This window comes from Papaver somniferum, chromosome 8, assembly GCF_003573695.1.
Source record: "Papaver somniferum cultivar HN1 chromosome 8, ASM357369v1, whole genome shotgun sequence".
NCBI lineage: Eukaryota > Viridiplantae > Streptophyta > Magnoliopsida > Ranunculales > Papaveraceae > Papaver > Papaver somniferum.
In genome coordinates, this window is record NC_039365.1 from 150,906,842 (window position 1) to 150,978,930 (window position 72,089).

The following is a 72,089-nucleotide window of genomic DNA, read 5'->3' on the forward strand; positions in this document are numbered from 1 at the left end:
CTAATAACACTGCAACAACTTAGTTTCCCTCCAACGGTACTCGTAAAGATTCTTGATCCCACAGAAGTCTTTAAACGAGCGATCGTAAGAGATTTCACCAAATTAGGATACTTTCCTCTCCGAATAGACGGCTCCACCAGAAACAACAAGAAATGAAGTTTGCCTGACTCTTAACATAGTTTGCAAGAAATGCAAATTCAAGTATTTGGAAAACAAGGTTGTTTAAACTCAAGTGTATCTATGAGACAATATCGCACGACTAAATTAGACAGTTTATGCATAACAGAAATTTTGAGTCAAGTTTATCTTGATTACGTTCTCGAAATATGCTAAGCTTAAGAACATTTATTGATACTTGATGAATTTGGTTTAAAATAATTTATTATTTATAACCTAAATTATGATTCAAGATTTAATCATTTGAAAATAGCTTGGAACAATGATATGTGTCGTTGATGTTATTCGGGAATGTTTCGAATTGATTATTAGAGAGATATGTATATAGGAAAATATGCATACCAGTTCACATACTGGGAGAAATGTTATAAGTCTAGAGCCGTTGTACATGTACCCAGTACACGTACCGACATAGCTACAGTTCGGCAGCGACTTTTTGGTACGCATACTCGGTATCCATACCATTAAAAGTCTGTTGACTCGTGAACCAGAAAAGGTACGCATACCCAGTATGCAAACCCAAAAAGATCTGTTGGTTTCAAAACCGAATTAAGTTATGCATACCCAGTATGCAAACTGTTAAGATCTGTGGAATCCTGAACCCATTTTTTCTTAAGGGTATTCAAACTCGGTACACGTACCATGACAAAAATAGTCACGAACAAGTATACAATACATGTACTTACCCTGTCGAATATTTTCAGATGTATCGGAATTATTTATGTGAGATAATCGACATTTGAACAACTCTCCAAAAACACTATCTAGACATGATTAATCGCATGTCTGACTCAAGATTAAAGTCTTAAAGTGTTATATGAAAATAGTTAAGCTTATCATTCAACTGGCTAGTCTCAGCTAACCTTTAATGAACAAGTCATTGTACACGGTTCGGTTACGATTCATCCTAACCAGAGTGTATCTGTGATATTAATCTCAAGTCAAGTTTCATCTAATAATGATTATTGATTGCTTGATTCCAAAGCTACTTTAGCTTAAATCTAAAGTAACCTGGATCTTTAAAGTCTATATAAGGAGAATCTCAAACAAATGTGATCTTTGAATCCCTGACACTATTCTTGTATGTCCTAGTTGTAAACTAGAGTCGTCCTCTCCTTTAAACCTTTTTAGATTTAGCGACTAAAAAGACTTCACCTAGGTATTCGTGAAGCCAATTACAACTAACTTTATCTTTATAGTTCATGTATCCTGATCTTCCTTTGAGCCTTGCTCCAATAAACAAGATTGATATAAATCACAAAGTTTCTTTGTCTCAGGATTTGTGATTCCACAAGTTTCTACTTGTGAGGTGAATAATAATCTAGGCTGATCTTCGGAGTCATAAAACCGGATTTTGAGGTTTTCTAGACTTTTTCTATTGCAATTGACTTCCTACCTCACCTTGGTCTTTGATCAGAATGAAAATCACAAATAGGCTTATCTGTGGAAGGCAGATTGGTTTAAAGTCTTCAATTAAGTTGAAGCAACTCTTAGGCTGTAAAGGACGTCAACTAAGGTAATCAATTGCACGGAGTGCTGCTGGGATTTAAGAGGCATAAGGAGCGGGACTGTAACTGAATCGCTGTGATGGTAGATTCGGTCTCAACTACATTCCAGTCTGAACTTTTGATAGTATGATAGTGTATGTAGTAGCTTAATACAATTTGGTGTTCAAATCTGAACGAGGTCCCGGGGCTTTTCTACATTTGTCGTTTCCTCGTTAACAAAATTTATGTTGTCTTTGTTATTTCTTTTTCCGCATTATATTCTTTATCTTTATAATTGAAATATCACAGATTGTACGTAAATCAATCATAGTATATATATACATCCTTTTTTTGTTGGATACGACTTGATTGTTCTTGTATATTGATCTTTGGAATCTTCCAAGTACTCTCACGAAATAATCAGTTTCACGGACTTGTCTCTTTTCACGTTCTGATTTTGAAAGAGATATAAGCTCTTCATATATTTCCTGATTGAGATTCATTAACTTGAACTCTTGGAATTGTATTTGAGTTTAGTTAATACTGGTTTCCTAAGAAAAAATTGGTGGTGTATTTAGGTACCCCCACATTTTCATAACTAATATTGTTAAGGACCTTTGAACATATATGCTTGAATAATATTTCAAGATACTTAACAAGACAAGCTTGACCCAAAAATTCCTCTTTGTAAATCTAATAAAAGTCATACGACATAGTCTCAAATAATAGAATGGTAAGATAGTGAGTAAAATAGAATGGTTCAGCCTTCACATACCTAATGCAAAGAAGTTCTCCAAATGTCTTCGTTGATCTCTAGTCTTCGAGGGTGATGTCTGATACTCAACTACCAAATTCTAGCATAGTTCGAGACTTAACTTAGTAGACTAGAAATCAAGAGAACAAGCTTGAGATAGAAAATTTTGTGGTTTCAACGAGCATTTCTGTAACAATCTCCCCCTTTGTCAATTTTAGTGACAAAATTATTCAATACATTTGGAGTCAAAGTAATAAACTTTTCAGCTCAAAATCCATTATGCTTGATTTCCTTGGTTCTTCAACAAACATCTTAAATTTTCCGTACTTCAAGTTCATTTATGGTTCTGCATGTGTTTGTTCAACACCTCTGTTGTTGAAGATCCGTAGCGATAACAACTTATGAAATATTCAAAAGAGCTTTGTTAGAATGAAAAACCACTGTACTTATTGATACCTTCCGCAAATTTCAATTGTACTACAACTTTGAACCAATACTATGGTGATATGTTCTTCCCTTTGTCAATACATACATCTTTTGAAAAATAGGTAAAACCTATAGATAATAATTCATTCCCCTTGCATAATTATCCGAAAAGCAATATGTTGTAGTAAGATACTACTTAATCATTCTTCTCTTTTTTTGTCAACAAAATTGGTAAAGGCGAAAAATATGGATCACAATGAATTAAACAAAAGAGTTCCAAGACTAGAGAACACATACCAGCTTTTTTTTTGGACGATTTCACCAAGAAAAAACGGTTTTTGAGTCAAGAATAAGTATAGGTACAAGTATCTCCTAATTCCACATCCGCTTTCCCCACAAAGATATTACGTTTAAGCACAAGTTCAAAAGAACTCTTCCGCATTTGATGTCATTCCCGAAAGAACAACGTGAACGACATTTACTTAAAACATAAGAAAAGGATTTTCTTGGGAATTAGAAAACTTGCTCGCTAGTTACCAACAAAATATATTTGTGTCCTAATATTTTATCTCTTCTCGCAAGTTACGAATAAATAATTTAACAGTAGCGATCTTAATGTTAGAGGCCTTAAGATACAAGATTTATGTGGGAAAAATAATCATCGACAATAACTATATTCTATACCAGTTACAAACAAGAAAATAACTAGAGCCATATGACTCAACATAATAATTATATCGTCTCTATCCATGTACGAACGTAGAGATGAAAGTTCACTACTTATCCCCTAAGGTTAAGAAATTTCCTAGAGAACATCTTATAGAATCCAGTAGCAGTATCTTCACAAAAGTGTAATCACGGAGAGACTAATACTGCAATTCTCAAAATAGTTTACTCTTATTTTGCAAGAGTTAAGAGTTTAACCTATGAAAAAAATGAGATATATGTTCTAAACACCAGAATAAGATAGAAAAAAACAAATCTCACTAAATAAGCAATCAATACTTCTTAATATAAAAGAGAATTTTGAGGCTGACAACATATGGATTCTCATATTTTCAGCAAAACTAGAGAGCCATGTGGCATCCAAAATTTCAAGAAAAGACCTCAAGAGAGGCATGTTTCTGTTTTCTAATGGATGTGTATTTTGGTCATGAGTTACGATGTGCCTTTTTCGGCATGAGTTTCAACTTATTATTTGATCAATGTTCCCGACGATTCAGAAGCATTTCAACATTAAGTTTTGGGGGCAGATGTTCTTTGGCCAAAAGATGTTACCTAAACAACTTTTTTTTTTTTAGAATTTTCCAAAAGTTGTTCTTCTCTAAAGGCCTTTAGGCTTTACAGACATGATTCCTCTTTAGTTCTATAAATAATATAAGCCGAATACCGATCCATGCAACAAACCCTCTTCATAGCGCCCAATAAAAATTTTGGGTTTTGAAAAGCAAAGATATTTCGTAAAAGAAAATTGTTTCTACCTATTGAGAAAGTCTTGAATGGAAATCATAAAAAGATTGTTTTGCCAAACTATGGAAGTTGAAGAATTAGGTGGTAGAAGAGAAAGATGGCACTTCGATTATCCTTACAGCACAATCAATCATGGTATTATTTGAATGTATGATATCTTTGTATGTGGCTAGTAACTGGATTATTTAGGTTTTGAGGTAGATAATTCTTGAATAGTGAGTTATCTTCGATTTTTCCACACTTTCTATTTGTGAATGATATATATAAACGACCAGAAACACGTTCAAGAGCTTTGGATGCAACTACAAAATGAAGGAAACTACGAGAATATAATAAGATATAGTTTTGACAACTAAATTTGACAACAAGATTGAGATAGCAACACTTGTGAGTTCGACTGAGCAATGCTCTAACAGAGATAATCAAGATGATTATCCTTAGGTAGAAATGGGATTTAGTTGGAAAGATACTAACATAGCCAATATGACTAAGTACAAGTTGTTTAGAACTTACAACCTTAAGTGAGAAGGTTTCAAATCAAGAACTTAATGAGCACAATTTCTAGCATGAGAGGTTCCGAAAGTGCTTCCTTTATAAATTTGGAAGTTATGTTAAAGTAATCAACTTCTGAAAGTTAGGTAATGCAATTTCTGGAACCTTGATAGCGAGCAAACATAGTTATTAGATAACTTCTGATAGCTAATGAGATTAGTTTTTAAGAGTATGACAACCAAAACACGCCCAGCGTCCAGTTTTCAGAAGCTAATAAAAATTATTTTTCGAAAGTATGACAATGAGTTATGTCTTTAATTTGTTTATCTTCTTTCGAAAGTTAAGAGTATCATATTTTGGAGGTTATGCAATTTTCAGAAGTTACATCTCTTAATTTTTGAAAGCTCGATAATAAGGAGTAAACATCCTATATTGTTCATCCACGGGTAATTTGAAAGTAGAACACTAATCTTGTATTTCATTCTTTCAAAACTTTGAATAAGTTCAATGATCAAGTCTCTCATATCAAATTCACAATTCTACTTTGATACTTTAGAGATGATGATAATCATATGAAGGAAATCAAATCTTCAAATACTTACCTTTACGACTGATGATGTCTTCGTGTAATCTTCAATACTCATCTTCAATTCTTCATGGATAACTTGAAGTATTCATCCCACACCTCTACAACTTAAGGATAATATATTTCGAAGCATGACTTTAGAAAATAGTTCAAGCGTAAGTTTTGGAACCTAAACTTGAGAACATACTTAAAATATCAACGCCCGAGGGTTCAACCAATTCAATGCTCTAACATATAGTATACAGTAACGAAGTACGGATGTAGAAAATAGATAGCCGATCGAAGCTATTGACTACTCATTTCTGTTCATGGTCACCACATCATCACTAGTTTTAAAGATTAGCCTTTTTGATTCACAACCATGTGCATACACACTATAAGGTTCTGCTCTAGTCATCCGTTGTTGCAGGAATTCTCATTCGAGCAATAATTAGAAACTAGCAAAACCGAGTCGAGCATTCGGGTATTTGGATTCGTATCGAGCTTTTTTTTCCTATAAAAGTTAATCATTACAATTATCCATACGTTTCTTGCGTCCATCGACTTGTTTAATACCTTCAACTGAATTATGACAATTGGAATCCAGTGTCGGCATTAACCCATGCACAACCAAGAGCCTTTTTAACACCGAAAATGTCCATGAATATTCTTATGAACATAGTATATAATATTCATATTTACAAATCCATTAAACACCGGGATAATACAAATTTCCTTTTAATAACAAAATATCTATTACTCTGACTTACCATTTTATCCTAATCATATTTACAAATCCATTAAACACCAGAATAAAACAAATTTCATCTTGAAAACAAAATATTTATTACTCGACTTGCTCTTTTTGTCCTAATCTATTTTATTGAATTTGTACTTAAGTTGTGTATATATGTAACTTATTTTGCAACTCTCTCCGTCCAAATTATATAGCGGAGAATAGATTTTCGCTTGTTTAACGAGATAGGTGAGACTCCAATTTCTTGATGGTTTTATAACAAGAAAAGAGATGAATTCTTATAAAACTAAGAATTTTTAAGATATCTGGATTTGAGGGAGGATCCCTGGACACTCTTAGATGCACATTATCATACATGATTTGTGTTATTTTCTCCCTAAAACTTAAAAGACAATGGATTTTTAAAATCTAATATTTTGATGATATGTTCTTTTTATAATTCTCTATATTCCTATCAAAAATGAGCACAATTCGTGATGTATAACACCACCATCTGCCCCTTTACATATCAGCGGTTAAAAGTTAACAGTTGAAGTTAGCATCATCTAGATGGTGAGGTTTGGTATTTTGGATCGTACTCATATTTAGTAATTTTGTCATTTTGAATGCAAGAGTGCGCCGAGATGCTATTGAACTTCCTCAATCATCGATTTTCCGCCTAAATAATGGAGAGAGTAATAAATGTTAGACAAAAGAATATCAAGGAAATACCAATTGGTTCTACAAATAATATATTAGAGAGAGTCTAGTCCAATTGACTTAGTCAATTGTCTGTTTGGTCCTATTTGGTAATATAAATTATAGTTTGGTCCTAAAAATTATGGTTTGGTCCTAGGGTGATGTAATGGATGATGTAAATGTCATCTTGTAGTGGCAGAAATACCCTTTTGGATAAGGACCATATATATAGTCAAAAAGTAAGAGAGAAGAAATCATTCTCAGATTTACTTTCTCTCTCCTATATTTTAAGATCTAGAATTTCTCTCTTTTTTTATATTTCTTCCTGCTAGTGATGAAGAAGATGAAGATGATGATGAACGATTCTCTATTCTCTCTATTTTTTCTCTGTTAGTGATGAAGATGATGATGATGATGATGAATACGATGAAGGTTTTGCGTTTTTTTCTTTTTTCTTTTTGTTGTTTTGCTCTGTTTTGATGATGAAGACGGTGAGGTTGAAGATTCTGCTGCTATTTATGATGATGATGAACCTTTATCATCTTCACATGCTTGGGTAAGTTTCAGATCTATAAAAGAAGATGAATATGACGGAGTTCATTTCTGGAATGAACTCTGGTTTGTGATGAAGATTTTGATGTTTTTTCGTCTGTTGTTGCTGCTGATGATGGAGAGGATGAAGATGATGAAGATGAGTTGCTGTTGCTGATGGAGAAGAAGAAGATGACGGAGTTCATTTTCAGGAATGAACTCTGGTTTGTGATGCTGCTACTGTTGAAGTTCATCTTCGTCGCTGCTGCTGCTGAAGATGTAAACTAGTTTTTTCTTGAGTTTAATCTGCTGCTGCATCCGTTTTGATAAAGACGACGATGAAACAGATCTGTTTGATAAAGAAACAACACGAGTTGATGAAGACGACGATGAAACAAATCTGTTTGACAAAGAAACAACACGAGTTGATGAAGAAGACGATGATGAAAACGAGTTTTTTTCTTGATTTTAATCTGCTGTTGCATCTGTTTGATAAAGACGACAATGAAAACGAGTTTTTTTTCTTGATTTTCTTGCTACTAGTGTTGTTGAAGATGGTGGAGACGATGAAGACGACGAAGATTTGTGATGAAGATGTTGTTGGTGAAGATGAACTCGTGCTTTGTTGTTGAAGACGACGAAGATGATGATCCTGCAGTTCATTCCATAAATGAACTCTGTTTTTTTAGATTTTTATATGGAGTTCATTTCTAGGAATGAACTCTGTTTTTTTAGGTTTTTATATGGAGTTCATTTCTGGAATGATCTCTGTTTTTTTAGGTTTTTATATGGAGTTCATTTCTGGAATGAACTCTGTTCTTTTTTAGGTTTTTATATGGAGTTCATTTCTGGAATGAACTCTGTTTTTTTAGGTTTTTATATGGAGTTCATTTCTAGAATGAACTCTGTTTTTTTTAGATTTTATATGGAGTTCATTTTCTGGAATGAACTCTGTTTTTTTAGGTGATTTCTGAAAAAATAAGTAGAAATTAACAGAAGTTCATTTTGAAGAATGAAGTGCTACAAAAAAAAAATTAACACGGAAGGGTATTTTGTCCATTTAAATATTTTTAAATAATTATGGTCCAAACAGTAAAGGTGTTTGACCAAAGGACTAAACAGACATGGGCCCACCTAAAAAAGAACCAAAGGATTTTCCCCAAAAGAATATTAGATACAAAATGACAAAATTACCCCTGGGCTATCTGTGCCTGATATACCGTATAAAACTGGGCACTCGGAGAAAAAGAGTAGAAATTTTTTACAAAGACGACTCACAGTCACAGGCGCATTCTCAAGTCTCTCTTCTTTGTTTCGCAACAATATTTTTCCTGCTTCCATTTACTGAAGAGAAAAAAACATGTCAACTAAAAAAAAGGTAGTGGAAATCAAAGAAGATTCGAACTTGTTTGAACTTGTCGGAAGCATAGTAGAGAAGGGGTTTTCTTCAGAATCATCATCACAATCCAACAGCAAGAGGAATCCTATTTCTTTCCCTCAACCCACTGTTCTTCCTTTCCCCGTTGCCCGTCATCGCTCCCATGGACCTGTAAGTTACACTATACTCATCTTAATCTTTCAGAATTACGGCATAAATTAAACATCATATAATCCTTACTAAAACCCTTGTTAAACCCTTGTTTGCCCTAATTTTGAAAGTTCTAATTCGGATATTATTTATCGATTGTATTGTGTATTTGACAGCATTGGGCACCTTTGGGAAGTGAAATGGATGTTGATGATGTCAATGAGGATGAGGATGATAAGGATTTTAACACTATACCATCTACCTTTGCTGTTCCTATACAAAAGAAAGAAAAAAAGGGGTTGAGCTTTAATAATTGGAAGGAAGTTCTTCAACGGGATTCTTTAAGCAAAGGAACTGAAATTGCCAAGTCTACATTACGGCATTCTGTGAAAGGAAAGCGAGAAAGAGAAGAATCTGGTAACATTGCCAAGAACAGTACTTGTGAGCTATTTTTGTCCAGGTCTATGGAATTTGGGAGAGTACCAACTACAAGTTCAGAGACAGTAATGAGTTCAGAAATTCGTGTTAGGAATGTGGACCAAGCAATGGTGGATTCTTTTTCTAAAAATGTGGAGAGGGAGCAAATGTCTACGCCTCTTGAGGTGCAAATTGACGAGGAAAATCGTTCCCGCTTACAGCAAATGTCACATGATGAGATTGCAGAAGCTAGAGCTGAGATACTGGAGAAAATGAATCCGGGGTTATTAGAGAAACTGAAGAAACGAGGAGAAAACAAAGTTGGAAAGCCTAAAAATTTGCAATCAAATAGAGATAATGGATGCGAGACAGGTAGTCGTCTGGATGCGATACCGATTATTGAGGATTTAAAGAGCAAAGAGGGTTCACCCTCCGCAGAGGCTAAATGTTCTCCAGCAGTGACTCCCAAGGATGTTCAAATTGGTGGTGTGAAAATATCAAACAAACCGAGTAGTGAGATTTGGAATGCTTGGAGTGAGAGGGTCGAGGCAGCAAGGATGTTAAGGTTTTCTTTGGATGGTCATGTTTCTGGTACTCATTTCTGTCCACACCTGTCGTTTTATTTGAATAGTCTTTTTGTTATTTTGTTTCTTAAGTTTATTCGTGCACCAAATGTTCACATGCTCAACAAAGGTTGCAGGCACAAAACAAAAAAGAAACAAAAAGAAAAAAAAGAAAAAAAGGAAAGAAAAATATGATGCAGAGAATTCCAAAAAAAAATTATGCCGACTAGTGGGGTATTACTATTTAGAGCTGATTGTAACTTGTGAAGGGTTCTGCTGTAGTTTCTGCTGTTTAATATTGTTTTATTTACATCTGAAATACTGTTACGGCCCTTGATAATGTATTTATTATCTTCAGATTATATTTCGTATGGCGTGGAAGAAATACATTGTCTACATTAAAACCGGATTAATATGCGTATAAATCCAAATCCAAATTGTAACCACTAGAAAATCCAAATTGTAATGCAGAATCTTGGAGTTGGAGCTTTGTTAGTCCGATGGTTAAGTTTGCACTTAAATGGATATCCTTTGAGAGTGACCCTTGTCTCAGTGAAATTTTTGATTGCAACAAAATAACTAGTAATAACTCCCAAGATCCTTCTTTGAGTAGCTGTTTGTGGGTTATTTCATCTGTTATGTACCTGCTTAGAGGTATACTTGTAAAAGTGGCACCAGAAGGTTCTAATAGTTTGCATGAAAGTGGAGGTCGTGTACCATGGTTGCCAGAATTCGTCCCTGAAATTGGACTTGCAATCTTGAAAAACAGATATCTGAATATTGGTGATACGGTACTTTCAGAAGGAGACTCGTTAATTAAGGACCTATGTGATTTGAGACTTCACAGTATTGAATTATCGTTATCGTCTGTTTGTTGCCTTCATAGGCTAGTCCAGCTTATAGTTTCTCTGGACAATTTGATACAGCTAGCTAAGAGAGAAATTCCAAATCTCTCCTTCTCAGAAAATAACTTTTCAGGTGAGGGAGATATACTAGAGAGTGGAATAGTAATTTGGACCCAAGATCAATTGCGGAGTGTACTAGAAACCATCATGGCATTGGTTTCCTCTGGGTGGGAGAAGGTGCATGCCATTGAGACATTTGGCCGTGGAGGTCCTGCTCCGGGTGTTGGACTAGGGTGGGGTGCTTCCGGTGGAGGATTTTGGTCAGGGTTGGTTTTACTTGAACAAACAGATGCACGGTTGCTTATGAACTTGCTTGATATATTTCAGATAGACTACGGAAGACATATTTCTACAGTTGACGATGTGAACTTCACATTTGTTGCTCAAAGGATTATTTCAGTGCTTGAAACAAGCTTAACTCTAGGACCAAGGGATACCTATATCATGGAGAATGTGTTGGATTTCTTACTCCAACCTTCAGTTCTGAAGTACCTTAATCTCTTTGTTCGCCAATTTCTACACCTTAAGAGGTCTGTTAATCCATGTATATGTGCACATAACGAGGAGGACTACCTGCGCTTCAGTAAGATATTAAATTCCCACTTCAGAAATAGATGGCTATGTGAAAAGAAGAAAACTAAAGTTGTAGAAGGTGGTGTTGATCTCAGCCAGGATACATCTGAGAAAGGCGGCAATGCTCTGGACACAATTTACGAGGATTCTGAGGAGAAATCAGATAGTGTTGCTGGTAACCCTCGTTGCACTTCTTTGGTGGTAGAGTGGGCTCACCAGAGACTGCCCCTCCCTTTGCATTGGTTTCTCAGTCCAATCTCAACTGTTGCTGGCATTGGAGGTGCTGTTGAGCTTCCAAATGGCTCTGATGTGCCAAATAGCATGTGTCCACCTAGCCCCGGAGAGGCTTTTGATCTAGCCCAAAGTGGACTTTTCCTTCTTTTAGGTCTCGAATCTCTATCCACTCTCCTGTGCTCTGGCCTGCAAGCATCTCCGGTTAGTCGCGTGCCGTTAGTGTGGAAAATACATTCTTTATCTGTGGTTTTACTGGTTGGAATGAGTCTGCTGTATGATGAGAATAGCAGGAACACATATGAAACTTTGCAAGATCTGTATGGACTACTTCTTGATGAATCAAGATGCCAAAGAAGCATCAAACCTTTGGTGGGAAATTCATTGCTAGAAATCAGAATTAAAGATGCAGTTCTTAAGTTTCAGACAGATGTCCATGAGAGTTATTCCACATTTATTGAGACTCTTGTCGAGCAATTCGGTGCTATATCTTATGGGGATTTGGTCTATGCTCGGCAAGTTGCAGTATATCTACATCACTCTGTTGAGGCCCCTGTCCGGGTTGCTGCATGGAATGCACTATCTGGTGCCCATCTTCTTGAACTGTTGCCACCGCTAGAAAAATGCATTGCTAAGTCTGAAGGATATTTGGAATCTGAGGTAATATTAAACTTGCTACTTTGTCTTTTGATATGAAATTTGTAAAATTTAGTTATGTGGTACCAATTGCCATCATAGATAGTTAAGCCTCTCCCCCCTAGAAAAATGAGAGGAATCCTAATAAGATATCACTCTGCAAGAGTGGACAAGTTCTATGTGAATTTTGTTATTTACATCTTATTGTGCAACTTCTGACATGACTATTTCTTACTAATGCTTGGGACCAACATGAAAATCAAAATAAATGTCTGTGAACATCCAAAAAGGGAATACCTGAAATGCTGGTCCATATATATAGGTGAAATAAATTAAAGATGGTACTTTGTTTCCCAATTGGGAGCCAAGTTTGCCGTATGTTTGAGCTGAAATTGAATTTCCGTGGAATCAAAATAGAATAAAATTGAGAGTGCGAAGTCTAGGAATGTCATCCTCAGTTAAAAATCAATTCTGTTACTGATTTTAGACCAATTTAACGAGCTGGTTTTATTTTTTTGTAGTGAGAATTTTCACAATAGTTCATCAGAATTATCCCTTGGATTATCCTCCACGTAAAGAAGGGTAGATGATTAAATTATGTGATTATGTGATGTTAGTTCTTAAATGATGATTAACATTACTATTTGAATCTATTGTACAGGATAATGAAGGGATTCTAGAGGCGTACTTGAAATCGTGGGTGTCTGGGACTCTTGATAAAGCTTCAGTTAGAGGATCCATGGCATTTACTATCGCACTGCACCATCTCTCATCTTTCGTTTTTCAATATACTGCGGATGACAAGTTAACTCTAAGGAATAAAATTGCAAGGTCTCTTTTGCGTGACTCCTCGCGCAAAAAGCAACATGAGGTATACTTTTTTTACCGATAATTAATGACAATGTAGATAGATTTGGTCAAATAGTGAATATAGAGGTGAACCCAGTTTATGCGTAGTGATGCTAGATTAAAAGATTACCATGGATGTTTGCTCGTAAGTCATTCCTGCATATTATATGGATGCTTGCAAACGAGTTTGCAGAGAATAATAATAATGTTAACCTAACAACCACAAGATATAGGAGCATGATGTTTGAAATAAGAAATTTTCATGTAAGTGTCAACTAAACATGATTAATGTGGACAGAATAAGTAGAAAGTTAAGCATCTAAGGCGCATCAAACCAAATTGACATCTTCGATCGGACCTAGCTTTAGTTACAGAGGTCCGAGGATCAACATAACTCACTGTTTTTGTCTTTTAATTCTGTACACTGGACCTGCAGGGAGGTTACAAATCATTTTCGGTTTTGCTCACTGCTTTCCTCATCGTTTTAGGTAAAAGATTATGTCACAGTTTATATAACTAACTTTATGCTAAAACGAATATACAGGCCATGATGTTGGACTTGATACGCTATGCCAAGACTGGAACATCTCAAGAGCATAAATTGGAGCTGGAAACAAGTGAAATTGAGAAAAGATTCAAGATTTTAACAGGAGCCTGTGAAGGAAATTCTGCTCTTCTTTCTCAAGTTGAGAAGCTCAAGTCTTTCTTTCTCCACTGAACAGATTAGATCGTGCTATATTGTTGTGCTGCTGTCTTGGTTTCCCACCATGTTACTCCGTGTCCCACTCTTTTTGTCTCTCTGTGTTTCAAAGGAGCATGCTGTTGCGCTGGGGGATTTTGTATATGATCGTATCATGTGAAGAAATCAAGATTTTGATACAAGCTTTGTAAAAAAATGTGTTGTTTTCTAAGTTGTGAACTCATTGTTCGCAATTCGACAAGACGCTACTACTAACAAGAACATCCTCAACTTAAACAACAAGAAATGATTAGAGACGAGGCATAGCATGAACTTGCTCAAGCTTAAGATGTTGATGATCATTAGGTACATAACTGCACCGAGCTGTTGTTTGCTGATGAATACTCTTAATCTGTGGTGTTGATGAGGATCTAGGTGGGTTGTATGTTTTCGTCAGAGCCCTCAATCCAAATTTCTGAATTTTTCCTGTGGCAGTCTTCGGAAGTTCCTGCAGGAACACAACCTTTTTAGGAGCCATAAAATGAGGAAGAGATTTTCTACAGAATTCAATCATCCCTCTTTCTTTCTTAGTTTCTTCATTCTTGTTAACATATTTCGATCTCGCTGTAATAAAAGCACAAGGAGTTTCGATGAAGAATGGATGAGGCATTGCAACAACAGCAGCTTCTAAAACATCAGGGTGTCGATACAATACAGCCTCAACTTCGACACTGCGTATATTTTCTCCCCCTGAAATTATCACATCTTTTGATCTATCTTTAATTTCGAAATACCCATCTGTATGTATAACACCAACATCACCGGTGAGAAACCAACCATTTTTGAAAGCCTTCCGTGTTGCTTCTTCATCTTTGAAATAACCCTTCATAACACTACTTCCCCGTAAAACGATCTCCCCTACCGATTTTCCGTCTCTTGGCACACTCGCCATTGTTCCTAAATCTTTCACATCGATCTCTGCAAGAGAAAGAACACTAATACCCTGTCTTGCTTTCAGTTTTGACTGCTCATGAGCTGGTAATACATTCCATTTTCTTTGCCATTCACAAACTAATGCTGGTCCTGTTGCTTCGGTTAAACCATAAGCATGCGTTACATGAAAGCCCAGTTTTTCAATCTTCTCTAATAAAGCTGCTGGTGGTGCTGCACCCCCTGTGAGAACTTCAACAGGATGGCTTAGGAGTGATTGCTGATTATGTTTCCCCTCCAAGAGAATATTGAATACAACTGGAGCACAACACAAATGTGTAACTTTATGTTTGCGATGGCGCGGTACACGTCTTCAGCGCAAGTGGTACGAATGCAAACATTGGTTCCTCCTCGTGCTGCAACTCCCCAAGTGAATGTCCACCCGTTGCAATGAAACATAGGAAGCGACCAAAGATAAACTGGCTCACTTTTCATCTCCCATTGTAAATGGAAATGGAAATACTGGAATACTGCTGCAAAACTTGAAGAAGCAAATGGAAATACTGGAATGGTTGGGAAGGTCGTGGAGAGGGGCATTCGTTCTTTACAAAAAGAGGGATTGGATATTGATAGAGATGTTTGGATGAAGGAAGCTGAGGCAGCAGAAAGAGCAGGGTCTGTTCTTACTTGCCAGGCTATTATTCGGAACACTATCGGGGTTGGGGTTGAAGAAGATAGGAAAAGGACTTGGGTGGCTGATGCAGAGGAATGCAAAAAGAGGGGTTCAATTGAAACTGCTAGAGCTATATATGCTCACGCGCTTACAGTGTTTCTAACTAAGAAGAGTATTTGGCTTAAGGCAGCTCAACTAGAGAAGAGCCATGGAACTAGGGAATCACTAGATTCTATACTACGTAAAGCTGTAACCTACAGACCTCAAGTTGAGGTTTTATGGCTGATGGGTGCCAAAGAAAAGTGGCTTGCTGGAGAGGTTCCTGCTGCTAGAGCAATCCTTCAAGAGGCTTATGCTGCCATACCCAACTCTGAGGATATTTGGCTTGCTGCGGTCAAGTTAGAATTTGAGAATCAAGAACCAGAAAGAGCAAGACTGCTTCTTGCTAAAGCAAGAGAAAGAGGGGGTACAGAGAGAGAGTGGATGAAATCAGCCATTGTTGAGAGAGAATTGGGGAACTCTTCCGAGGAGAGAAAATTACTCGAGGAAGGCCTAAAATTGTTCCCTTCATTTTTCAAACTGTGGTTGATGCTGGGACAGTTCAACGACAGGGTTGGTCACTTGGAACAAGCTAAAGAGGCTTACGAAACTGGAGTTAAACATTGCCCAAGCTGCATTCCTCTTTGGCTTTCACTTGCTAGTTTGGAGGAGAAGATGAACGGACTGAGCAAAGCTCGAGCTGTTCTCACATGGGCAGGAAGAGAAATCCAAGAAACCCTGAACTTTGGCTTGCTGCTGTTAGAGCTGAATCACGAAATGGCAACAAGAAGGAATCTGAGATTCTAATAGCCAAGGCATTGCAGGAGTGCCCAGAAAGTGGGATACTGTGGGCAACATCAATTGAGATGGTCCCGCGTCCCCAACGAAAAACTAAAAGTGCAGATACTCTCAAACGATGCAATAATGATCCCCATGTCATTGCAGTGGTGGCGAAAATGTTTTGGCATGACAGGAAGTTGGATAAAGCTAGAAGCTGGATGAACAGAGCGGTGAATCTTGCCCCAGGTACTGGTGACTTCTGGGCTATGTATTACAGGTTTGAACTCCAGCACGGAACTGACGAGACCCAGAGGGATGTCTTGAAAAGATGCGTAGCTGCAGAGCCGAAGCATGGTGAGAGATGGCAGGAAATATCTAAAGCTGTAGAAAATTCCCACCTGCCTGTAGAAGCCATTTTAAAGAAAGCAGTCACTGTTCTGGGAAAAGATGAGAATGCTGCACACAGTTGCAAAAAATAGAGTTCCTTGTAAGTTCGTATACTTTTAAAGCTTACTATATATGCTTCATTAAAATTCTGCTTGTTTGTCAGAAAAAAGATATTCTATACTTCTGCTACTATTTCGCTTCTCACAAATTTTGTTGATTGTCGAACTGGTCTGCTTGCAAATCAGTTCTTAGTTACCAGGCCGTAATATTCCGCAATATCTTTTATCCTGTAATGTTCTGAAATATATGACCTAGTTGAAATTATAAAGAAAAAAGTGTCAATCTGTATTCTGTAGGTTTTCATATTTGAAATTTGAATTCGTATTTTGTTGTTGTCTCACAACTCATGGAAATAAGTTCTCTCCACCACTTCAAAACTTACTACTCCATTTCGGTTTATGTTGGGTCCTTGCCGGTGGGTGTCGCATTGTTTGGATTTATTTTTACTTATTTTTTAGGGCGTAACTAACACTGATTTAACTGTTCTAATTTATACATGAATCATTTGGATCCTGAGATGGCGGAAGATATAGTCCAGGAGAAGTCTCTGTGTTAGGAAAATTTTCTAGATAACGGGAATTCAAAAACCCCCGGAGATAGAAAATGGACACTGGAGACACTGGAGGCGATGAATGTAAGGCATCTTGGTAAGTTCTGTTTCTTGTTGTCTTAAGTAGTCTTTTTGCATCTGTTTGCCATATTCTTGCTTCTTCTGCGTGTTTTATATTGAAGCTATGTACAAGCTTGAACATATAAACGAGGGAAAGGGCCTACCCACCCCAATGGACCTGGTTTCAAACAGTACTTGTTTCCTGCTTGGAAATTGAAGTGGTTCAGCTCAAGGGTTACTAGCTCACGTTGCTCCTAATTGCACTCACAATGTGTTGGGATTTGGCAGCAACCATCACTGCATATTGCAAGGCTGATCAGTTTTGCACTCAGGTCCGAAGCATTCAGCAACCAATGGTTGGATATCACTACTAGAGACTAGAGACGGTTACAATTTTATCTTTATTTTATAATTGATTTCAAATCTCAGAGGATGTCTGATTCCTCATCTGAAGTCATTATTGTTGAAATTCAAATAACTTAATGTTCAGAGTTTGGTTCCGCTAGTTTCTAGCTATTGGTCGAAAAAAAAATCCCTACAAGGGATGGCAGAAAAATTACCATATAACATGTGGATATGGCTGTAATAGCCTTCTATAAATTTCAACTCCGTTTTCTGACTAAAAATTTTATACTCGATAATCATCTTTTGTAGGCCATGGAATTTTTTTTATATATTCAAGGATAAAATGTGTACCTCAAGGGTTCAAATATATTCCCCAGTTTAATAATATTAATAATGCTCTACCTACTAGGTTACAGAACCAAGAACAGTTTACCTTCTCTCTTTGTGGATACAATCAATCATCAGGCAGAATACAGGCTGAAGGAGTCCATTAAGGCTGATTCTTTAGTCGAATATCCTTTCCCCAGTTGAGAAAATTAGAAACACAACTGAACTGAATATGCAAAGGTATCCAGGAATGAAAAATACCGATATCCAGCTTTCAGGACTTGAAAGATCTGAATTAGTAGACTTAGCAGCTTCTAAAAGTTTCCCTGTCAGACCAACTCCGACAACGCCCGCCAAAGTACCAGCAGTATTAGAAATTCCCATCACGATTCCTGCATATCGGGGTGCCACATCCATGTGGTTCACTGCAAAGCCCGCTCTGCCTAGAGCCAAGAAACCAAGTGCTACCGAAGAACAAAATACTGCTCCATCAGATGTTCTAAACCTAGGGAGAGCCATTAATGCAAGGGAGGCAACTACAAACCCTACAGTATTCAAGAATTTCCGGGTCTTAGTCACTGACATGATCTTTGACGTGATTAGGTGGTCTGCAACAACCCCACCTATATTTGAAAATATGAACATGTTGAGGTACGGCAACATCTTAGAAGAGCCCATGTCCTGTAGGCTAAGCTTGAGGCCAAGTTCAAAATATGTCGGCAGCCAGTTCATTAAAACGTACAAGGCGTAGTGGAAAGTGAAGTTGTTTACCACTATCGCCCAAACTGGCAGAGACAACATAATTTTCTTCCATGGGATTTTGGTAACATGAGTTGAACTTCCTCCATTCTCCACTTTCATCTTCTGGGCTGACCTAAGAGGCAACAGTGTTTCTCCAAAACCAGAAGCTGTGGCCTTTGGATGTTCCGATCGAGGTGGATCACTAGAATACTTAAGCCAGAGGATTGACCAGAAACCTCCCAACGCAGCCTCAGCAAAAAACACAGCCTGTGGTCCCTGAAACTTTACCAAGCTAGGAAGTACAAGCATGCCAGCTGCTGCGCCTAGATACATACCAGAAGTAGTGAGAGAAACAGATCGAGATCTTTCATGAGGTGGAACCCACTGAGCTAGCACGGTGTGAATGGAGGGAAAGATGAAACCTTGTGCAACCCCAACAAGCAAGCGGGCTAACACTAAAATGGTAACCCGGTTTGGATCCAGTGAAACTAAAGCGCAAGTTAAAGACCATAATATGAATGAAAAGAGGAGAACACGCCTGCCTCCTATCCTTTGGGCTGCCCATCCTCCAGGCACCTGTGAACAGGCGTATCCATAATAAAAGGTAGAGAGAATGATACCCTTAGTTGATTGATCCACCCCAGCAGCATCAGCAGCTACAGTGTAAGCAATTGAGAATCCCACGCGTTCTATATAGCAAACACACGTACAAAAGAATGTTAAAAGGACAATCAGATACCGCGTTGGAAAACTTGTTCTCTTCTTCATTTTCTAGTACTAGTAAATGTCACAAATAGCTTCAACAAAACCCTTCTTTCTTCACATTCTTCATCCCATCTTTAAGGAGCTACTTTCCTAAACCAGCCTAATAAAAAGTGATTTCTGGTCTAATTGTGAAAACGCCAGCCTTTTCGAATTTCCAGATATTTAAGAAACCTGCTTGAAAAAACAAAACATAATATAAAGAGATAAACACATTAAGGCAAGAAAAGAGCTAATTGTTTCACTTTAGAAGAACAAGCATAGACCCATCAGAGCTTCACGAAGAGATTAAGAAATTCCGTTAGTCCCAGGTACATGCATAACCAACACAAAGAGCACTCTACTGAAGATACAATTTGGAGACCCAGTACCCTGCACCCAGCTGAAATTTATAATACAGATACATTTTCATAGAGTGGGGGCTTGTCTGAAATACCAATTCACGTATACTCATATCCGTTTAACACTAGAACACCCTAGCATATTGACAAAACTAAAAACATTAGAACACCCTAGCATATTGAGTCATTGACAAAACTAAAAAAGAAGGTCAGCCATGTAGCATAAAAATAATTGTGCTCAGGTGTACCAACAAGAATAAATGAGAATATCTTACTTCTATAAGCAACAAAACTATCCCCAACTCAGGACTCACCCATCAATTTCTTCATCTAGTTATAGACAACATAATTTATTTATTTTACTTAACTGAGACAACTTCACCTACTCAGACTGTAATGTGGGTAGGTATCGTAGATGAGTAATTATACTTAAAGAGATGCAATTTTGTTTCGGGAGACTGAAATTATGTTGTCTTTACATTTGTGTCTTGATCAAGCAGGTTCTAATCACCAAACCTAACCACATAAAAATCTATTCAAAACTGTAAGTTAAAGCATTTGATTTCTTGTTTGGACTGTTTGGTGCTGTTTTTGGCCCCTTATATAATATAACACAAAGAAATGATGAAAGAATAATAAGAATTGACACTTTAATCAAACACCCTATAGTATCTAAATCGTTCTCCCTTATGGTTACTTAAACCTAACCCATAGTAATAATAATTTGCTCAATAAAGTGCAGACCAATTTTATATTCAACTGAATAAAGTTAGTGTACCTCTCAATTATACAATTGAAGACAAAAATCTCTGAAATTACCTTCCCATATGCAGAGATTATTGAGTATATGAAGACTCGAAAATCCCCTATCTTCAAAAACCCTGAACTACAACATCAAAAAAAAAATCAGATTACATCAATTCAACAATGTTGAAACGACCCAGAATGCCAACTCTAATGGATTTTCAATTGGTCACATTGTAATTGAAATATGAAGAGAATGAAGATTTTGAAAGAGAAAAACAAAAGGGTTAAACCTAACCTTGAGTAAGTTCTTTATTGCTGGACAATTTAGGTCAGATAAGAAGAAGAAGTGAAGGTTGAGTTGAATTCAGTGTTAGAGAGAGATAATAACAGAGACGGATCTGCTGAGAGACTTACGGCGGTGCAGATCAACTCTTCTCTCCCTCTCTCTCTCTTTAATGGCTGCTACTTGGATTGAGATAGATAGAGAGAGAGCAAAATTCAGAAAAATGGCGTTGAAGTTGAATTTTAAGTTGGGGTGACCACATTTTTGGTCAAATTTACAACAATCTCTTTATACCCCTAGGCCCGTGCGTTCCCTCTGGTTAGTAGTAACCCTTCAGGGGCTGGGGCTCAGGCCCTCACAATAAATCTGGCGTACCACCCTACTTACCCTCCGGTTAGTAGTTACCTTTTAGGGACTGGGGCTCAGGCTCTCACTTGCTCAACAATGAAAGGCACATTGATGGCTTATCTTGCTCAATCCGATATTCCACGTTAGGGGTCTGGCTGCATATCGGTAAGTCAGTGACGGTTTTTGCAATCATCGCCAACCAGACCGGAAAAAGTGGCATATATATTACCAGAGAAGTCGGTTAGACTTATAATCATGAGAACAATAATTAATTTGTATTTGCGGTTGTTTTAGTGTTAAAGGTTCTCACCCTCCCTAGAGATCTTTTCGGATGATCTGTTCGTTCATTTTTCCCTTTTCTAGATGCACCTAGAAGTCTAGAATATTGCAATTAAGTTGCTGTCAATACCATTTCCGTTCACCATATAGACCAAGCCAACACTGCCTATTAATGGATTGTTGTCCCTTGGGGACATCTGATGTAAACAATACCTGAAGACGTGAATGACACTCGGTGGTATAAACAATATATAAACACAATACTGTTTGAGACGAATTTTCATAAATCTCTTTTCTTTCAATACCTTGGCAAATCTCTCCCTCTCTATCTCTCTCAGACAATAACTATGTCATGGTGTAGAGATCCTGAGTTGTTTTTATTCTGTAATAGGTCATTCCTTTTCTTAATGAGGATTAAGACGAAATTGGGTTGCATTATGGAGGAAGGAGAACACGAGCTTGTTGGACGACAACAACTACAAAGAGAGCGATTACGACGCTTTCCTTTCTTACATGGAAAGTTTTGACATTGGACAGTAAAGGTATTTGGTCAGTGGAGGAACCAAATTCACCCTTCTTCAGTATACCTCGTCCACCTGAAAAAGAAATTGCTACCCGACTGCTGCATGAGATACAAGCTCAGGAGAAACGGGTTTCTGAGTTACAAACTGCGAATTCCACTCTTAAAGAGGATAAGGAGGCGTTAGAGAAAAGATTCTCCTACTTGGAAGCCGGAAACAGCCTTCTACAAGAGCAACTCAACGTGGAGAAAAACGTTAGGCTTACACTCGACAAACAAGTACTTGATTTTCAAACTTATTTGAGGAATGTTCCATTGACGATCACTAAAACCTCAGACCTGCCCGTAGCTGATGTAGACAAACAACTAACGTTCGAGCAAATCGGTTCTGTCGGGGATTAAATATGCACGATTCGACCCGGATATTTGGGGTTCCTATACCACCGCTGGAGTTTGTTATGCAGCCCGTAAAACTTGAATCGGAAACGTGAGGCGTTCACGCACTAGCCATGATAATATCTCTTCAGATCAAACGGTCTAAGCCACCATTAGAGGCTCTATATGTTTAATTTGTTTTGTTTTTGTTGTTTTCATTTGGCCTTTGGTCAGATCCTTGATGTCTATTTGGATTTGTATCTTTTCTCAGTGCATTTGAATTTATGCTTGCTTTTTCGACTTAATTCTATGTTATTTTTAAAAAAGATAAATTTAATAATGGTAAATTTACTAGTGATCCGAGTTCGAAACTCGTAGCATCGACCGATAATTCCTTGGTAAAGTCAGTTGAATAAGCATAATCTAGTAGGGTCGTAGGATGTTGCATCGGCAATCTTGAGTCCAAAAATTGACGTTTTACTTAAGAATTTTAAAAAAAACTAAGAACCATTGTTTCACTTGCCAATTGCATCGGCAGTTTTTCTGAACTTGTAATGTTTTTCCCATTCTACAATAAAGTTGATTTTGTCATACAACTATACAAGGGAAGGGCTGTACAAAATATTCAGTGGTCCGTGATCTTTTATGTTCTTTCTGGGTATACGAGAGCCCACGGACGACTACAACTAGCATGTCATGGGCTAGCCAGCGTTACTCGATAAATATTATTGGGCGGACCCAGGTTTTTAATCAAACTTGGCAAGTACGAGTGTGCTCTGGATTGAACCGATTTTACCCTCGTTCACTTCTAATCCAATATATGTCAGATTTTAACTTTGGCGTGTACATCAAATCCAACAGCCAATGGTGTTACGGATGATCTAATAGATTTCTTTTATAATTACATATTTTCTCGTTAGCAAACAATTACTAGCCCTAAAAATTCTAAGGGGGTAAAGCTGGAAAAATAAGTGAACAGATAACGGATTAGGAATATCTTCTGCTGCGAACGAAATTTGTTGTTTCTGCCATGTTTCTAATAGTAGGTTCTTCGTCACCATATGCACTTCCTTTCCTTCGCAATCTCTTTTATGTATCCGGCTCAGAACATTGTCATGAAAATCGGCTATATTCTTGGCAGAATGAACAATTGAGTTTATTCGCCTTGCCTCTGGCTCTATTTCGATGGGATATATTCTTGCTGGGTTTTGATGAGCTGGTTGGAGGGGTGGTGGTTGCGGTAAATCGTTTTTCACTAGAAATTGGTTTAGTTTTCCTCTTTCAATCAACTGTAAGAAGTATCTTCGTACATTCCGGAAATGTGTAGTGATGTGGCCATGGAACCTATGGCACATGTAGTATTCAACATGTCCTCCTGAAGATTCTCGCCCCGCATTCCATGGTATCGGTATATCTTCCGCCTGCAGATCTGTTTCCCAGATCTTTTCTATTGATGTGTTTAGCCCGGGAAGTTTTATATCTTCGAAAGCTGAACTGTATGGCTTTCTTTCGAACTTTGATTGTTGTTTATCCGGATATCCTGTCATTGTTAAATCTTCCTTCTTGATTATTGTATCCCTTTGCTAGGTAGTTGTATGAATGAATTCAATCTCCATACTCTTTCCTGAACCATTCCTCATCATGGCCTGGCAAAGCTACTTCTTTCTTGATCTCTTTTGTGAGTTTTACCTGTTCTGTTGACTGTATGTTTCATGTTATTCGTGGTAACAATCTTGCGTTTCCTTCTTTCGTGGATTTGATGGCGGTTATATTAATTTCCATTTCCTTCTGCTTTTCTTCTAATGCAATATATTCTTCTTGATATTCCCTTAATTCTGACATTGTGAGTTTATCTATGATGAAAAATATTTATATGTACAACAGGTCTGTCGCATGCAGAATATTGATGAATGAAAGGGTTAGGTGTTGTTCTGACACTCTCACTGCTAATCCGCTATATTTGGTTTTCCAGGGAGTAGTTAAACTTCACAAACGTTATCCATGTGCTTTCCTTAAATAGAATTCAGTTTCTATTCCCTTTTGCGACTGATGGTTGCTGATGTAAGTTTCCAAGAATAGTCTTTGTAATTGTGCAAACGAGGTTATGGATCCTTCGTGCGGGTTACCAAACCACGATAGAGATTCTCATGTTAAACTCGCATGGAAGTATTTTCACAACACTGCTTTATGATGAGCCCACTGCATTAAGGTGAGGTTATAAGACTTCATGTGCTTTACTGCATCTCCCGTCTCATCAAAGATACTAGAGAATGCGGGTAATGTACACTTAGTAGGGATAGGTGCTCGCAATATTTCTTGCGAAAATGGTGATCACTCAGCCTCTTCTATTGCTTTTGCCAGCTCCATTCTTCTTCCTCCTCTTTTGGGATGATGTTCATTGCTTCCTTGAGTTCTTCCAACTATCTTAATATAGATTGGGTTGCATTATCTTGTCCTGTCTCCCTTCTCCATGGTCCCGCATCTTCTCCCAATTCTTCATGCTCTACCCTGTTTTTCTCTCTCCTGTTGTGCCTTTGGTCTTCGCGTTCTGAGCCACTTTCTCTTCCTCCATCATATCTTTGATACTCTCGTTCCAGGTTTTCTCTCCTTTCGTGATTCCTTATCCTTTCTCTTTTTTCGTGATGCCTCCTTTCTCTGTCGTGTGCGTCTTCTCTTTCTCGCTTTGTTTCGCACACTCCTAATTCATATTCTTCTTTTCTACGCCTTTCTAGGATCCTGCTTGTTTGGGTTTCTGCTTCTTCAGTATGTCCTTCCTCATTTAATATGTTATTTTCTTCCAATAATAATGCGTTCTGTCGCGCCAAGTTTTCTCGTTCCATTTCCATCTCTGCATCTCTCGTCCTAATTTTTTGAAGTCCTTTTCTCAGTTATCTCGCAATTCGTATATCTTGTGCGAGACTTTCTCTTAATTGTTGTATGATCAGGTTGTCTTCATTATTTTTGGTTTTCGTTTTCATCTTGCATCAACTGATTTTCCTCTTCCATTGTTTCTGTATCAGTTGTGTGAACGATACCTTCTTCATAAATGACTCTTTCCTCATTGTTCTGCTGCAATGGGACTTGTGTAGTAATTATGGGGCTATGTTGGTTGTATTGTATGATGGAAAGCAGAATGCGGTTGCGATTTGGTCGTTCAGGGGCTCATGCTTGTCCTGCAGCTGAAGTCTCTCCTGCATCTTTAACTCCTCTTCTTCCTGTAATTCTGTTTCTTCTTCGCGTAGCTATGATATGCCCTGCTCTTGATGTTCATCGTATCATCTTGCTTGTGGTGAATATATAAATGAGATCTTGATGATTTGTAAAAGGGTGTCTTAAGAGGGTGCTTTTTCGGCGTGTACCTTATAAATTTTGAGATGTATGGAGTCTTTTAGAGGGACTTTCCGAATAGGGATAGTGATGTTTTTATTGAGATTTCATGAGGGATAGAAATTGATGTAGTGGGTATAACAAAAGAATCCTTAGGAATGATGATTTTGAACTTATCGATTAACAGGCGAGGATAAATCCTTTACTCCCCTTTTTCTAGCGCCAAAACGTAGTTGTAGAAAATCCCACAACTACATCCAAATAATGATAATAACACAGAGCTTAAGTCATCTTGACAAACTCAAATATTAATGATATTATGCACCACTTTGACACTTATATGATCTTCAAAACTCTTTTATTATAAACTTATATTGTTCTTACAATAAATTCACATTAGGGTTCATATATAACAAGGAAGAAATATGAACTTGTGACGTAAGTTCTAAGATGTATTAATTTTTCTCCCTTTCTCTACTCAATAATTCCTTAGACTATTTTCTGATCAATCTCCTCCCCTTCTCAATTATTTCTGAGCCCTTATATGGGAAAACTTATCAAATAAAGACAATTTTTAGTTCATGTGCAAGATCTCAGTTGACGGATTCTGTTTCAGTCTGTCTTATGTCCTGGCTTTTGAGAACTGTCCCAATCTGTCGCACTGATGTTTGGTTCTTCGTGCTCCTTCTGATAGTGTTAGTTCTGCTATTTCGCATGTATATTTTCCTCTGTTCGTGTTCCATTATCATTCTCGTATGACCACTCTTCATCCTGTTTTCTGGTAATTGTCTTGTCTTTGTGATTAAGGTTGTTCTGCATAGGACGAAGTATATTTATTTATCTTGTGTGATATTTCTCCCCCACATGAGTTATAAAACTTCTATCTAGTAGATGTGATTCTAGTTGCACTAACTAGTAGATGTGATTCTAACTTTACATTTCACAACTAATTTTGTATCATTTCTCATTTAACACACTTTTTTTATATCATGAATTTGCGTAATTTTGGTTTAACTAATGTTGGACCATTTTGAACTTTTGGAATCAATATCATATAGTTATCAATGAAATTAGCCAAATAAATTTTCAACTATTGTAGAAAAAGCGTGATTCTTGATTAATGCCATCTTTTTTCTTTAGGAAAAGGTTTTAGTGCATGGATCAACAGAGACTACTGAGCATTAGTGGGTGCTACTGACGGTACGTTACTTGATGGTGTCTCCCTCGATAATTACACAGTTGTAGTAGGTTGTGATAGCAGGTGATCATACTGGACGGCCATTAATGATGAGATAGAAGTATACATTGAGATGAAAGGTGGTGGTGAGTAAGTAGAAATATAAGTACATTATTTTGTCGTTATTTTTATCAGATATCGACTTATTTATCTTACCATGTACCCTCATTAAGGTAATCTTCATATCTTAGGTTGTAAACTCAATCAAGATGTACAATCATAATAAATACAACTATTTAGTATTTATATAAATTAGTAACTATTGTTTACATTCGAAATTATTTCAAATATGTCTTTACCGCAGTTTTAGGTATTATTGTAGTTATCATTGCGTGTAAGTTTATATTTGATATTTGCAACCAAATAACATTGTCCTTTTTCCTCCTTCAAATATTTATCAATATCTAAAAAAACAACATCCAAGAAACATTGTATTTTTAACACATGAATACACTTAATTATATAATTAATTTAGTATCAAAGCATGAAGTAAAAAATATAAAAATAAACTAAATATTTATATGCAAGTTACTAGGTTCAGAATCAAAAAACATCGTACATGGTAGGGAACATTGGAAAGAATAGGTTTACTAAACCTAAAGAAATAGGTATAGAAACACTCAATGCAAATAAAGAGTGGATAAGGAATAGTAGAGAACTAAATTCACATCATAAATGTTTGAAATGATTGGTAAAGTTGTTTTGTTGGTTATTTTTATTTTTTGCGTAAATTCATGATTGAAAAGCTCTTTTGTTGTTCTCTCTAGTCTATGCCATTGGTGACACTGGAAATCAAAAGTAAACAAATGCAATTTTTGCGGGAAGAGGAGAAATGACGAGTGCATGTATTAAGCAACAATGTTTCTGTTATGATTCTTATAATGAGAGTTTTATATGTGTGTTTTTCCATTTTCATCTTTGAAGATTCCAGATCTCATGGATCCGACAGGTATCCATAATATATGTTACATGAAGTTGACTATAAGGACTTCATGAAAGGTGCTCAGGTACCTGACCAATGATTAATAACTTATTAATGTGAAGAGGTTCTCAAATTTTGCATGCATTCAGCAAAAGTTCGTTGGTTAATTATTAGATTAATTCTTTGGGTAAAATTATATTATCATGCCACATACTAGCTTCCAATACAGGAATCATGTTGGACATGAAATAAAAGAAGAAGTTTTATCCCAAAATCAAAGAAACAAAAATTCGGTTTTGAACCAAAACAATGGTAATTTCTAGTAATTCAAACCTATACATACAACAACCGTCAATACCACTTTTTCATGGTGAAAACTATGATTTCTGGTCTATTAAAAGGAAGACTTTGTTAATGTCTCAAGAAGTATGGTAAATTTTTCAAAACGGGTATGATGAAGTTGAAGATATAACTAACTTAGATCAAACCCAAAAAGATTTACTTAAGGAGAGTAGAAAGAAGAATTCTAAAGCATCCATGTACATTCAATAAAGAGTTGGAGACATTATTCTACCAAGAGTAATTCATTTTCCTAATGCTAAAGAAGCTTGAGATATTTTTCAACAAGAGTATGGAGGAAACAAGAAGGTAAGAGAGGTGAAACTTCAATCATACATAACAGATTTTGAAAATCTTAAAATGAAAGACAATGAAAAATTAAATGAGTTTTCTTCTAGAGTAGTTGAAATTGTTAATCAAATGACAATGTATGGTGAAAAGCTAGAAGAAAAACGTATTTATGAGAAGATTTTGATTTATTTACCGGAAAAATTTGAACCCATTCTGGCTGTTTTGGAAGCAACAAAAGATCTCTCTACCATGAAATCACAAGAGTTATGGGCTCAATTAAAAGTTTATGAGGAAAGGGTGTCTCGACACGCCCATAAGTCGATTGAGAGTTCTTTTCAATCGAAAATGAATTTGGACTCTAAAAATTTAACAATGAAGAAAAATGAGTACAAGGGTGATTTTTCATCAAAATACAAAGGAAACGAAGAATACAATAGAGGGGGATCAAATTCTAACAATTACAAAAAGGGTGATCCACCGAAGTGCAATTTTTGCAAGAAGAATAGTCACTTGGAGAAGAATTGTTGGAGCAAGGAAAACCCCAATGTCATCATTGTAAGAAGTATGTACATTTGGAGAAGGATTGTAGGAACAAAGAAAATAAGGAGAAAGCTGGTAGAGCGGAAGAAAAGGAAGAAAAACAAAATTTGTTTTATGCTTGTCAAAGTGCTATGAAAACTTTCAACAGTGAAGTGTGGTTTGTAGATAGTGGTTGTACGACTCATATGTTCGGTGTGAAAATCTTGTTTGTGGATATGGATATCTCCGTAAATTCTCCATTGATGATGGGGAACAAAACATGGTTTAAGTTAATGCAAGAGGTACAATTTGCGTGCAAACTATCAATGGAGCAAATTACATTAGAGATGTTTTATATGTTCCGGATTTGGCACAAAGTTTGCTTAGTGTTGGGAAACTTGTGGAGATTGGGTACGCTGTCCAATTTGAAGATGGATATTGCACCATTTATGGAAAATAACACTAGAACGGAAAACAAGTAATGAAGTCTATCAAGATGGAAAAGAATAAAAGCTTTCCAATTGTGTTTGAAAAGGAAAAGAATGTTGCAATGAGGATGGAAACCATGGATGAAACGTGGTTATGGCATTAAAAAATTGGGCATTTGAATTTCAATAGTCTGAAGGTTCTTTCCAACAAGAACATGATGCAAGGACTTCCACATCACATCAACAACAAAGGAGTATGTGAGGGTTGTACACTATGGAAGCAACATCTCCAACCATTTCCAAAAGGTGTGGTATGGATAGCAAAGGAAATTCATGGTTTGGTACACCCCGATGAATTTACTCGCATGACTTGGGTTTATTTCATGAGGCGAAAATCCGATGTGCTTGATATCTTTAAGAAGTTTAATTGTCCTGTTGAGAAACAAAGCGACCATTACATCAAGGTCTTGAGAAGGGATAGAGGCAAAAAATACAACAACAACAACAACAAAAAATTGATAAATTTTGTGAAGATGAAGGCTTAGAAAGACAAATCACGGTGGGTTATACTCCTCAACAAAATGGTGTTTCGGAGAGGAAGATCAAACCGTAATGGAGATGGAGAATTCCATGCTTCATGAGAATGGTATGCCTAAAGTATTTTGGGAGGAAGCCGTGAATGTTGCTGTCAACTTATTGAATCGATCACCAAAAAAAGACGTATGGGATCAAACTCCATTTGAAGCATCAAGTGGAAGAAAATCGTCGGTAAAGCATCTCAAAGTCTTTGGAAGTGTATGTTATTCTCAAATTCCAAAGGTAAAGAGAACAAAGATTGATGAAGCAAGTGAGAAATGTATATTTCTCAGCTATAGCCTCCACTCAAAAGGTTATAGGTTGTATATCTTGAAGAGAAACTCAATGATCACAAGCCGTGATGTGTTTTCTAATGAAGATGCTTCATGGAATTGGGAAGAAGGTAAAATTGAGAAAAGAACCATTATTTTTGATGATGAAGAAGAAAATTTAGCGACAAATGAAATTGAAGAAGGTGAAGAAGAAGAGGAAGAAATACCTCAAACACAACCAAATGCAAGACTAGGAGCATCTCAAAGTGTGTCCCCAACGTCTACATCAACATCACCACGACCAAGGAAGATGCAACGGTTGAGCGAAGTGTATGAAGATGTAACTTTTGTCTAGAGGAGACGGAAAATTTTGAAGAAGATTCAAAGGAACTCGTTTGGATAAAAGCTGTGGAAGAAGAGATCTATGTCATTGATGTGAAAAATACATGGGAGAAGGTAGAAAGGACGGGTGACAAAGAAGTATTGGTGAAATGGATTTACAAGGTGAAGTACAATGTGTATGGGTCGGTTCAAAGATTCAAAGAAAGATTGGTGGCAAAGGGATACTCACAACAACCCGGGTATCGACTATAATGAAATGTTTGCACCAGTTGCTCACCTCGACACCATTTGAGTCGTGATTATTATGGATTCCAAAAAGGTTGGTTACTATATCAACTTGATGTGAAATCAGCGTTTTTAAATGGAGAACTCGAAGAAGAGGTCTATGTAGAACAACCACAAGGTTTTGTGATTGAAGGAGGAGAAGACAAGGTGTATAAGTTGAAGAAAGATTTATATGGCCTAAAGCAAGCACCAAGAGATTGGTATAGTGAGATAGATGAATACTTCAAAAGGAAAAACTTCAACAAAAGCAAGAGTGAGCCTAGCTACACTATATATGAATACGCAAGGTACATCTATTCTCATTGTTGCTTTGTATGTTGATGATCTTATTTTTTCGGGTAATGATGTTCATATGATTGAACAATTCAAGAGAGAAATGATGTTGAAATATGAAATGAGTGACATGGGTTTGATCAAGAACTTCCTTGGAATTGAAGTTCACGAAAGTGAATATGGAGTGTTCATTTCTCAAAGCAAGTATGCCGAAAAAGTGTCGAAGAAGTTAGGTACGCTTGGTTGTAATTCTACATCAACACCAGTTATAGTAAATGAGAAGCTCAAGAAGGATGATGAAGGAAAAAAAATTGATGAGACTTACTATAGAGGGCTTATTGGAAATTTGTTGTATCTTACACATACAAGACAAGATATTATTTTTTCTTCAAGTATGCTTTCTAGGTTCATGAGTTCACCTAGTCATCTACATCTTGGCACGACAAAGAGGTTATTAAGGTAGATATAAGGAACTATGAATTTTGGTATCAAGTTTTCTAAAAATTCTAGTGTCAAATTAATTGGATATTGTGATAGTGACTTGGGAGGTTGTATTGATGACATGAAGGGTACGTCAGAGTATGATTTTTCTCTTGGTTCAGGTATATTTTCTTGGGCATCGAAGAAGCAACAAACCATAGCTCAATCCACAGCGGAAATGAAGTATATTTCGGCATCAATAGCTACATTTCGTTTCGTATGGATAAAAATCTTGGAAGATATCCAAGAGAAGCAAGAAGGTATAACTGAAATTTTTTGCGACAACAAATCAGCAATAACAATGTCCAAAAAATTAGTTGAACATTGTAGAGCAAGACACATTAAGCTCAAGTATCACTTGATTCGAGAAGCGGTTGAAGATGGTGAGATACAACTCAAATATTACAAGACGGAAGACCAATTGGAGGACAAGTTCAACAGCGCACTTCCCAAAGGAAAGTTCCAACATTTCCGTGAACTACTAGGAGTAGTAGAACATAAAATTAAGGAGGGGAATGTTGAGTAATATGATGTCATGAAGCTTGCAAGCGGATTGCAAAAGGTTTGCAAACGGATTGCAGCGGAATAGTGAACTAATGTAATAAGAATGTAAGCTTTATATCTACTTAGAAAAAGTTAATAAAAACATAGAGTGAGAAGTATTAAACGCTCCCACTTCTCAATTATCTAAAATCAGTACCAAACACGTACCTTTAATCACCCAAATCACCAACAATATCTGTATCAGTTCTTGGTGTATTTGAATTTATGTTTGCTTTCTCGACTTCGAAGTTATTTTTAAAGAAGATAAAATCTCATATTCTACTACAGTCGACAAATATGATCTTCAGTAGTTACTTGCAGTATGTACACGCTTAAGTCCAAAAAGTGAAAACTAATCTTATTTGATGGTGAAGACTTAATAGCCTGTTTGGATAGGAAAACAGAAGCTACTTTTTGACTTCTGTAAGTTGATAAGTCGAAAGTTAGGGTGGGAAGCGTTTTATAGATCGACTTATAAAAGTCGAAAGACTTTTTTTTGCAGCCGAGATTTTTGGCTTTCGATTTCTGAAAGAAGCTGCTTCTACTCGTTAATTGTGTCCTAATTTTTCCTTCCTTTCACTTTCCTCGGTATCTTCTTCCTTCCTCTTCTTCCCTTTCTTCAGATTCAGAATAGCCGTGAGAGAAGAACTACAAGCTCTGAAACAAGAACTAGGGTAATTTATTTTTCTCTTTTTCTCATCAATTATGATTCATAATAAGATCGATGATGAATTTTTTATATGAGATTGATTTGACTCAGTTTTATCATTTATATATTTCAAAAATATCATCTTTATCTAGTTAATCCTTATCTAAGCATACATAACATGACATAGTTGATGTAGATCTGATTGCAGACATCTTTTTTCGTTGTTAATATATGTTGGATTTCTCATTTCATTTTTTTTTGTTTGCTAATTTTTTTACTGATAGTGAAGGATGTAGATATACAAAGGTAGAAATTAAATTGGGGTTTAAGATCTAAAACCCCCTTAAAATCTCTGTCTCTACATATTCTTTGCTGATTTTTGGTTCCATTGGAGACTTGATGTTAAAATTACTAAACGATGAGGTTTACATGTTTTACATCAATTAGGAGGTATTTATGATATTTTTCTTATTATTTGTTAGATTAATTATGGCTTCAAGTTCAATCCAAGATGCAATGCCTTCTTTTGAAGAAGCTAAAGAGGTTCCTGCCAGTTGTCTCTTGTTCATGAATCATTTTTCATAGATCTGATGATAGTTAAGGTTCAATCAAGTGGTGAAGAGAGGCAATTGGGAGTATTCTCAAAACATGATTGGACTGAGGTTTCATGGAAGCAATCAGGGATCCACAATCAAAGTTCCCCCACCCCCCACCCTCCCTGAAGGTGAGGTTGCACTATTGTTATACTTTATTTTATTCCTACAAAGTTTGGTAGATATCTGGACATAACATGGTATCTAAGATACTTACTGATATCTATAGCTATGACATGATTTCATTTCAATCAGGGGCTAGCTGAAGCCACCCACAATCAGAAAAAATTAGTTTACTTAGGCTGTAAATAATAGCCCATTTACCTCAAGCCAGATACACATATATTGGATTACAAATGAAAATTCAGTCAAAAACTTGCTTAATTTCATAAAAGAGGACTTGGATTTTTCTCAGTTTTATGATACTATCTCCTAGGATCTGTATGGAGTAACTGAATTAATATATGGATGTTTTATGTTAATATTTAACGTCAATTGTGGATTTGTGACTATCTAATTAGGCGAATTAGATTATGGGGTTGGCCATGAGAATTGAATTGTTGTTGCTAGTCTAGATTATTTAAGAATTTTTTACATGATATTGGTAATAAGATAGTTATTGCTTATTAGGTAGTTGTTTATTTAAGAGTTAAGAGATGAAACTGTAGGATTTGTTCGCACTTAGTTTGTAGATATCATGGTGTCACAGTTAGTGCTTACACATTCGAGTGAGACAAAGGATTACATAGTTTCTGGACCCTTCCAGTGAAGAGCATGTCCATTTTGTTATAGATTGTTGCCATATTGACAGCCCCAAAGTTGGCCATTCTTCTGACAATACTAATAGTAGTAAAGTCAAAAGTAACAAGTCTCCGTAGATTGTTTTCTCATGTACTAAACTGACATTCCAAAGCAGGTTTCCTCCAAGATGGATTGGTCTCATAAGTGTGAATGGATACTTGTTTGTCACGACATTAGTGAATGGAAACTGATTCATTGGTGAATTCAGTTAATGGAAACTTGTTTGTCCCGACACGTGTGCCCAATTTTATTTTTTTTGTAAGCATAATATTTTTTCTAAGCCACCCCATTCTTGGATCTTGGTTCTGCCACTCATTTCAATTGCTTGAATGTGTTGTTCTCTTCGTGCTTTGAGAAAATATATTAATGTAAGCATAACTTGCAGAGACAATTAATTGTTCCAAACTGCGGGTGTTAGTGTATGTGTATGTGTTGGTCTAGACAGTGTATATAAGTTTTTATTCACTAACTTTTACTATTTGGATTGGAAAATACTATGTGGCAGACTCGGGATACTCTAATATGTTGGGATATTTAGCTCCATATAGAGGACAGCGGTACCATCTCAATGATTATCAAGGAATCGGGGTACCCTGTAGTGCAAGGGGAAAATTTAACCATGCACACTCGTCGTTGCGTAATGTGATTGAACGGTGTTTTGGTACTCAAAGCTCGCTTTCCTATTTTGAAGATGATTCCGTCTTACAGCTTGCGTAAGCAAAGGAATATCGTTATAGCTTCATGCGCAATACATACAGAAGACGATGTGACGTGGATTCTTACCAAGATGGGGTTCGCCTAGGCATGTCCATGTATTACCGTCTTCCATTATGAAAAATGTGTATTAACTTTTGGAATTTTAAACCATCCCATACTAGTACAATTGCAAAACAATTATGCTTGGTTTTTATGGAATATAAAAGTTTTCCTTTTTAAGGATTACTGCAATAATACTGTTATTTATGGGTTATATATTTTTCTTTTTAAGGATTACACTGTTGTTCATGAATGACTACAAGGACCATAAGAAAAAGGAAGAGTAGTCTGCTTATATACGGAGGAACAAGAACAAACATAAATAGTTTTACAATTGTTAAAAAAAAAAATTTGTCTTCTGCTTCAGTTATGTTGCCAAACTTACTTATTGACTTTTTTGCTTAAAAGTCATGCAATTACCAAACTAGCTTATCTACTTTTCAGCTTCTGAGAAGTTCAGAAGTACTTCTGACTTCTACTTCTGTATTCAAACAGGCTATTAAAGATCTCTTTTTTTGATAGATGGGCGGCTAAAATAACAACGTCTTGAGAAAGGAAAGCAGTCATGTTGGCGGGTGACTATAAATTTTGTGGGACATCTCCCGTAACACACCATTTATATACAACGGAGCAGTAGTAATTCCTAAGTTTTATTTCTTGACAAATTTCTTCTCTTTTTTCCTAAGAAAAGAACAAGATATGGATCATGGGGTCGAAGATGTTGGCTCTGCTGCTCAAGTTATAGATCTTGGTTCGTTTTCTTTCTCTTTTTCTCATATATTCATAGATTATATATAACTTTTTTTTGTCTATTGATCTGAAATCTTGCCATGGTTTATTTTCCCATAATATTGTTATCATGTTCCACCTAATTGATCTTAAGCTTCTTAGATTATCTTAATTAAGATTATCTATGGTTGATTAATAATCTGAAAACTACAGGCGAGGAAACCAAGAACCTCGAGGGACATACCTGCGACAATTGTGGGGATATTGGTGATCACTGGACAACAGACTGTCGTTCTGGAATATATGGCAGGCAAAAAAAGTATGACCGAAACTCTATCCGTTTTAGAAACCTCCCCACAGATACCCTCGACAAAGACTTGAAATGGCTGTGCCTTACTTATGGCCCAGTCGTTCGTGTTGCTGGTCCTGAAATTAAGGAGATGGGAGACCGGGCCGTGGTAGCCTTTGAGAACAGGAAAGATGCAAAAATGGCAATTGAGAAGCTCAATGGTTCCACTTATAAAGGTCGCGTTATCACAGTCGAGTGGTCTTCTGCACCAGGCCTCCAGAAAAATTCATGCAAGCATTGTTCCAAGACTGACTCGAATTTGATTGCTTCTAAGACGATGGGCAAGTATGTCCAAACCGCTATCCGTGTTAGAAACTGCGCAGGAGAAGCTGACAGGTCAGACATAGCGGCGCTTTGCGGTACTATTGGGCCAGTTTTTTGTGTTTTTTAGCCTGGATTGTATTATGAGGGCAAGGGACATCTAGGTTTGCTGGTAGCCTTAGAGGACAAGGAAGATGCACAAAAGGCAGTTGACAAGCTTAACGGTTCTGTTTTTAAGGATCGCGTTCTTATAGTCGAGTGGCCTTTGACGAAATCTTAAAACTATCTCTCTGTTTGCTATTTCTCGTATGTAATTTTCTTTTGGAAAATTGGAAGATATTGTTGCTGGAAAAAGAGAGTCGAAGAAGATGTTCTCTTTCTTTAACAATATCAGCAATTTTTGTCAGGTAATTTTTTTTTTATTTTTTTTTGTTAAGTGTAGATGTAACTCATGGGTCTTCAATGTTACAATACATCTCCTCGGAATTTTCAGCAATTTTTGTCAGGTAAGCTTCACTGTCTGTTCCGTTTATTATCAAAGATGGTGGCAATCACATTTGGAGCATACTGGGTTAAAACATTTTTAACGCTTTGACATCTTTCTTTCTTTCTTTCTTTCTTTTTTTTTTGGGATGGAGATAAGTTCAAAATGTTCAATCTAGAAAGTACCCCCATTTTTTTCCTTCAAAATATAAAAACTACCCAAACTATTAGATTTTTTTTATCCATTTTGATTAATTCAATTAGCAATTTAATTATCTATTCTTTACTAGTTGCCACATTGATCATTTACATCATTTTTCAGATTCATCGAGCTCGTTTCTTGATCTTTTCATTGTTTTAAGGTTCGTTACATCACTCCCAGGTGTCTTGGGGTTTTTGATTGGTGGAAAATCTACCTTCTGCAACACATTTCAGGTCTATCGAGGCCAATCCAGGATCATTACAATGTTTTCAGGTTCGTCGAGTCCAATTCAAGATCGTTACATCACTTTCAGTAAATTTGGGAAATTTAGTTCAACTCAACCGATTTGAGGGCTTTTCGAACTTTTTCCGTGTGAGATTACTACCACCTAGTGCACTTAACTGGTCGTTGGCCAAGTTGAGGGTACTTTTTATATTTTAAAGTAAACGTGGTGCCTTAAAGATAACTAATTCAAAAAGGGATATTGTATAATTGTTTATCACGATATTTAAGGGACAAAAGTCGTAACTTGTGTCCATAATTTTATGTAAACTAGTAAAAGAAGATTAGAAACTTGAAATCTTCTTTTTATTGAATCTTTCTCTTCGTATAATAAATTTTCGCCAAACTCAAGGCGCAACCATATCATCAGCGAGTCCAATTTAAAATGTATTAAATCGACGTGGATATCAACCTTTTGAAGCTATTTGTAAAGTATTTTAAGTTTCCGACTTCTGAAGCAAGAGACTATTGCGGGACCAATGAAATATTTATACAACCAGTTGACAAAATCATGTACTTATAACAATGTTATTTACTCATGGTGTTGACATTAAAACTTATTTTATTGAAATATTTCGGGAAACGACGTTCACCTTGATTCAACATGACACACTTCAAACTTCCGTATTAAACTCTAATCGATTCATGAGATTTAACTAATGATAGATTAATATGTTAAGTGTGGAGATAATGTTAGAGTTTGCAATTTCTATGGGAAATGTTCGATATTTGAAACTTTCTAATTTAAATAAAGAATACAAGTTTGAGTATTCTGCAAAAAAAAAAAAAAACTGGTATATGTTAGACGAACCATGAGACATATGAAGCATGAATGAGATGATCATCCATCCATAAACTTGATGTTTCGTTCCAAAACCTATATTGAAAAATATTGTTTGGTCCTTTTTTAGGTGGGTCCATGTCTGTTTGGTTCTTTGGAAAAACGTCTTTACTGTTTGGTCCATAATTATTTAAAAATATTAAATTGACCAAAGTATCCTTCCGTGTTAATTTCAACTTATTTTTTTGTAGCAGTTCATTCTACCTGATGAAAACTGTACACTTCATTATATACTATAAAACAGACTTCATTCCAAAAATGAACTCCTGATAAAAACCTATACAAATCAGAATTCATTCCAGAAATGAACTCCATATAAAAACCTAAAGACTTCATTCCAGAAATGAACTCCATATAAAAGATATACAAACAAGACTTGTTCCAGAAATGAACTCCATATAAAACCTATACAAATCAGACTTCATTCCAGAAATGAACTCCATATAAAAACCTATACAAATCAGACTTCATTACAGAAATGAACTCCATATAAAAACCTAAAAAAATACAGACTTCATTCCAGAAATGAACTCCATATAAAAACCTATACAAATCAGACTTCATTCCAGAAATGAACTCCATATAAAAACCTAAAAATACAGACTTCATTCCAGAAATGAACTCCATATAAAAACCTAAAAATACAGACTTCATTTATGGAATGAACTGCAACATCATCATCTTCGTCGTCTTCAACAGCAGCAGAAATAAATTCTTCGTCACTCAACAGCAGCAGCAACATCGAAAATCTTCTTCATCTTCTTTGACAGCAGCAACAATAGCAGATCTTCATCTTTTTCATCATCTTCAAAATCAGCAGCAGGAAAAAATGACGAAAAAACGAAAAATCATCGTCGTCATCTTCATCTTCTTCATCATCATCAGCAGCAGCAGAGACAAAAAAATCAAGAAAAATTCATTATAAAATCGTCTTCATCATCTCCACCATCTTCAACAGCAAACAACAACAAACACAAAGAAAAAACATACAAATCTTCATCGTTTCATCATCATCTTCATCTTAACACACCATCCTAAACAGTAGCATAAGAAGAAGAAGAAGAAGAAGAAGAAGAAGAAGAAGTAGATCTAGAAGAAAAAAAAAAGGAGGTGAGAGAAAATAAATCTGAAAATTATTTTCTTCTCTCATTATAATGAGTATATATGGTCCCCAAGGGTATTTCTGCCACTACCATTTGAAAATTACATCATTCATGACGTCACCTTAGGACCAAATCATAATTTTTTAGGACCAAACTATAATATATTTTACCAAAAAGGACCAAACAGACAGTTGACTCAGTCAACTGGACTAGACTCTCTCTAATATATTATTCCTAGGACCATATGGTATTTCCTACAAACCTAAAAGGTATGGGCTTGTGGAGAATTATGGTGTGAATGGTTCGGAACCACGCTGACTTAGTTTCAAAACTAACTGGTGTTTGGTTTTGAAACCCAACGAAGGAAATTATTTTGGAATTTTTAAACCTTCTTTTTTTCGTTCGGCGCCTATATTTGACGATTACATTGTTCTTACACGTCCTATTATGTCTTGCATTACTCAGTGTTGGTGCAATGCACATATCTTCACCACTCATATGCATCCCAACAATGAGCTATATCCTTGATGCCTGAGTCATAAACAATACTATTGGTAGTTCATATTATTGAGTTCCCATGTCACTCAAATGCCCGCAGCTGGCATGAGATCATCGCTCACAAATTACTGCTTACAACTTCTCTTAGAGCTCATCGCTAACATCCCCTTGCTTGAAGCTTATCGCTCACAGCCTGTCATCAGAGATCAACGCTCAAATAATATTAACACAATTTACTCTTGGACTTAATGAAATTTAAATCACTACTATCTAGACTTGTTATTTTCACTAGACTTGACATTGATCAATCTACTTAACCACTTAGTGAAAGCAACTTGCCTCACTAATTTAGCAAGTTATTGTCTCGATTTAACCAAAATTGTATTAATCTATGAGTTCACGATTTTTCTATGGGGTAGCAAATCCATGACGAGAAGGTATTAACTATCAAGTAGTGAGACGATTTAAGAAGTTAAGAGAATGAGGGATTAGTGGGGACATGATTTCATCACTACATCTACGGCCATCACTTCTCCACTTCTTCATAACCTCCACAGCTCACCCATGTGTAATCTGTGATGGTCTACAGGAACACCATTTTCTTTCCTCAAAAATCATAGCTTAGGCGATTTTGAAAAGAAAAAAAAAACTAAAACTTAAAATCTTTATTTCTTCTCAATCTCTCAACCAATTCTTGCTTTATATTCTTCTTCCTCTCCGATGCAGGATTGAGATTCTTTTGTGGGTGACTAGTTGTTAGAGAGTGATCATTTTGATGGTTACATAATTTACCAATTAAAATGGTGGAAATTCCACCATTGAAATTAACTATAGGGAGAGAGTGATGGTGAAAACAATGGCTAATAGTAGCAATCCTTCTTCCTCTGTTATTGGTGAATATGGGTCAATACAAACCCTAAGGAATTAGAGAACCCTTTTTCCCAATTCAAGATAATAACCGCTCAACCAAACATGAAGTTCACTGCTCCCGTTGAGGTAGATGGAAAATTGCTAGTAGCTTCACATTTAGAGAACTTTTGTGCAGGTATGAAGTGTTGTGAATATCTAGTCGTGGGTTTCTTTGCTGGGGAGTGTTTATCATTCTGTCAAAGTGGTTGTGAGCAAGATGCGGAAACTGAAACAAGAGGTGAGTATGAAACTTCATGTTGATTGTGCCATTAGTTTCAAATTTTCAGATGAAGAAGATCGTAGAAAGGTGGTTGAAACTGGTTCCTTTTATATCACTAAGAGTCTTTTCACTTTGAGACCATGAACTCATTTAATTAAAAAACTCGTTGTTGATATGAAATCAGTTTCAATTTGGGTGCTTATTTATGGAGTTCTACTTCATATGTGGAAAAATGATGGGTTAGGTTTGATTGCTAACTATCTAGGAAAACCTATTTTAGCTGATGATTGCACCATTAAGCAAATCAGTTTATTGTATGCTAGAATTTATGTAGTAATTGATTTAGATTTCTTATACCCTACAAGCATTCCATTATTGATTGATGGAAAGATATCTTTTAAGCTTTTGGTTGAGTATCAATAGAAGCCTCAAAAATGCGAAATTTGTATGGTACTTGGACATTCGGTAAAGAACTGCTCAAAGAAATTTGAAAAGGTAAGCGTACCAAGTACGCCACCAACTTTTTTGTTTGGAAACTTGTATGGACAAAACCTAATACAAACACAAGTAGACCAACTTAATGATCCTTGACAATATGGATATAGAATTTATATATCTATCTCTTCTCAATTAGAAAGTATAGAATATGGAATCCGTGAACCTGATTATTAAGAAGAGTACTTGGACGATCTCAAAAATCAATATCCAAGATCAATCTAGTTGTATCCAAATAATTCAATCGGAATTCTGCCAAATAGTAAACTTGTTGTTATACCTTTCAAGAAATGAATGCTACAAGAAACAAGTTTCGCAATCGATTAAAATTATACGAACGTATCTATTAAGATTGAATATGTACTACGTAAATCCAATGATAAAGATGAACAATATAGTACGGAAGGGGAAAAATACCAGACACCAGAAGATTTGTTAACGAGAAAAGTGCAATAGCAGAAAAACCCCGGGACCTCGTCCATATTTGAAAAACAAATCGTATTAAGACGCTACACACACTATCCTACTATCAGACTTCGGACTGAAACGTAGTTGAGACCGAATATACCCTCCAAGCGGTTCAGTTACAGTTACGCTTTTTACATATCTTGAACCTCACAAAACTTTACGCAATTGATTCCCCTAGCTGGCGTCCTTTACATCCTAAGAGTTGCTTCAACCTAAGTGAAGACTTTTGGTACCAATCTTCCTCTAACAGATAAAATATCAAGGCCTGGGAATCTGTTTGCAATAAACAAAGCTACAAACCTCAAAAATCCGGAACACTTACATTTACTTAGATAAGAATCCTGGATTCTTTACCACCTCTCAAGAAAAATCTTCAACTTATCAATTAAGAATAGTTTTCAGATATCTATATTGAGGAATCACTAAGTCTGAGACGAAGATAACTTCGTGATTATTATCTATCTTGTCTGAAAGAGATTACGAGATCCTCGATAACAGAAAAGAAAGATAAGGATACACAAACTATCCAGGCAAAAGATAGTCGGACCTGGCTTCATGAATCCCTAAAACGAAGTCTTTTAGTCGTAAACCTAATAACGTTTCACAAAGGAAACTTAGGTCAATAGAGGACGCCTCTAACTATCAACTAGGACACAAAGTGTCAAGGATTGAATTTCCCAATTGTAAAATTATCTGGCTTTGTAGATGTTCAAGACCAATGGTATCTTAGAATTTAAGCTAAGATAACTTGAGATTCAAGTAAACACTTTCGATGTTTAGATGAAAATATAATTAAGGTTTCAAGTAAGCATGTGAGAATAAGTCTTGAAATCACATAGAAGAATATACAAAGTAGCCCGGTAACGTGAACCGTGTACAATGGTTGTTCATTGTCAAATATGCCTTTTGAACTATAAGCAATTTGATGTTCATTTAAACACTTACGAATTTAATCATGATACACATACACGCGTGTTGTAATGATCAATGATATCTTACAGGTGTTTATGAGTATCATAGCTAAAGTAAACATATTTAAAAAAAAGGATATTTATCGTTTGATACACAACAAATGTCCAACACCTATCTTTGGTTTTTTCTACCCAACATTTCAAATATTAGGGGTTGTACCTTAACCCGTCAGAGACTGTTAAGACAAATAGTTGACCTAACTATGTTAGCATATAGTAACAGAATCAACGTTTTCACTTTATTAGTCTTGTTATTAGTACCATTGACTATGGAAAGGCTTAACTTCTGGTTAGTGAACAAAGCATTTTGCAATCTCTATATCCAATTATTCACGTGTCTCCGTCTTCCACCACCACTTAATCACCTCTTTGATTTCGATTTCATTTTCGTTTTTTCCCACTCTAAGTTCTAACACAGACAAATATAACAGTTAGATATAGGTTCATGATTCTCTTTGATTTCTTTCGGAAAATAAAAAGATTTCTCTGGAAAAGAAAATGGAAATCTCGATGTGCGTTCTTAAAACTAAAATCTATATAGAGTTTAAAGTCTCACAAATTGTGTGTAGACTGTGATTTGATTTATTACGTATTTATATGAGTACATACAGAGATAGAAAGAAGTATTCAATCTAACCTAAACAATAAGAACGAGATTATAGGGTAGTTTCTTCTAGTTACAGCTTTGTTACAACAAAATATGAATACTGGAGACTATGACCCAGCTGAAGACTTGCATCTGGTGGTTGTTGACTGTGTATTTGCGGCAAGACTTGGTTCTAGTGTTAGAAGTTGACTGCTCAGCTGTGGCATGACATTTACACGTCCAATACCCCCCCTCAAGTTGGAGTCGGAGGATCTTGAGGCCGAAAGCCTAACTTGCTTGCTGACAAGACATTTAAATTGATCCACTCTCAGTGGCTTGGTAAATAGATCATCTAGTTGTGCTGCAGATGGGATATGAGTTGCTTTTATAAGACCAGAGATAAGTTTTTCTCGAATAAAATAACAATCAATTTCAATATGCTTAGTTCGTTCGTGAAAAACTGGATTTTCAGAGATGTGAATAGCATCCTGGTTGTCACAATAGACTGGAATGGGTTTTGGAATATGAACACGAAGATCAGTGAACAAATAATGCAACCATTGAAGTTCAGAAGTTAACCTTTCTAGAGCTCGGTATTCTGCCTCAGCAGAAGATAAGGAAATCGTTGGTTTTTTCTTAAACTTCCAAGAAATAGGATTGTTCCCTAGCATTGTGAAATATCCCGTTGTGGAGTGTCGAGTAGTTGGAAAACCCGCCCAATCAGAATCAGTATATCCAGCAAGGGAAAGTGAACTATTTGCAGAAAGAAAAATGTCATGAGTTACAATTCCTTTAAGATGTCGAACTACACGATGGGCAGCATCCAAATGACCTGAGCAAGGTTGTTGCATGAATTGACTAAGATAATTAACTGAGTAGGTGATATCAGGACGAGTCACCTGAAGATAAAGTAAACGTCCAATTAGGCGACGATAAACACTATGATCAGGGAGAGGAGCACCAGAAGTTGGAAGAAGCTTAAGGTGTTGTTCCATAGGAGAAAGAGAAACCTTAGCACCTAAAAGGCCAGAGTCTTGAACAATATCAAGAATATATTTTTTTTGGCAAAGAAAAATACCTTTGAGAGAATGAGAAACTTCAATTCCCAGAAAATACTGTAAATGACCAAGATTTTTTTAGTGAAAATTTTGATTCCAGTTTGTGTTTTAGGTCTTGAATAGCCGAGTCATTATTACATGTAATAATAATATCATCGACATAAACTAAAACATAAATGGATATCTCACCTGAATGAAAGATGGAAAGTGAGTAGTTAGCATGAGATTGAACAAAACCTTCATTTAGTAATGCTGCAGAAAATTTAGCAAACCATTGATGAGAGGCTTGTTTGAGTCCATATAAGGACTTGTTTAGTCTGTAAACACGGTTATCTCCTTTTTCCTGGAAACCTGGAGGCAGTTTCATGTAAATTTCTTCTCGGAGATCACCTTGTAAAAAAGCATTATTAACAGTAAGACACGAACAGAAACTAGTTTCTCCACAAGAGCAAAAATGTCATGATAATCAATTCCTTCTTGTTGTGTATATCCTTTAGCAACAAGACGAGCTTTATGACGTTCAATTGTACCATCCGGGCGATACTTGATTTTAGAAACCCATTTACAGCCAATGGCTGTTTTTCCAGGAGGAAGATTAGTAATGGTGAAAGTATCATTGTCTTGTAAAGCCATATGTTCTTTAACTATGGTATCACGCCAGACAGTAAGTTTTATAGCCTCTGTAATAGTGCTAGGTTCATCGTCAGTGATAACAGATGATAAAAACACACGATGTTGCGGAGTGAATTTATCAAAAGAAATGTAATTCGTAAGGGGATATGGAGAGTTGGATGTACATTTTTTAACTGAACAAATGTAATCCTTGAGATGAGATGGGCGACGGCATTCTCTAGAAGATCGCCGAACAGGTGGAGTATTGTCAACTGGAGCTGTAGGACTTACTTGAATAGTGGCAGTTGGAGCTTCAGTTGAAGAACTGACGTCAGGAGAATAGGATGAGACGTCTGGGTTGGATGGAAGCTATGTATGTGTTGAAGGTGAAGTGTCAGCGTCAGAGAGCTCAACTGTGGCAGGATGATTGATAGACACATTTTTGTGTCTAATTTGTCCTTAATTTTCTGTATTTTTGTTACTCGATTTCGTATTTATTATGGTGTTTTATGTGTTTGTAGGTATTTTTGGGGAAATAAACATTTTTGGAAAATTCGGCTCGAAAAGTTGCTCAGGGAACCCCGAAGGACTTTTGGCTAAGGCATCCTCACCCCACAGGCAACCCAGCTGTTAAAGGCGCCCATGTTTTGGATCAGGGCACTTCATCCTCAACATTTTGAATTTCAAATTTGGCGGGAAAACTTGTGCAGACTCAGGAAGATTTAGAGTTCGTGTTTTGAAGGGGTTTTAAGCAGACTCAATGGCTAAAATTGTTTGGGAAGACTTCTTAATGATTAACAAGCGTGTTATGGTTATTGGTGTTGATCAGAAGTGGCTGAATCATCAAGATTGATTGAAACAGGGACTTACGGGTTTTGCTTGAGAAACCCGAGAGTTGTTGTTTTTGATCTTGCAGACTTATAGAGTGATTCAATCACCCAAATGGATTGGTATGGGCTTGTTACACCTAAACAGGGCCGGTAATGAGCCAAGAATTAACTAACTTGGGCCACGTCATCGGATTGAAGAAAACAGGGTAACACGTTCAGGCAAGAGGTATTTCACGGGACTGCTTGGATTTTGGAGAGTTTAAACGATTTCTGCGCATGTTAGTTGACTCGAGCATCAGTTCGGATCATGGCAGAGATAAACAAGGAGAGTTTTGCAGCTGTCAGACGCATGCAGGAGAAGAAAAAGGAAAGAATATCTTCCGTGTCTGGCAGAGCAATGAGGGATTATTCCGTAGTTATTACTGTGACTTTGAGGCCCTGTCGAGTATATATAGGGTGCTTTGGATTTGTAGGAGGGGATGAAAGGTGGGGGGAGGAAACAGAGCGTAGAACAAGAAGTTATAGAGCTTGTCTCTGCTGCTTCCATTGAAGGAGAGAACAAAGAACATAAGACGCCAAAGAACAGTCGTTCATCAACAGTGACAACGACACATACTGAAGCGTTGTATTTGGTACAGTGACAATGACATTTTCCATTTATCGTTCTTTGTAACAGTTTATTTTGCAACACCTTTATACCATTGCAAATCTCTGTTTTCTACTATTTTTCCAATAAAAACACCATTTGAGCTATGAGTTATCTTTTTGAGTGTGTTTTCATCATGAGAAGCTAGACCACATCGCTGGGACGACGGACGAAGCTGAATTTCATCATGTGGTAAATTTAATTAATTCCTTATTTACTTTTTGCACCGATTATAAATGATTTATGATTTCTATTAATTATTTGTTATTTTGTCTGATGTTGCATGCTTAGTTTTGATTACTTTTGATGCGTCATGCTCACAACTTACAACTAATGTTTTATGAAATCTACTTTGGCAAAGAATAGAGTTAATATTTCTTTTATTTTGAGCTATAATTTCCTAGGATTAATTTCTGAACCACTTGAATATGAAAAACAGTGAAATCCTGAGTCCCGGTGAATTTTTCATCCCGTGACATATTTTGTATATATTTTCTTATTTTTAGTATTTTCATATTTAAGCCTAGAATCAATCTCAACAAAGTCCGAGTGAACGACAACTTTATTTACCACTATCTAAAATTCGATCAATGATCGTGCCTTGCAGTTGCTAGAGGATTGGGAGATTGTATAACAGGTTGCAAATCCGAAGGTTCATCATAATAAATTTTGTCCTGTGGAGGAAAATACAAAAAATCATTGCTAGGAATGTTAGCATCTTTAAGTGGAAAACAATGCTCGTTAAAAACAACATCCCTGGATACAAAGGTAGTTTTAGTTTTAATATTTAAAACAATATAGCCTTTGTGATTATTTAGATAACCAAGGAAAATGCTAGGAATTGCCCTGGGATCGAATTTAGAAGAAATATTTATGTTTCGAGCATAATACAAGAAACTGAAAACTCTCAAGTTTCGATAATTTGGTGATTGTCCTAATAGAACTTCATGGGGAGTTTTGTGTGAAAGGATTGGGGTTGGCATCTTACTAATTAAATAAGTTGTTGTTAAGATTCACTCACCCCAGTAAGTGATAGGAAAATTTGCATGAAATCGTAATGCTCTAGCCATATTAAGTAAGTGACGATGCTTACGCTCTACCACTCCATTCTGCTGAGGAGTAGATACACAACTGTGTTGATGATGAATACCTTTTTCAACAAACCGAGTTTGTATTTCACGAGATAAAAACTCAGTCCCATTTTCAGATTGGACTCGTTGCAGTATAGGTAAATGAGGTATAGAATTATCTGTGGAAATACAAGTAATATGTCGCGAGTATTGGGTAGCAACAAAAACAGTGAAAAATTTAATAAACTTAAAAGTTTCACTTTTGGAGTGCATAAGATAAACCCAAGTGCACCTGGAGAAGTCATCCACAATGGTTAAGAGATAACGTGCACCAGTAAGAGAAGGGGTTGAGAATGGTCCCCCAATATCACAATGGATTAATTCAAAACAGCGTGTAGAAGAAATGGAATTTTTATTAAACGATAAACGACTTTGTTTTGCCAGAGGACAAACATCACAAAAGAGAGAAGGACTGGAATTAATGTAATCAAAACTTTTACATAAAAAATTAAAACGTTCTAAGCGAGGATGGCCTAGCCGGTAATGCCATACATCTAATGATGCTTTATTACATAAGGCATTGTGCGTCATTGGCATTTAATGATGAACTTGAAGATGATATAAGCCTGAGAGAAAATCAGCCTGACCAATTGATGAGTGCTAAATAGTGCATATTTATATATATTTTTGTTGGCATTTAACTCATCTTTTGTGCATTAATTCTACATTTTATCCCATATTCTGTATTTTCATTGTTTTCAAGAATAAATATTTTTCTTACTTAACTTTGCATTTTTAGGTAACAAATAAAATCTGGATGAAGTGCGGAGCAAAAAGAGCAGAAAAGTAGTGAAAAGCCGGGAGGAATTACGCAAGGAAGCCGCGAAGAATGTTGCGCGCAAGACCAAAAAGCTAGGAATGGGCTCAAGAAGGAAGAATTGTTCTTAAAGAAGATATGGGCTTGGCATACCCAAGGCCCAAAACCCTTACCCAAATCCATTTCCTTTATCCATACCCATTTCCATGAGAGCCGTCAGATTGGATCCATCTTGTCATCCAACGGTCACCTCATCATTGTGCATCAAATCCCGATGATTCCGCCCAACACTACAGCACCTAACCTAATCTAGCACCGTTGACTTCGTTGTGTTCCACATCCAACGGTCGCTACAAACTGCTTCTCTCTTAGCCGTCCGATCTACCCATCTCCATATCCAGCGGCTCAGCTCGCCAAACATCGAACCAGATGCTCCCGCTTCACACCCTAGCACCGAATCCTATTATCCACCCAAACAACCCATCGCCCCAAAACTTCATCTCCTTCACCCGACAGTTGCAGAGCTCTGCAACTCCACCACCTCCCCTCTCTGCCGCTGTCACTTCCGTCACCACCACCAGTTCCATCACTGCCACTACTATCTCTTCACCGACAACACCCCCATATCCCTAGCCTAGTTATTTTCTTCATCTCACAACCTCTGAAACCCTAGGTTTTGGGGTGAGTAAAATAACTCGAAATTAGGGGACAATAGGAGCAGAGGAAGAGCATCAAGGACTAGAGGAGGCATGGGTCGAGCAGATTTGGGAGTTTGTAAGTTAAATTTTGTTTAATTTAAGAAAACCCTAATTTGTAATTTGGGGGAAACCCTAATTTTATTGTCTGGGTATAAATTGAGGGTTGGGTATCACTGTTAAAACTTGTTCTTGGACTAGCCAAGTTTCCACCCAATTTGGGTTAGGTTAATTTCCAATGTTAAATTGCACTGTTAGTTTTTAATGTGTGATGCTCCTGTTAACTTTCATTGCTCCTGTTAGTTGCATTTTTACTCTTAATTGCATTTGTTCTTGTTCTTGATTTTAATTCTCTGTTTATATTAATGTTTGTCATGTTCTAAACCACCATGCTAGGGACTTGATGAATCTCTAATGTCTTATTGTGTAGTACACTGATCACATTGCTTTAGAAGGTTAAGCAGGTTTAGGAAAAACTTGAACTTAGTTCATCATCACCTCACTTTCACAATGTATGCCAAGTATACTTTGTAGTTAGGTTCATGAGCTGTTGAGAAGCTGCAACTCAAGCTGAATTCATAATCCCTTGACTAGTTGTGCTGTAGAAAGACAATTAGTGCTTTGGAAAGAATACCATAGTTGTGTTTAACTTTCTATAGGAGAATACATAGTAAAAGTTAGAGTGAATTCAACCCCTAGTTCCCATCCATAATCAACCTTCCCTGTCATCCATAAATCCATCTTCAACTGTTAGTCTTGTTTTCTTTCACTTGTTTGTTTCATCTGCATTTTCTGTTTTGCATTTTCTTTACTACTTGCTTCCCCTCCTGCCACTTCTGTTGCATTTCTTCTACTGTTGCAATTGCTGCTGCAGCACTTGTGCTGCTGTGCTTTCCCTTGCTGCTGCCACTTCTTCTGTTGCTGCTGTAGCTTCCTCTGCTGCTGCTGCCTTTCTTGCACTGCTGCTGCCACTCCTTGCCTTGTGCTGCTGTTGCAGTACTGCCTTCTTTTCTTGGCCCTGTGCACTGCTTGTGCTGCACTGCTGCTTCCTCTCCTGCTGCCATTCTTTGTTGCAGCTGTTGTTTTCCCTTGTTGCAGCACTGTTGTTAGCCCAGCTGCTACTGCTTGCATCTGCTCTGCTGTGCACTCAAGCCCAAAGCTCACTTCCAAAAGCCCAGAGCACAATTTGAGCCCAACTGTAAGACCAAAACCAAAGCCCAGTTCATTAAGGCCCAAGTCAAATTCATTGTTAAGGCCCAGCCCAATTCATAAGTGAACAACTGAGCACAAGACTCAGTTCACTGTAAGGCCAGAGCCTAGTGAACTGTTAAGCCCAAGTCATAGTTGAACTGTTGAGCCCAAAGCTCAGACCAGTTTCTAGAACCAAAGCCCATTTGCACTTCAAAGATAACTGAGCCCAAGCTCAGTTCATTTTATCTTTAACAAACCCACTAAGCCCAATTCATTCAAAGGGCATTCAAACCCATTAGCACTCAAAACCCCATTTAAGCCAAAAGGCTTCTAAACCCAAAGCAAATCTAGGAACCCAATTAGCTAAAACACTTCTGAAACACACCCAATCTCTGTGGATCGACCCGTACTTGCACGAGCTACAACTGACGACCGTGCACTTGCGGTATTACTGTAGGCCCGCGTTTCATTACGCTCAATTTTATACACTCTTCCGGACCTGCCAAGTTTTTGGCGCCGCTGCCGGGGAATGGTGCTGTGTTTTATCTGTGTTTTTCTTTAGCTATTTTGTATTTCATTTCATAGCATTTGCATCTGCATCTGCTTCATTTCATTTGCGGTTGGACCTGCTGATTCTGAACCTGTTTTTCCTCTGCTGGGACGCCACCAAGGAAAAGAACCAAAACCCAACTGGGTTTTTGCAACAATATCAGAGCAGCTGGGCTGTGCTAAAAAGGTAAGCCTAAACCCATTCAATTGAGAGAACCCAACCTGTGGGCTTCCAAATTTATTTAATTGTGGGCTTGTAATAATTAACCCAATTTTTTTGGGCTTTTTATTTTTCTATTTTGGGTTTGTAATAATTTATTTTTGGGCTTGTTGTTTAATTTGTGGGCTTGTATTTATTTTGTGTGGGCTTGTTTAAATTCTTCCATTGGACTTGTATTTTGGGACTCTGGGTTTAGACCCAGCTGATAACCGATTGTGGGCCGCAGCCTTCCTTCCATTTCATTAGAGGCTTGCACAGTGGGCTTGCTCCCATTTCAAAAAACCAAATTTTATTTTCTTAATTTTATTTTCTTTTAAAAAAAAAAAAAAAAAAAAAAAATTTGCTCCTAATTTCAAAAACCAAAACTTTTCTCTCATTCAAAAACCAAATTTTACTTTTACTTTTTAAAAAAAAAAAAAAAAAAAAAAAAAAAAAAAAAAAATTTTGCTCCCAATTTTAAACCAATTTCTTTTATATCCCACCAAAACCAAATTTTTCCCAAAAATCCAAACCCATCAAAAACCAAATTTTTTAAAACCCATTAAAACCAAATAGTGGGCTTTGTGTCATTTCAAAATGGGCCAACCTCGTGCTCTCCATGAATACATGTATCCATCAATACAAATTCCATTATCATGTATTGTCTTACCTCAAACAATAACCCTTTTAAAATAAATGCAAACATGATACAATACTTCCTATATTTCGAGGGTTCGATTCTGAGAACCCCTATACTCATGTAAGAGAGTTTGAACAAATTTGTCGGACTATGCAACCTGATCATTGTCCGAAGACTCTCTGAAATTGCGTTTGTTTACATTTTCTTTAAAGAAAGGGCCAAAACATGGTTTTACGGTTTGAGACCACAATCAATCACCACTTGGGAACAACTCACTAATCAATTTTTCCAAAAATTTTTCCACATCATAGGACCATCGCTATTCGTCAAAGTATCAATTGTTTTGTCCAATTGGATGAGGAAACTGTTTTTCACTATTTTGAACGTTTTAATGATTTGTTGAGTGAATGTCCGCACCATGGAATTGAGAAGTGGAGACTTGTCGTCATCCTCTATGAGGGACTAGACTTTAAATCTCGAACCATGGTTGAGTCTATGTGTAATGGTGAGTTTATTGATAAATCTGTGGATGATGCATGGAATTTTTTAGCCGAGATTGCAGAGAAAACCCATCAATGGGAATCCGTTAGGGAAACAGGAACAACACCACATGATATGAGTCATCCCCATGAATTAGAGTTTTATTCTTGTAATAACTCCGACCTTAGGATTGAAAATTATCCTAGATTGCAAAATTCCTATCATGATGATGATGATGATTATGATGTTATGTTAGAAGAACATGTCTATACTGAAAATGTTATGGAACCTTTGGGTTCAAATACATTAGGCTTCTCTGCCCCGACCTTAATGCATGATATTTCTTCTAGTATTCCATGTGATGTTTCCCCTGATTGCCGATGCATGAAAATAAATCTGTTGATGTTGATAATTCTAATTGTGATCTTGCCAATTTGATTGATGATTGTGAGCATGATGTGACATGTGTAGATGAGTTAGGAGATTTTGATTTGATTGATAATGATGCCTATCGTCCTACCTAAGTCACAATCTGATGGCCTTCCACCCAACCTAGATTTGGTTTGTGCCAATATTGTAAAACCAATTTTTCTGAAAATTCCTAATCTAGGATTGGAACTGTGTGCTTCCCAAGTCCTCTTGGACTATTTTGCTTCAAAATATAACACTTTTAAAGAGCCACAGTTGGAATGCATTTCTTTGCCCATCCCGAAAACAGTCCATTATGAGTTAGACCTTTTGAATCCTGAACCCTAAAATTAAAAGATTTTGTGCTTAAAAGTAAACCTGTTGAAAAATTTGGTTTAGGGGTGATTCATTCGGTTTTTCACTCTCACTCCCATTTAAGTCCAATTTTAGTGTTTTGAAACTTTCTATGTCTCTACACTTTTTCTTTTGGGTTGATCCTCAACTCTTTAGACTTTTGGTGTATGGTGAATTTTTTGTATATAATCCAGTAGATAAAATTTCTTAAAAACCCTTTTGTTCCTTTTGTATATATTTTGCTAATCCAATATGATCTCGGCTGAAATATGTTGGATTTTTGCCTTGAATAACGGAGTTTTAATTCTGCTTTCGCCGAAATCGGGTATTCTCTCTCCTTTTACTCTACTCAGCATGTCCTCTTCCATATATTGTTTATAATTCTTTCCATATTTTGAAACATTGAGGACAATGTTTAGTTTAGGTTTGGGGGTATAGAGTAGATACCACGATAATATGCTATAATTGAAAACGAACTCCTTCTTCTTTTTGAAAAAATTGAAAAATTCCAAAAAAATTAAAAAATCAAAATTAAAAAAAATTAAAAAATGAAAAAATCATAAAAATGGAGCTCATTTACCTTGAAATGTTGACTCTTGTGCAAATATGTATTTTTATTAGGAGTCTTAGTCTAGATATTTAGGCACCCTGATTCTAGCACAATTCACATAGTGATAAGAAATTTGCACGCGCACGATCTACCAATACATGTATGGCCTCGATCTTCAAGGTGTTTGATAGGAAGTTACGATTGCCAATCACTTTAGAATACTGAACGAAACTTGACTAGCTTGTTCTTTGGTTGGTTGGGATAGAAGGTGGAGGTTACATTAAGAAAGACAACCATCGAATTTAACTGGGTGCATCAAAAAGGGCTACCTCTTGCAAAGTGTCATGTAATTTTTGTTTCCTTTTGTATATGTATCAAAAGTGTTTCCAGTTCAAAAAAAAAAAAAAAAAAAAAAAAAAAAAAAAAAAAAAACGATGTATATATTCAGAAAAAAAAAATATCAGAAAAATCCAAAAAAATCAAGTATTTATCAATTCCATCATCTCTTGTTCCAAAAATAAAAGAGATGTCAATGTAAATAAGAGTCATGTAAAGAGTCTTTTGTGTTTTTGTAATAAGCAAGGAGGGTGTATGCCATTGATGTACAACGCGAGTAATTGTGAAATACCTCCAACTCATTCACAATTCTCGTAAAGTCCGGACAGCTAGCTAGATTTCGACCTCAGTTCTTAGCCTGAGAAACTATCTCTTGGTGATTAGTAGTCACTTCAGATCTTTCTTTACACATGTGTAGATACACTTTACACTCTTATCACATGTCTTATTTGTTATCAGTGCTAGGATTGTGCCTTCGATAGCTAGATTGACATCTCCATTTTGCTGTGAGCTTAACTGTTTTGCACATGTCACATTTGATGGAATCTGAGCTTATATTTTGTCCTTAGGTTTTGTAGGCACACCTCTGGTAAACCTTCACGAGACTTCAACTCGTCCACTAGGGACACTTAGTGGTTTAAAAGGCTTAGTGCATACGCTAAATGCATTCGAGAGACCAGCGACAGTGGTATAGTAGGATTTCCTTAGTTTGTTTTACTTGAGGACAAGTAAAATTCAGGTTTGGGGGTATTTGATGAGTGCTAAATAGTGCATATTTATATATATTTTTTGTTGGCATTTAACTCATCTTTTGTGCATTAATTCTACATTTTATCCCATATTCTGTATTTTCATTGTTTTCAAGAATAAATATTTTTCTTACTTAATTTTGCATTTTTAGGTAACAAATAAAATCTGGATGAAGTGCGGAGCAAAAAGAGCAGAAAAGTAGTGAAAAGCCGGGAGGAATTACGCAAGGAAGCCGCGAAGAATGTTGCGCGCAAGACCAAAAAGCTAGGAATGGGCTCAAGAAGGAAGAATTGTTCTTAAAGAAGATATGGGCTTGGCATACCCAAGGCCCAAAACCCTTACCCAAATCCATTTCCTTTATCCATACCCATTTCCATGAGAGCCGTCAGATTGGATCCATCTTGTCATCCAACGGTCACCTCATCATTGTGCATCAAATCCCGATGATTCCGCCCAACACTACAGCACCTAACCTAATCTAGCACCGTTGACTTCGTTGTGTTCCACATCCAACGGTCGCTACAAACTGCTTCTCTCTTAGCCGTCCGATCTACCTACCATCTCCATATCCAGCGGCTCAGCTCGCCAAACATCGAACCAGATGCTCCCGCTTCACACCCTAGCACCGAATCCTATTATCCACCCAAACAACCCATCGCCCCAAAACTTCATCTCCTTCACCCGACAGTTGCAGAGCTCTGCAACTCCACCACCTCCCCTCTCTGCCGCTGTCACTTCCGTCACCACCACCAGTTCCATCACTGCCACTACTATCTCTTCACCGACAACACCCCCATATCCCTAGCCTAGTTATTTTCTTCATCTCACAACCTCTGAAACCCTAGGTTTTGGGGTGAGTAAAATAACTCGAAATTAGGGGACAATAGGAGCAGAGGAAGAGCATCAAGGACTAGAGGAGGCATGGGTCGAGCAGATTTTGGGAGTTTGTAAGTTAAATTTTGTTTAATTTAAGAAAACCCTAATTTGTAATTTGGGGGAAACCCTAATTTTATTGTCTGGGTATAAATTGAGGGTTGGGTATCACTGTTAAAACTTGTTCTTGGACTAGCCAAGTTTCCACCCAATTTGGGTTAGGTTAATTTCCAATGTTAAATTGCACTGTTAGTTTTTAATGTGTGATGCTCCTGTTAACTTTCATTGCTCCTGTTAGTTGCATTTTTACTCTTAATTGCATTTGTTCTTGTTCTTGATTTTAATTCTCTGTTTATATTAATGTTTGTCATGTTCTAAACCACCATGCTAGGGACTTGATGAATCTCTAATGTCTTATTGTGTAGTACACTGATCACATTGCTTTAGAAGGTTAAGCAGGTTTAGGAAAAACTTGAACTTAGTTCATCATCACCTCACTTTCACAATGTATGCCAAGTATACTTTGTAGTTAGGTTCATGAGCTGTTGAGAAGCTGCAACTCAAGCTGAATTCATAATCCCTTGACTAGTTGTGCTGTAGAAAGACAATTAGTGCTTTGGAAAGAATACCATAGTTGTGTTTAACTTTCTATAGGAGAATACATAGTAAAAGTTAGAGTGAATTCAACCCCTAGTTCCCATCCATAATCAACCTTCCCTGTCATCCATAAATCCATCTTCAACTGTTAGTCTTGTTTTCTTTCACTTGTTTGTTTCATCTGCATTTTCTGTTTTGCATTTTCTTTACTACTTGCTTCCCCTCCTGCCACTTCTGTTGCATTTCTTCTACTGTTGCAATTGCTGCTGCAGCACTTGTGCTGCTGTGCTTTCCCTTGCTGCTGCCACTTCTTCTGTTGCTGCTGTAGCTTCCTCTGCTGCTGCTGCCTTTCTTGCACTGCTGCTGCCACTCCTTGCCTTGTGCTGCTGTTGCAGTACTGCCTTCTTTTCTTGGCCCTGTGCACTGCTGCTTCCTCTCCTGCTGCCATTCTTTGTTGCAGCTGTTGTTTTCCCTTGTTGCAGCACTGTTGTTAGCCCAGCTGCTACTGCTTGCATCTGCTCTGCTGTGCACTCAAGCCCAAAGCTCACTTCCAAAAGCCCAGAGCACAATTTGAGCCCAACTGTAAGACCAAAACCAAAGCCCAGTTCATTAAGGCCCAAGTCAAATTCATTGTTAAGGCCCAGCCCAATTCATAAGTGAACAACTGAGCACAAGACTCAGTTCACTGTAAGGCCAGAGCCTAGTGAACTGTTAAGCCCAAGTCATAGTTGAACTGTTGAGCCCAAAGCTCAGACCAGTTTCTAGAACCAAAGCCCATTTGCACTTCAAAGATAACTGAGCCCAAGCTCAGTTCATTTTATCTTTAACAAACCCACTAAGCCCAATTCATTCAAAGGGCATTCAAACCCATTAGCACTCAAAACCCCATTTAAGCCAAAAGGCTTCTAAACCCAAAGCAAATCTAGGAACCCAATTAGCTAAAACACTTCTGAAACACACCCAATCTCTGTGGATCGACCCGTACTTGCACGAGCTACAACTGACGACCGTGCACTTGCGGTATTACTGTAGGCCCGCGTTTCATTACGCTCAATTTTATACACTCTTCCGGACCTGCCACCAATCACCTGTTTCGTGACTCGGTCGTGAAAGAAACAAACATTTTCAAAAAAAATAAGCGATACAATTTGATTGGCGAGTTAATTGACTCACAGAAATAAGATTAAATTTGAAATCTGGAATGTGATGCACATTCGAAAGCTTAAGAGTTGGCGAGAATACAACTTCGCCAATGTGTTTAACAACGGAGAATGAACCATTCGGTAATTGATTTTGGATTAAAGTTTTGACATGTGTATAAGAAGTGAAATATTGTAAAGAATTACAAATGTGGTGTGTAGCACCACTGTCGACGAACCAAGGATCAAAAGATGTGGTTAAAATCATGCCTACAAAGTTTGCACGAGGCTCCATTTGTACAGACTCAGCTGAAGGACTGATGAGAGCTAGGAGACGTGCATATTGATCCGTGGACAATGCTGGAATGGATGGTTGAATGGTCGCTGTGTCAGTTGGCACGGCTGTAGCAGCAGCAGTAGTTGGCAGATTATTGTTGGCTGGAGGCAGAGAGTTTTTGGTGGTAGGGAAGCCATGAAGACGGTAGCATTTATCTCGAACGTGGTCGTGTATGTTGCAGTAATCGCACTGTGGATGCTGGTGTTTTTTCTGGCTTACCGGAGCACGAGAGGTTGATGGAAAGTGCCGATTAGAACTAAGAGCAGCAGCGTCAACAGTTGGCAAGGGAGCAGCAGTTATGTTTTGTTTTTCTTCTTCCTGTTGAACCAGGTTGAATATGCGTACAGCAGTAGGGAAGGGTTCCATAATCAGTATTTGACTGCGAAAATTTGAGAATCTGTCATGGAGACCCTACAAAAACTGCATGGGACGATCTCTCTCTAGCCTTTCCAACATGTGCTTTCCAGCACCACAAATACAAGCTTCTGTGGAAGCGACCAAAAAATCATACTGGTCCCAAAGTGTTTTTACTTTTGTATAGTAGAGTGAAACAGGCATAGATTCCTGCTTGATGGAAGCAATTGTTGATTTCAAACGAAATATAATTGGAGCGTTGGATACACAAAACCTTACCTGCAAGTCCTTCCATATAGCATAAGAAGAAGCTGCATAGAGAGAGCTTGCACGGATGTCTGGATGGACAGAATTGATAATCCAACTTCCCACTAGGTCGTCACAACGTTTCCAGCAGCGATGGGTGAGATCATCTTCTGGAGGTGGTAAGGAGCCATCGACAAACCAATTTTCCTTTGACATTCAATGCGTTGGTAATTCCTCGAACCCAGGCACCATAGTTATCAACTTAAAACAATGGAGAGAACAGAATAGTAGCTGGATTATCACTGGGGTGTATAACATAGGGATCAAGGATTCGAGAATTGCTGGTGTTGGTTTGGTTTGAGTTGTGAACTTGAGAGTTTGGGGAGGATTGATCTGATTCAGGCATGGTTAAAAATCTACATAAAAGAGAGACAGATATGAAGTGGGAGATTTGAAATTAGGGTTTCCAGGATCTACAAGGATACCATCTTAAAACTAAAATCTAGATAGAGTTTAAAGTCTCACTGTGTAGACTGTGATTTGATTCATTACATATTTATATGAGTACATACAGAGATAGAAAGAAGTATTCAGTCTAACCTAAACAATAAGAACGATATTATAGGATAGTTTCTTCTAGTTTCAACTTTGTTACAACAAAATATGAACACTGGAGACTAGGAATCAGCTGAAGACTTGCATATGGTAGTTGTTGACTTTGTATTTGCGGCAAGACTTGGTTCTAATGTTAGCAGTTGACTACTCAGCTGTGGCATGACAGTTACACGTCCAATATGCGTTTTGGAAAATGAAAATCTCAATATAACTACAACATCATGTATTTGATTTGCTTCTAAATTGTCCATTGATCTGGATGTAGACCTAATTATGATAATAATCAATACACAGGTTCGTAATTAATTATATTTAAATGAAATCAATGTTGAATGATTTGGTGGGTCAAATTACCAGAGAAATCAATATCATAGAAGGAGAAGATTTCAATTTTTTTGGTTCCCTAGTTTTGATTTTGATGTTTTAGGATATGTTTAATCAAATCAATTTGTAGGTTAATTCAGGGTTTATGGATTACAAATTGTACGTGGTTTTATATCTGTATTTGAATGTTTACAACAATGATGGTTGGATGAGTATTGTTCTTAAACAGAAGTGGTATTGTGTACGACCGGACTTTGTAGGAGATTCAAATAAGTTTTTTTTTGCCTGAAATTCATAAAGAGACAAAGATTTGTTACCATCGAAGTGGATAGTAAAAGGTGGAGAAATTGAATGATTTTGATACTACCATGTTTCTTGTGGGTTTTTGTTGATGGGTTAGAAGAGATTAATGGAGGAGCTGTAGTGAGTTGGACGGAGTCTGTGATGGTTGGTCGCCATGGAAGAAGATGGAAAAATAGTGGCAAGGTGCAACCGTGTGAGAGAGGCATGTATACTAACCATCAAATTAGTTATTAGATTAGTCAATTTGTGACCACCAGATTAAAGTTTTAGGGTCAAATGCTAACGGTTCTATACGTCGTTAAGTAATTATTGTTTGTTATTAATTTTAATAATTTATTTAGCGGAAGTTTAAGTCAACGGTTTGAGTTGATAGTCTCTGACGGGTCTAGGTACCAATCCTTAATATTTGAAATGTTGGGTACCAAATCTAGGTATTGGACATTTTTTGGGTACCAAATGTTAAATAACCCTTAAAAAAAGTCTTGAAGCATCTGCTAAACTTTTACTGAGACCGTTGCTGAAATAGTTCGTGAACCGTATTGGCAGTTCACATTTCAGGGTGCAACGGTTCGTGAACCGAGTTCACCAAACCTACTCGACTCGTGAATTCAGATGGACACGGTTCATAAACCGTGTTTTCCAACTGCTTATCCTTTTATACCAACATTAAAAACTCAGATCACCCTGGTACGTGAACCGTGTTTGTGATCTGTCCCGTTCTGAACTTAGGATTTGCGAACAGGTTCGCCAACCTTCCTGTATTTCAGAAACTCGGATATATATGGTTTGTGAACTAGTTCGCCAACCTACCCCGATTCGAAATATTAGAAGTTTTGAATTTCTCTCTTATGATGTTTGAAACATTCCCAAATGATAAAATCATTGCTTGTTTATTTTCAAATTGATCCGCAAATTAATTCTTGAACAATTTTTTCGAACTAATATTGTTAAGGACATTTGAACATCCAATGCTTGAGTCATATTTAGAGATGTTTAACAAGACAAGCTTGACTCGAATTCTTCTTTGCAGTAAATCTACTAGAAGTCATACAACATAGTCTCATAAGATAGAATGGTAAGATAGTAATTAAAATAGAATGGTTCAGACTTCACGAACCTTGTTGATGAAGTTCTCCAAATGTCTTCGTCGATCTTCAGTCTTCGAGGGTGATATGTTGATACTCAACTACCAAATTGTCTGAGACTTGATTTAGTAGACTAGAAATCAAGAAATAGTTTTGTTTCACTAATATTGACAACATGCTTGAGATAACAAAACTTGTGGGTTCAACTGAGCGTTGCTCTAACAATTTCCTCCTTTGTAAATTTTTCGACAAAACTATTCAATATATATAGATTCAAAATAAAATGATCTTTCATCTCAAAATCCACCATACTTGATTTCCTTGGTTCTTCAACAAGCTCTTGAATTATTAGTACTTCAAGTACTTTTATAGTTTTGCTTGTGTTCGTTCAGCGCCTTTGTTGTTGAAGATCCGTAGAGATAACAACTTATGAAAATACTCAAAAAGAGCTTTGTTAGGATGAAAAATCACTCTACTCAATGGTTGTCACACAAAAACATAATATTATTACTTTCTCCAAAGTTAAATTGCACCGCAACTTTGAAGAAATATTATGATGATATGTTCTCTCCCTTAGTCAATACTTATTTTTTTTGCAAAATAGGTAAACCTATTGATCATAGCCCACTCCCCATTACATAATTCTCCGAAAAGTCATATGTTGTAATAAGATACTACTTAAAATTCTCCCTCTTTTTGTCAACAAATTTGGCAAAGGCGAAAAACAGGGACCATAATTGTTAGAGCACTGCTAGGTCGAACTCGCATGCGTTACTATCTCAAGCATGCTTTTCAATGTTAGTGATCAAAACTATAAGTCTTGATTTCTAGCCTATTTATAGATGTCTCGGACTAGGACATAGATTGTGTAGTTGATCTTAGAATTCACGGCGCTCATCATTTGAAGACGAAGAACTACTAAGGGGATCTTGTGGAACTTAATTGACAAAAGGTATGTGGAGACTTAAACTCATCTATCACTTGGAAAGTCTATTTATACTTTATCTCCTATATTGAGACATAAGTTGTATTACGATATAGTTTTCTATATACACATTTGAGATTTCGAGCTGAGTTTATCTCGCTTACATATTTCTCGAAATATGTGTTGGCAAGCTTTCGCTTCGACCAAGTTCATATTATATCATGTGAAAATTTCCGATTAATGTCTTACATGGTTTGTATGATACAATCATTTGGTGTCGTCTTGGAATGTTTCGTTATGATTATTACAATAACTCGGAAATTGCTTTGATGCTAATAGTATGTGAAAACGACTATTTTCATCCTCTAAGAAAGTTTCAATGATTGAAATAAGAGTTTAGCACACTTAACCATTATTGGATATGTCATGTTGTGCACTCTTGCACATATGTAATCCATGTCCGGGAACCATAATATGTGCAATCGTTTGTGTACCGGTTGGTTTGAGAAATCCAGGAACCTAACTATGCGTACTCGTTTGCATACTGGAATACAAGTTCATGTCCGAGAATTTCTGTTGGGATTGAAAGTTCGCGTTCCCGTTTGCATATTGGCGAAACCCAATCTTAGTCCGGGTATTTCAAGTATGTGTGACCGTTTTCATACATGAAGGTTAAAGTTCTAAAATCGGTTATGAACATGAACATAAACATTTATGTAATAAGGGATACAATCTTTGCAAACCGTGGCTATAATGTTCATGATTAATTCGAGTGAATCAAACTGATTTTGCTTCAATTGTGTTCTTGTATAATTCTATGAGAATATAGCAATTGAGAAACTCTTTAACTAGTTTCATTTGAGCCATGTGAACTAGTTATGGTTAAGATGAATAAGGTTGATATGAGATAATCATATGGCTAACCTCGGTTAATTATTTGTGAACCAACATGGTGTACACGTTTGGGTACGGTTATATAAACCTAAATGAGGGTACATGTGTGTAACAAGCTAAGTTCGATCTAACGGTTGAAATATATTAGTTTGGTTAAATCAGGTTTTTCATCTAACTCTGAATATTGAATGCTTTGTTACCAAGGTAACTTGGATTGCAAACCCTGATTTGAAAACTATATAAAGGAGAACTCTAGCAACTGGGAAAACTAGTCCCCACACCTACTATGTGTTACTAGTTGCATAACTAGAGTCGATTCTCCTTTAACCTTAGGTTTCTATCGAGACCCTGTAGGTTAACGACTTGAAAGACTTCATTGGGATTGTGAAGCCAGACCCAACTATTTTCTTTGTAGTTGCATGTTCTGATCTTTCCCGATTCTATCGTATTGAGTACAATTGAAATAATTAACTCGAGATTAATTTCTCCGATAGGCAAGATAAAAGTAATCACAAACATCTTCGTCTCCTCGTTTGTGATTCCATAATATCTTGTTTCGCTAGTCGATTAAGATTATTGTGAGGTGATTGATAATACTAGGATGTTCTTCGGGAATATAAGACCGATTTATCAATTGGTTCTTGTTCACCTTGATTTATCAAAAGACGGAACAAAAACTCTTGGGTATTTATGTGGGAGACAGATTTATTCAATCTATAGACTTTTCTTTGTGAGACAGATTTGTGTATCAAGTCTTCGACTTTGGGTCGTAGCAACTCTTGGTTATGGGTGAGATCAACTAAGGGAGTCAAGTGCGTATTATCCTGCTGGTATCAGAGACGTAAGGAACGCAACTGTATCTTGAATCAGTGTGATATTGATTAGGGTTCAACTACAGCCCAGTGCGGAGTTAATTGGTAGTAGGTTAGAGTCTGTAGCGGCTTAATACAATGTGGTGTTCAAGAGAGACTAGGTCCCGCGGCTTTTCTGCATTTGCGTGCGGTTTCCTCGTTAACAAAACTTCTGGTGTCTGTGTTATTTTTTTTCCGCATTATATTTTGTTATATAATTGAAATATCACAGGTTTTGCGTTAAGTTCAATCGATTAGAATATCCGACCTTGGGTTGTTGATTTAAATTGACTGAAACTTGAACATTGGTCTTTGGTACCGTTCAAGTTACTCCTCTTATATTCAATCGGGCTCGCAGATTTCTATTTGTTGATTGCCGATTGAATTAAGAGTTAGAGATATTAAACTCTTTGATATACTTTTCTCTAGATTGAGTCTGACTGTCTAGTTGATTCTCTAGAAAGTATATTGGAGTATGTCCTCTCAGATTTCCAAACGAATTGTTGGGTGTGGTTGTTAGACCCCCACATTTTCAATTGGTATCAGAGCAGGCAAACACATTAAAGACCTCATAAGTCTGTGTTTGTAGTGATCTGAGGATGGACGATATTGTCTCTGATAAACGCATCACCAGAAATAAAAATTTTGTTTCCATAAAGTCTATTAAAGAGAAAGATTTGTCAATCTCGAATATATAAGAACCGTGTGTTCCAAGAAAATGTGCGTACATTGACAAGTGTTACCTTAACAACCTTACTGATGAGCCCGACTCTGAAGTTGAAAGGAATGCATCCATAGAGAGTGCAGTGATTCTAAAACTTGTTAGAATCCAGGCTGATAATGTCAACTGATTGAAACACAAAGTCAATGTCCATGTTGGTATGGTAAATGAACGTGACTCTCTTCTAAAAGTCCTTAGTGAGAAGAACGCCTCTGCCTGTCCTTCACAGATCTTGCATGAGGGAAAACTCAAAGAGGATACTTTGGATATTGAACATATTTTAAGTAAACTCTCTCTTCAAAAGTGTTCCAAAGATTCCACCATACTAATTGCTTATGATAGAATCAGTTTCATAAATAAAACCAAAATCCCTTCCTGTTAAAAAAGGATGTGCCTATGTCTTCCTCTAACCAAGGAATATCCACATCACATGGAAGGAAGAAGGATCCCAACGATGGTGTTGAGTCGGTTCCCTCTGATCACTCATGTGATCAGAAAGTATGTCTCTTTTGTAATTCAAAAGGTCATATTCAACAAAAGAACAAATCCAGGTTGAATGACAATTCTTTCATTCGTCTTCAACACACCTTAGATTTAATTCTGAAAGGTGTAACTCACATTCGTATGTCTAAACCAATTGGTTTTAGTACTCACCTTGTGTATTCTACCAGAAAAGTCAGTTCGAGGTGTTCTTCAAATGTTCAAGAACTAAACAGACTCCCCAACGTGTTTTGGTCAAGAATAACTCATGGTTTTTCTTCTTTCAAAAAGGGAGATAATGTTGTACATGATGTGAAAAAGGTACCAGAAGAAGGAAGCAAAAATTGAGGTATGGAAGACAACTTAAAAATGATAATTGAAGGATATAAAGAAATCATCAACATGCTTTCAATTCCCTCTGGCCTAAATTATTCAGGTAAGAATCATCACTATGCGTAATATTTTGATGATAATAAATTTTATGATAACTTTTCACATCATAATGATTTTCCTCCAAAGATTAGGAAAAAGAGGTTTAATCGGAAATAACGTTCATTTAATGAGCTCAAGGATCATACTTGTGCTAATTAATCACAAGTTTGAAACCTTACTCTCAATAAAAATCCTTACAGAGTGAGATTTATTCATGTATACTTGATAGCGAAATGTTTCTCTGATTTTCTATGCTATTCTCTTATCGTTCTTAGTTGGATAATCATTGACGAACACTTCTGCTTAAGTATTTTTACTTTGTTTTTGACAAATCACTGTTGTCATAATATTAAATCCTTTTGCTGTGTCAAAATTGCCACCTTACTCTAAAAATTGTTCTCCTGTAAGAATACAATTTTTATTGAGCTAAGATCTGTGTGCTTTCTCACACTGGTAAACATTATCGCTGTATAGTCATAGCATTTGAGTATTTTTCTTTTTGAGTCGTCTATGTTTAATGGGGCCAAGTTCGTGTTCGTACGAGTTTCCTTGTTACATGTCATGAACCGACTTTGAAAACCCTAATCTTTTGGTTTATGTGAAACCTTATAAATACCAAAACCGACTGTTGAAAAGTACGCATACTTCAGGGTTTTTTTTCAAGAACGATAGCTCCTCCGGGAACTGGTTATTTTCCAAGAGGATTTCTTGTTAAGGGTTTTGGTCTCTCACTCAAGGAGAAGGAGAAAGGAAATCTCCTGGAAGTTGATGACACGTATTCCCAATCTCCTACTAACTTGTCAGATATTGAGGATGATGAAGATATTTCTAATGAAGTTGTTCAAAACTTTATCGTTCAGTTTAACGATTCAAAAATTTTGCTTGTTAACACTCTAAAAAAGCTAGATGGGTTAAGAACTGAATTGATAAAGTTCAACACCGAACTTTCTCTAATGAAGACATGTCTGAAGGACCATCTCAATGTCGTGTCTAAGGAAGCTGTCAATTCTGTCTGTCACATGCTTAAAGGTCTTGGAACCAGTGAAGCTTCCGTGCCGAAACTCTGATTATTGCTTGTGATTTCTCTTTCGTTTTAGAGTTGTTTTTTGTTTTCTCTAGTAAATCTTCTTATGAGAATTTATTTCTTGGGTTTTTAGAAGAATAACTAGGGTTTGGAATAGCCATTATTGTGAGTACACATAGCTATGTCCAACATTTTCATCTCCATGTTTTTAGATTTATTTATTTAAATTCTATGTTTTTTGGAAGATGATGTTTGCAATTTTAATCTTTATGATTTTATATATTGCAAATTGTTATGGGATTTACGTCCGTGAACCTGTGACTGTCCCATACTTGTTCAAAAGTTATCTCTATTATGTCAGTATGAAAGTATTGATAAAAGATAGAATTAACTTTTGACAAACAAAAGTTAAAGCCTTTTATGTCATTATTTTATGGAAGAAAGGATAAAACTTTTGTTTACAAGGATTAAGTCTATTATATGTCATTGTGCAAATAATGATGAAAAATAGAATGAATCCTTGTTTGTATAATCACATTTTTGTGCACATACTATGTTGCTCCGTAAGTTCTCTTATGTCGAGCATGACCAATTGAGTTGATCATTTTTGTGGTTGATTCAATTGAGATTTTTGGATTCAAATTTATGTTTTCATGTGATTTGGTTATATCCAAAGAAATCCTTCTTTTCTTGTAAAAGCAAGGTCGCCTTTGTTGTTCTTTTGGGAATGACATTTTATTGGGGAGAGTTCTTAATTGAACTTGTGCTTAATTGCTAAATCTTTGTGGGGAGTGCGGATGTGGAATATTGTAGGGGTTATCTTGTATCTTTATAAACTCCTTGAGGAGTGCATTTAGCTTCGGCTTTATGATTGCATCTAAATAAGTTGGTATGTTATTCTCAATTGGTCATGAAGTATCTCTATGAAAATTTCATGAATCTAATTATGCTTTGTTACCAAGGTAACTTAGATTGCAAACCCTGATTTGAAAACTATATAAAGGAGAATTCTAGCAACTGGGAAACCTAATCCCCACACTTCTGTGTGATACTTGTTGCGACTAGAGTCGATTCTCCTTTAACCTTAGGTTTTTCACGAAACCCTGTAGGTTAACGAATTGAAGACTTCATGGGATTGTGAAGCCAGACACAACTATTTTCTCTGTAGTCGCGTGTTCTGATATTACTTCTACTATCGTATTGAGTACTATCTTCTCTAAGATTTGCTCGAGATTTTATCTCCGATAGGTAAGATTAAAAGTAGTCACAAACATCTTCGTCTCATCGTTTGTGATTCCGCAATAATACTTGGTTGTCCTTCGGGAATATAAATCTGGTTTATCAATTGGTTCATGTTCGCCTTGATTTATCAAAAGACGAAACAAAACTCATAGGTATTTCCGTGGGAGATAGATTTATCTATTCCAATAGACTTTTCTGTGTGAGACGGATTTATTTATCAAGTCTTAGACTTTTGGTCGTAGCAACTTTTGGTTGTGAGTGAGATCAGCTAAGGGAATCAAGTGCGTAGAATCTTGCTGGGGTTCAGAGACGTAAGGAGCTTAACTGTACCTTGATCAGTGTGAGATTGATTAGGGCTCAACTACATTCCAGTCTGAAGTTCATTGGTAGTAGGCTAGTGTCTGTAGCGACTTAATACAAAGCTGGACTAGGTCCCGTGGTTTTTCTGCATTTGCGGTTTCCTCGTTAACAAAACTTCTGGTGTCTGTGTTATTTCTTTTCCGCATTATATTTTGTTATATAATATAAATATCACAGGTTCTGCATTAAGATCAATCAATTAGATAATCAAACCTTTGGTTGTTGATATAAATTGATTGACACTTGAACATTGGTTTTTGATACCGTTCAAGTTATTTCTCTTATTCAATCGGGCTCGCGTATTCTTATTTGTTTGATTGCGGATTGAATTGAGAATAGAGATATCACTCCATGATATACTTTTCCATAGATTGAGTCTAACTGTCTAATTGATTCTCTTGAAAGTATATTGGAGTTTGTCCTACTCAGATTGTCGAACGAAATATTGGGTGTGGTTGTTAGACCCCCGCTTTTTCACTATTGATACTACCATTCTGTATTGTGAGATGCCACCGGGTATGGATTACGATTATGTTCGAAAGATGAGTGCTCGCTATCAATTGAAGAAGGGGAAAGGAAACTATGAAGAAGCTGAGGCTACAGAAAAGAGGGGAGAAATCATCTTTTAAGCCAGATCAGAGGGAAGGAGAAGGCAAGGAAATAAGGTCTATAATAGTATTATTGTAATATTTATGCAGTTATGCTACTTTGTTTTATTAGTTCAATGTTGTTTTAAGCTTAAGGTTTGTAGATTTCTTTCAACAATTATGGATGCACTGAGGTTATAATAAAAAATTGTTGTTCCTAATTTAAATTTCTGATGTAGGTTTGCTAATATATCGGTATATTAATAGCCTATTTTCTCAAGGCAAGAAATAAAACAGGAACATGAGGGAAAGGGATTTCATAGGGACTAATTAGGCTTTACGGATTTAGAGTCACTTAAACTATTGTGCCAAACATAGGATTTGGTACTAACTTAATAATTTGTTATCAAAGATCTAATTTACAGAGAAATAAGCAGAAGAGAGAAATTGAAAAAAGATGGGTTTAGACTTAATCACAGACTAGGAAATTTGAATTGCAATCAACCAGATATAGATTCAAACGAAGATAAAGGAATATTAATCAAAAGATTAGGAGAATCATGTTTCATATTTAGAACTCATAAAGGATTGCCAAGCCTAAAAAAAGTCAAGAAAAGAAAAAAGAAGCTTTTAACATAAAATTCTGTTACCAGAGAGCTCAAAAGGAAAAACTATAACCTGAGGAAAAAAGCCTTAAGGCAGCCATAGGCGCCAAGTTCCCCATATAAAAAAAATTCTCTTCTTACCGAGATGTAGGATTTCAATTCTACACCAAAAAAACCTAGAAAGATTCCTAACTCCGGACCCCTAAACAAAAGAAAAGGCAAACATATATGAGATTGTTTACAACAATCTCTGGTAACTCCAGAAAGCCGTTACAGGTAGATAAGCTAAAATGGTTATAAGATTCAGACATGTGAATAACTAAGCAAAGAGCTTAATGGATTAAAAGAAGATATAAAGAAATCATCCACTTTGAAAAACCTTTGCTTGAACATTTTAAAAAGGAGAAGAAAGATTTAAAGGATGCAAATTTATCAACACTTCTAATGAGGTATCGGGTTACTAGGAGGTTACCAAACCCATACAAGTCGAAATATTTTTCAGTTTGTCTTATATGGAGTTGGTACCCTCCCAAAAATCGTGCCTCCTATTACCAATCTTGAAATTTATCGAGAGAGTAGTAAGACCGGCTGTAGAGTAAGAGTGTCCTGCAATATTTAAAAAACAAAAATGTTAGTTGATCATTCTTACATAGTGGTGTAAAGAGTATAGATATTTATTTGAGAAACAAAAACCACCAATTGTGTTGGTTTAAGAGTACTATTAGATGCCTGCAATTTTGTATTGAGCAATTTCCATTTTTAGAAATGTATTATGTAATTAGGACTATCATCAGCAGATAAAACACAGAAAAATGTAGAAAAAATCATGTAAACGGAAAATGGTTAGGTGATGAACTTGCCTTTATCACAATGACATCTTTTTCTCTGAATGAATCAACTTTTCTGAGGAAAAAATAAAGAAAAAGAAAACGAAATAATAAATTGGTAACTAAACAAAGGTTGTACCTGACAAGGCTGAGCAATAATAATGTGAAGCAATTCATATCCCATGCAGAATCAGTGTCGAAAAATATTCATCAGAATACACACATTTAAGAACAAAATAATGATGCATCAGCTTCTCGTGGTATAATTACGTATCTCCCTCGCGACGTCTATCTTCTTATGAAAACTTCTTTTTAGATCTAAAAGCCTAGGTATTATCCATGAATTTAATTGCAACATGATACTTCGGCACTTTATAACCTCAACTGACTCTTTACTCAATTATCGCAGAATCTCCAAGTATTCTTGTTGATTGTCACAGTACATATCTATTTCATCTTCTATTTCCACTTCAAAAGAATCAAAATCAACATTCATGGTTGCAAAAACTAGGTTGAGTAAAATTAAAAGAAATTGATTTGTGTAAGAGGGATGTTATTAAGAGGAGAATGGTGAGACATTTATATTGAAGAAAAAATAGTCGTTAACGAATGAGTCATTGTAAAATTATCAGTTGACGACACAACATTTAACACGCGACGAAAGTCGAATAGTTGGCGATGATGTGTAATCAAGTGACACGATATATGTCATCCGATCATATTTTTGCCGTGCGCCTTTTAATTTTGTTTTACTATATTATAAAAATGAGTTTACTCATCCACATGCCAAAAATCTCATTTATATATTGTCATAAGAATTGCCTTTAGGACTATCTAGTATAATATGGAACCGGTTTCGGAATGAACCGCTTTTTCCTCTTGTATATGCTTTTTCCGGGTCTTGAATAGCGCATTATGAGCACACCATTATATTTGCTATTAAGAGATTCACGTAAATAAGTGATAAATCTGACGAACTTAGAGGTGTGTGATCGCTGAGTTATTATGCGTCTGTGCACGAGATACCACAACCTTTTAGTTGACATTCAATTATACTTATATCATGTTTGTTTTTAAGTCTATATAAGTAGAGGGTTTTACATAAAGATTTAGCTATATCGCTACATAAATACCACTACATTAGAACCTCTTGAATTTACTTTTGTTTAACTTTGACTTAATAATTTTAGGTCTTAACATGATACGTTATTAATCACATACAGTTTCGATTTTACCCTTTTTCTTTTTTCATATTAGAATGGGGCTTCTTCATGCCCTTTTGAAACGTCTTTAAACAGTGAACCAATTTCATCTTCTGAAAATTTACCGAAAACCGTTTTCCATCTAAGCATAAAGAAATATAAGACAAACAATTCAAACATACTTTATAAAGATTAAAGAATCTAAATCTTTGTTTTTATCAACTCCACCACAGTTGATTTGTTGAGAAAAGAAGTGGTGACCGCGATGACAGTTATGAAAAATTCCATCACTGCTAGTTATGGTTGGAGGAGGAGGAGGAGGAGAATGCGGAAGGAGGAAGGAGGTGATGAAGATTAAAGAAACAAGTAGACAAACAAGAAGATATTTCATCACTGCTAGCTATTGTTGGAGGAGGGGGAAGCAGCGGAAGGGGGGAGAAGGCGATGAAGGTTATGAACAATCGCGCATACACTGAATTAGATGTATCTCTTAAATCTATGGGGTAAAAACTATAATTTTTAAATTTGGTCAAGGTTAACTTAAACAATTTTCATATTAAATAGAGTTTGTGGTCAAAGATAGCACCCGGTTGGTCCTATTTATTTTCTTCTATTCGATGGAGATTATCTTGTATGTTGGTAGAGGTAGAGGAAAACACAAACACCATAATTAGTGGGATCCACCACTACATGGAGGTTTGTAGAGGCCAGCCTTTAGATATATGAAAAACAAACATGCTCTTTAAGAATTTCTTTTTAGATTTAATGTTTGTATTTACGCGTACGTGAATTGTGAATATGGTATGCATTATCTACCATAAATGTCACAATCTACCCCTGATTTATGTAGAAAATGAACATCACTAACCTTCAGGCAAAAATTAACGGAATCTAATCATTACCTCATCTAACTTTAGAATACAAAGTTATAACTTAATCTTTGTATTACATCCATTTTATTTTCATGCCAAATATTGAGCATACATGTAGTTATTTGGCATGACATTACAACTAGATGTTAATATTGGCATGCCAAAGGAACCCATAGGTTCTTGCCATATATGTCAGAGACATGCTATTTGGAAACTTAGTTTACATGATAGTAATAGTTGATGAAGAATGTACAAACAAAAAAAGATCAAATTTAATATACAATACAATTCATATTAAATAAAAACAATACATATGTATTTATATGTCTATGAAAAATTCAAGAAACTAAATAGCCAATCCATAGAAGATGCCCAATCTGTCCTTTTCGTTATATGGATTTAAAAGCCTTTTAGGAGTCTAGATGATATTCTAATCTTCATCATAGATCAGAAATCCAAATACATAATAATCTTCGAATCAAAGATTAATCTAAAGAAGGTAAATTATGAGTAGAGATTTTCGATCTATCCTAACCTATATCTGGTGAGGAAGAAATGTCGAAAGATGGCAATTTGTAGGCGGGCTAACTCAACACCAGAACAAAATCTTGCTCACCCTCCAAATGGTGAATCGAAAGAACTAATATCATTTTTTTATGCTTGAGGTACACATTTACAACCAACTAATATATTACATAATTTTCGATTTAGCAA

General features: G+C 36.4%; 4 protein-coding genes, 1 long non-coding RNA gene and 1 pseudogene across 10 annotated transcripts; 4 read left to right on the top strand and 2 right to left on the bottom strand.

Moving 5' to 3' along the window:
- Positions 1–8,613: 8,613 nt before the first annotated feature.
- LOC113303503 (transcriptional elongation regulator MINIYO-like) lies at positions 8,614–14,051 on the top strand. Its single transcript, XM_026552539.1, has 5 exons — positions 8,614–8,886; positions 9,042–9,873; positions 10,317–12,214; positions 12,852–13,061; positions 13,584–14,051. The coding sequence occupies exons 1-5, from the start codon at positions 8,698–8,700 to the stop codon at positions 13,755–13,757; spliced, it is 3,303 nt and encodes a 1,100-aa protein (XP_026408324.1). The 5' UTR covers positions 8,614–8,697; the 3' UTR covers positions 13,758–14,051.
- LOC113306202 (butyrate--CoA ligase AAE11, peroxisomal-like) lies at positions 14,029–15,107 on the bottom strand. Its single transcript, XM_026555166.1, has 2 exons — positions 15,048–15,107; positions 14,029–14,943 (listed from the first exon to the last, which is right to left on the bottom strand). The coding sequence occupies exons 1-2, from the start codon at positions 15,105–15,107 to the stop codon at positions 14,029–14,031; spliced, it is 975 nt and encodes a 324-aa protein (XP_026410951.1).
- A 19-nt stretch (positions 15,108–15,126) lies between these two features.
- Positions 15,127–16,619, top strand: LOC113306203 (annotated as a pseudogene).
- A 1,223-nt stretch (positions 16,620–17,842) lies between these two features.
- Positions 17,843–20,990, bottom strand: LOC113303504 (probable anion transporter 5). Of its 4 annotated transcripts, none has more exons than XM_026552542.1 (3): positions 20,756–20,990; positions 20,533–20,594; positions 17,843–19,546 (listed from the first exon to the last, which is right to left on the bottom strand). In XM_026552542.1, the coding sequence occupies exon 3, from the start codon at positions 19,376–19,378 to the stop codon at positions 18,047–18,049; it is 1,332 nt and encodes a 443-aa protein (XP_026408327.1). In that variant the 5' UTR covers positions 19,379–19,546; positions 20,533–20,594; positions 20,756–20,990; the 3' UTR covers positions 17,843–18,046. The 4 variants fall into 4 exon arrangements, with proteins under 4 accessions (XP_026408327.1, XP_026408329.1, XP_026408325.1 ...); XM_026552544.1 differs by having other exon boundaries at positions 20,492–20,594; XM_026552540.1 differs by having other exon boundaries at positions 20,533–20,599.
- Positions 20,991–32,259: 11,269 nt separating this feature from the next.
- On the top strand, positions 32,260–35,101 carry LOC113306700. Its single transcript, XR_003338793.1, has 3 exons — positions 32,260–32,773; positions 33,231–33,472; positions 34,648–35,101. It is a non-coding gene; the product is annotated as an uncharacterized LOC113306700 (long non-coding RNA).
- Positions 35,102–35,535: 434 nt separating this feature from the next.
- LOC113302061 (eukaryotic translation initiation factor 3 subunit G-1-like) lies at positions 35,536–37,412 on the top strand. 3 transcript variants are annotated; one of them, XM_026550905.1, is made up of 3 exons: positions 35,536–35,649; positions 35,841–36,743; positions 37,103–37,412. In XM_026550905.1, exons 1-2 carry the CDS (start codon positions 35,598–35,600, stop codon positions 36,365–36,367), a joined length of 579 nt encoding a protein of 192 aa, XP_026406690.1. In that variant the 5' UTR covers positions 35,536–35,597; the 3' UTR covers positions 36,368–36,743; positions 37,103–37,412. The 3 variants fall into 3 exon arrangements, with proteins under 3 accessions (XP_026406690.1, XP_026406691.1, XP_026406689.1); XM_026550906.1 differs by having other exon boundaries at positions 37,156–37,412; XM_026550904.1 differs by having other exon boundaries at positions 35,841–36,644.
- The last annotated feature ends 34,677 nt before the right edge of the window (positions 37,413–72,089 follow it).

Bases quoted from the DNA above. Each gene is read 5' to 3' on its own strand.
- LOC113303503 (XM_026552539.1), top strand. From the start codon at position 8,698: ATGTCAACTAAAAAAAAGGTAGTGGAAATCAAAGAAGATTCGAACTTG. The intron at 8,887-9,041 runs GTAAGTTACACT...TGTATTTGACAG, and splicing joins GTCATCGCTCCCATGGACCT to CATTGGGCACCTTTGGGAAG. The intron at 12,215-12,851 runs GTAATATTAAAC...TCTATTGTACAG, and splicing joins AAGGATATTTGGAATCTGAG to GATAATGAAGGGATTCTAGA.
- LOC113302061 (XM_026550905.1), top strand. From the start codon at position 35,598: ATGGATCATGGGGTCGAAGATGTTGGCTCTGCTGCTCAAGTTATAGAT. The intron at 35,650-35,840 runs GTTCGTTTTCTT...TGAAAACTACAG, and splicing joins TGCTCAAGTTATAGATCTTG to GCGAGGAAACCAAGAACCTC.
- LOC113303504 (XM_026552542.1), bottom strand. From the start codon at position 19,378: ATGAAGAAGAGAACAAGTTTTCCAACGCGGTATCTGATTGTCCTTTTA.
- LOC113306202 (XM_026555166.1), bottom strand. From the start codon at position 15,107: ATGTTTCATTGCAACGGGTGGACATTCACTTGGGGAGTTGCAGCACGA. The intron at 14,944-15,047 runs GTTTGCATTCGT...ATTCTCTTGGAG, and splicing joins CAGCACGAGGAGGAACCAAT to GGGAAACATAATCAGCAATC.